The sequence below is a fragment of the Magnolia sinica genome, chromosome 17 (genome assembly GCF_029962835.1).
Source record: "Magnolia sinica isolate HGM2019 chromosome 17, MsV1, whole genome shotgun sequence".
Lineage (NCBI taxonomy): Eukaryota > Viridiplantae > Streptophyta > Magnoliopsida > Magnoliales > Magnoliaceae > Magnolia > Magnolia sinica.
The window spans coordinates 54,825,365-54,897,453 of record NC_080589.1 but is presented as its reverse complement, the minus strand read 5'-3'; the positions used below and the strand labels follow the sequence as shown (position 1 = coordinate 54,897,453).

General features: G+C 39.5%; 1 protein-coding gene across 2 annotated transcripts; it reads right to left on the bottom strand.

Annotated features, from left to right (window-relative positions):
• Nucleotides 1-14,834: 14,834 nt before the first annotated feature.
• On the bottom strand, nt 14,835-64,635 carry LOC131231238 (thylakoid lumenal 15.0 kDa protein 2, chloroplastic). 2 transcript variants are annotated; one of them, XM_058227367.1, is made up of 6 exons: nt 64,399-64,633; nt 23,833-23,936; nt 16,405-16,495; nt 16,224-16,292; nt 15,786-15,895; nt 14,835-15,215 (listed from the first exon to the last, which is right to left on the bottom strand). In XM_058227367.1, exons 1-6 carry the CDS (start codon nt 64,583-64,585, stop codon nt 15,123-15,125), a joined length of 654 nt encoding a protein of 217 aa, XP_058083350.1. In that variant the 5' UTR covers nt 64,586-64,633; the 3' UTR covers nt 14,835-15,122. The 2 variants fall into 2 exon arrangements, with proteins under 2 accessions (XP_058083350.1, XP_058083351.1); XM_058227368.1 differs by having other exon boundaries at nt 15,128-15,259; nt 64,399-64,635.
• Nucleotides 64,636-72,089: the final 7,454 nt, after the last annotated feature.

The window sequence follows — 72,089 nt, the reverse complement described above, 5'->3', positions numbered from 1 at the left end:
GTACTGTAAGGTCTTGTGTATATAATGCTATCATTTTTATTGCAAATTATATATTTATAATTTCTGTAAAATAATAAAAGAAACTGAAATGTTAAGAGAACAGGCTAAGCCACATATGATCACACTATCCTTAAAGCGTTATTTACCCATTCTCAAAGTGATTGAGACTACTAATAGGTTGCAAACAAATAGCTTATATAATATGATGAGCCTGTATGTGGTTCTGCGTTTAGCAAACACGAATAACCACTAATGGAATTCTGTGTACCCAATTTTCTAGTAGATAAAACTAAAAGAAAATCCCGGATCAGAGAGAAGATTAGAAAAAATGTAGTTGGTTTAAACCACTGCTCTGGTATACTTCTTAAGGACTTGCTGGCTAAGGTTCATATTGAACCTTGCAGACTTTATTAAAAATCAATTGAGTTTTTCTTGTTGGGTCATATGTGAGAGTAATTCGAGTGGTTGGCGATGGGCCAGTGAACCACCAAGGCACTGTTTATATAGGCCAGAATTGCTAGACGGTTTGGTCCAGGGTCATAACTTCATATGATTGCTTATGGCTGTTGGAGAAAAATTAGCCATTATTTGGTTGTTTCTAACCATTACACATGTGGGACAACTAGTTGCATGATAGCCGTTTAGACTCATCGGCCAGCCATTTTATGATTGTTGGGCTATTCACATGTAGTAGTTTCTGCATGGTTTGGTTTAATACTGCATGAGCAGTTACACTACTCATAAACGGGTAGTTTCTAGCTTCAATGAAAGACGGACCGGTCTCTTTTAGACCTCTTGCCCACAACACTCTAGCCACTTGACCCATGGCCTCTCTTGCACTGCGACTCGCACCAGTTCGCATAAGGTCACGAGGGAGTGACTCATCTATGACACGATGAGCACGTGCTAAGTGCAAAGTGTGTCACTAATGCTTCTACAGCCACACTACCTCACATGCCCATGCCCATGCCCTTGCACCGAGCCCGTGCACGCGCACGTGTTCCACTGCTTCACACTGGAACACGCAAGTCTTGGTACTCCACGGATCCACCAAACAAATAATAAGGTACTATACACCCTATATATAAACATAAGATTTTCTTCCCCTTTTCGTTGCGGGACTATTCCCAAAAACACAAAAACCCAAGTTTTTAACAAACATATATATATATATATATAGAGAGAGAGAGAGAGAGAGAGAGAGAGATATATGCTCACATACAACTAACATTGAAATTGGTCTAACTAGCCGTGCATTAAATTACATGAATATTTTTCTTTACTTACATATAATGCCCACTCATGAGAGAGTATGTAACATCAAGTCTTATACAGGTACAACAAGAATATGTGCTAAAGATCAACACCATTCATCAAATATGATATATTAATTAAATTTTATTTGCAAAAAATTTAGTAAATAAACCTTATCATTGAATACATATATAAAAATTAAATTTAAACCATTAGAATGGATTTTTAACAACTTACTTTTCTAGTATAAATATATCATACTATTGATTATAGAAATAATATTTTATGTCATTCACATGCTTACAAAGAACCTTACCTAATTAACGGACTAGATGTTTTACACATGTGGTGCATTAATCAAATGCATCACACATGTAATGCTTGTCTCCTCATCCTATTTTCTACCGGAAAAAGACTTCCTCCTCTCCATCTCTCTTCATTTAATGTTATCTATTCTCAGTTAATGTCATCTCTACCCCTCTACCATAGGAAGCTAGGTGGAGCCTACTATGACGTTTGTGATAAATTTGTCCCATCCATCAGTTTTTCTAGATTTTATTAGGACATGGTTCGAAAATGAGGCATATCAAACGATCAAGTGGACCACACCACATGAGTAGTCGATATTTATAACCTACAGTTGAGAACCTGTTGGGGCCACAAAAATTTTAGATCAAGCCGATATTTATGTTTTCCCTTCATACAAGTCTATGTGACCTTGTGAACAGGTTGAATGGCAAATAAACATGGCGGTGGGTCTTAGGAAGTTTTCAACAGTTAAGAGTTCAATCCCCACTACTTCATGTGATGTGGTCTAATTGAGCATCCAATCTACCTTTCTTTTTTTCCTTTTTTTTCTTTTGGATCATAGGATAAAATGATCTGTCAAAATAGATGAACGGTGTTGATAAAATATATAGAACACGTTGGGCCCAGAGAGCCTTTGACATGCCCATTCTTCTTAGATAGGTCTGGTAAGGTAATACCCAATCCGCACCTTCTTCAACGCTTCTTTCCAAATGAGAGTGAATTAGGTGTCGCCGGGTAATATGTAAGTGGGTGTTACCTTGACCGTATGGGGCCCACCTTGATGAATGTATTGTATATCCATGCTATCCATTCATTCTTTCTTTCGCATTTTACGCCTTGATGCCGAAACTCAAGAAAATCCAAACCTAACGTGGACTACACCACTAGAAACAATGGTGATTGACCATTAAAAACTTACTGTGGGCAGTAAAGTTTTAGATTAAGTTGATCTTTGTATTTTTCCTTCATTCAGGTCTATCTGACCTTATCAAAAGGTTAGATGGAAAATAAACATTGCAGTGGGCCATAGGTGGTACCTAAGTAGTTTTTTACGGTGAGCATTAAATAGTGAGAACAAGTCCTAAAATGATAAATAAAAACTGATGGACAGAGTGGATGTATAACACGTTCATCAAGGTGGACCCCATTGTCAAGGTAACATCTAATCCACCCTCCTTTGAAAACACTCTGGAAGAGTACCGATGTACCGGAGACTATCAAATGTTATACCAGATCATGGCAGGACGGGCGACAAAAGCTTTGGATCATGCTAATATTTTTGTATTTTCAATTCAATACGCAGTTTTTCCTATTGTGTGGCTGCTGGAGTTTTGGATTTGTCTTATTTTTGGACCCAAGTCCTAACACAATCTAGAAAAACTGATGGACGGAATAGATTTATCACAAATATCCTACTGGGCCCACTACCTTCCTGTGGCCGGAAGTGGTGGAAGGTTAAGAGGCAATTTACATCTGCCAGCGGCACAGACGGAGAGAGAGCATTAAATGTGGGGAGAGGTAGGAGGAACAGGTTTGTTTCCAAAAAGGTGAGATAACCATGTAAGGTGTGCACGTGTGATGGACTTGGATAATGTATCAAATGGGTAAGTAATCCAAACCGTTAATCAAATAGAGTTCATTGTACGTATATGAAAGGTATAAAAAAAAAAAATATTTCTTATCAATAGTACATAATATTTTTATACAAGAAAAGTGGCTGTTAAAAACCCATTCCAATAATTTAGTTTCAACTTACATGTGTGGATTCAACTATAAAGTCCATTTATAAATTTTTGGCGGATTAAATTTAATTAGTGGACCATGTTTGATAAATGAGCTAGATCTTCCACACGTATTCTCAACATACCCATGTAACACTTGATGTCATGTGGCCATTCATAGTTAGGCATTACATATAAATAATAATAGATATTTATGTTATTTAATGCACACTAGTTGGACCAATTTGAGTGGTCCAACTAGTTATGTGTGAGCATTTCTCATATATATATATATATATATATATATATATATATATATATATATATGGGAAAAGTTACTATTCAGGCCTGCTGTAAGGTAGAAGCTATGTGGGACCGTGATGTATGGGTCTATTCACACCATCCAGATGGCTATCATTCCATGTGGGTTCTCAAAAAAGTTCCTATGTAGTACGTACGAACTAATTCACAGGCGGTGCCATTAAAATTCATATATATATTTTATAGAGAGAAAAGGGGAGGATGGGTTTTCAAACTCGCATTGACACCATTCACTGTTATGGTGTCCAATTGAAAGTTCCAATTTGACGCGAAATTCTGGGCCCCCCAAATTTTTATATATTTTAAAAGATAGGACAAAAGGAAATTGTTTTCATTTTTATGGCCCATCAAAGTTTTAGATCAAAGTAAAATCCGATTTAAGGCCCTCAATGATGGTTGTTTTTGGGACCCATCACGATGATGGGTTCTCAAAGTCGAGATACGCGTCGGTTCGCCCAGGGAGCTTTTCGTGGTGTGTGTGTATGTGTCTATATATATATATATATATATATATATATATATATATATATATATATATATATATATATATAATATATATATATATATATATAATACTTTTTAATTAAATACTTTCACAATAATCCTCCACTTGATTGAAAAAGTATTTTCAAAGAAAAACATCTTCCGTGTGTGTGTGTGTGTGTGTGTGTTTTTTTTTTTTTTATATATATATATATATATATTTGTTTGTATGTCAAAGCTCTATCGAAATTCTTTGTAGCCGCAGCTTTGAACTAATTATTTCTAGATAACAAAGCCGAATAAATTACACACATATTCACTTTGTGTTATTAGAGTTCCCACAAATCTTCCTAAGCACAATTAACAACTATATGCTTATTCTATTTCATGAACGAACCCAAGAGAAACTCCAACTCTCATGAGAGACGACATCATATCTACGTTTACATAGGTGAAATCATTTAGATGTCTCCATTACTATTAAGACACTTGTCATTTTAGATTGGATTTCATTAAGAGTTCTAAGACTCAACCCTTTATCTGTAATGCACAACAATCTATTCTAGATGTAGGGACGGCTCTAAGGGGTAGGCAGGTGAGGCAATCGCCTAAGGCCCCCTAATTATGAAGGCCCTATATTATAGCAAAATTAAAATTTCTTAATTATGAAGGTCCTATATTATAATAAAATTAAAATTAAGAAGAAAAAAAAAACCTAAAATTTTTGAAATAAAACTTATTGAAAGGCCTACAAAATAGGAACATCTAAAAATTAGTTTATAAATTTGAAATTGAAAATAAAAAACAAATCTTAGAAACTAGCACTATCAATAATAACAGTCTAACTCTATCTTCTCTTTTCAAAATAATAACATCATTCCTAATAAATTCTTCTCTTAAAATCTAGGACCACAACTACCTACTTTATTGCTAATTAAGTTCTCAAAAAATTAAATTCTAACATCAATTTTCTAAATTAAATTCTAACTTCATTTTTTTAACGGTACAGTGGCACACCAATGTCTAATTAGATTATTATTAGTGGATTGTTCTTTTTACTAAACAGCAAAACAAGATTCTCACTGGATGACTAGCTGCGACCTGTTCCTTCTGATCACCTTTTCTGTTTCCCTCTTTCAACCTTGGCGAAGGATATGCCAATAGCTGTTACTCGCAGCTCCGATCCATTGAGACATTCAACCACATATCGAGCTTCATCTCTGCCTCTCTGGAACTGAACCAAACAAATCCGATTCCCATATGGGTAGCTCTAGCTTTATCCTTCTCTAGAGAAACATCTCTGATGATCCCATATTTTCTCAAATAGGTCTTTGATCTGTTTAGAGGATGAATCTTTCAAAAAAAAAAAAAAACTCCTTAAGAGGATGAGGAGAAGGGTATGTTGTGAACGAATAGCAACGTGACCTCATCTCCTCTCTCTTAACTTCTATCCACCCTTCCAACTTTATTTCCAAACCATTATGGGAGAAATATGGTGTTGTGAGGAAAGGGTGGGATTTTGTTTCTCGAAGACCTTGCGCATCTAGAAAATTGAGAGACATTGTGGGAATGGGTGTTCATTTGAGGTCATGGGGGAGGATAATGATGTATGGATTCAGATTCTCGGTCCATAGAGGAGATTCCATCTTCTCTTTGGAAGACATTTGGCAAGATACATGTCCACTAGTGTTCAGATTTCCAAGATTAAACAGGTTGTTGAGAGAAAGGCACATCTCAGTGAAAGGTTGTGTGGAAGTAAGAGAAGATAGCCTATCATGGAATATTATCCTAAGAAGAAATTTAAAAGATGAGGAAATAGGCAAGTTGTCGACCCTTGCCGATGTTAAAGGATGCTCGCCTCTCGCCTCTGGATGCAGATGAGAGTGTAAGTGCACTTATTTGTACACCTATTTGTCAATCACGTGAATCCGTGTGTCAGTGAGTCGGTTGAGCTCTTGAAAGTTGAAGACTGAAGACACAAGAGGACAAGAAGCATTAAAGAGTGAAGAAAAAGTAAATCGAGGTGCCTTGATAATAATAACCTTAGACCAAAACAACCTAGCCTCTAGATGATTCTAACCTTAATAGGTAAACCCTTATTTGATCATCCCTCAGCCTTACAAGCTCAATTGGAACATGATAAATAGATTAAAAGAGGTGTAAAACTGTTGTAAAAGATACTGCCCAAAAACAGCAATTTTCGAGTGGTTCTCAATCCTATTGATAGACTATCAATGGGACTTGATAGAATCGAAGGACCACTCGATGTGATCAAAGAAACAATTCAGCAACTAAACAGAAAATTCTTGGAGTTTCTCGATGGGATCGAGGGATAGCTCGATCCTATTGAAGGACCGCTCGATGAGATCGAAGAAGCAGTCTAACAACTAAACAAAAAAATCTTGGAGTTTCTCGATGGGATCGAAGGATAGCTCGATCATATCGAAGGACCGTTAATCCTACCAAAAGACATTTCGATTCTATCAAAAGAGTCATTAACTAGCCATTTTATTGTTGTTGCAACACGATTTGTATAAAATGGGCATTCGATTCTTGAGCATTCTGATGAGTTTTTGGTGCAATAGAAGCTTAGGTGATTCCCCACTCATATCCCTCATACCAAACCTCTAAACTAATGAGATCCAAGTCATCTTCTTAAGTATTACCACTCTAATAAGGATTTCAAACTCCATGATGAAAATGAACTCGATCTCCACCATTTTCTAGAGATTAGACACAAAGCCTGTCAGTATATCCTTGTCTAAATCCTCTAGAAGACTCATCTAGGTGAATCCCTACTAGAAAACAACCATTACCTTTAGTTGTAGGAGATTCAACCATCCTCCCATCACCTTGGTCACCTTATTGGTACCTGTACATCACATGCAAGGTGTTTGTTCGTAGAGTTGAATTAGCAGCATCGACGAACATGAGAGCAATTGAGAAGCCGATTTAAGGATGAGAGAGAATTGAAGAAGTATCTCAAGAAGGTGCTACAAAAGGGGCTCAATCCGACAAGTTGTCAATTGCAAAGTCTATTCACACTCCTTCCTCGTGTAGAATTGAGTGTAGAGTTTGTGAGCAAACTCGAATAGATTCTTGTATAGGACCTAGGCTCTTGTGTAGGGTCGAATTCACTGGACGTGGGTGTGCACATGTGAGTCTCCATAGGTGACGCAGGGGAGGACGTGTTGAGGTCAAGCACCGTCTTCCTCAGGGGGAGAACTATTCCGAATCCACAGAACTTCTCTGGACTCCTCACAGAGATACCTTGAATCCATGAGGAAAAGAAGAAAATAGAATAATTTCTAGAAATTCATAATAAATTGATTGATGATGAAAAATGAGCTTACGACCTCTTAAATAATAACATAAACCCTAGGAAGAAGTTTCGGAATTAAATTATAACTAAAACTCCTAGAAATCGTGACTTACTATAAATACTAAACTTACTATTTATAGACTATCGTGATTCCTACTAGTGAGCATGGTTTTCGGCCAAAAATAGTAAGTGTCCTATTTGGCCGAACCATGATGTTCCCCTATCTATTCTAAGCATTTTTCATGTTGGGTGCAACTCCTAAAGCCCAACGAATGAAGAGTTACACTCAAACTAAAACTTACTATAAATAGTAAAAACGAAATTAAAATAGGAATTCAACCGTCAATCTGATAGTATTTTGCAAATTCGGAGTGCGCAACCTGGCATAGCGGGGTTGGGTGGCTAAAGTAGCTTGTCGTACCCCAAAATCATATTTGGCACATCGGATAACTCATTCCAGTTTGCGAGATACGTCTGTTTTAGGTTCTGACGGTCCGCATCACCTCCGTCTCCAATCGAGCCGTTTCTAGTCCATCTTGGCCATGAAATTATCCGCGACCTACTCTACATCAGTCCCCTCCACTTTAAAAGAACTCGTCCTGTTTTGGTTCATGATACTCGGTAAGGTCCGTGACGTTGAAAGTACGTGAAATCTCTATATCATCCGAAAGATTAACAACGCACGCGTTGTCATTGATCTTTCGAAGGATCGGTACCACCCCAATCTTCTTGTTCTTCAATTTGTTGTATGTCTTGGTCGGAAATCTCTCTTTGCGTAGATGGACCATAATTTGGTCGCCCACCTCGAACACCTTTTATCACCAATGCTTATTGTACTTGTCATTTGAGGCGTGTAACTTGGCTTTGACCTCCATATGAATGCCCATGATCATGTCTGCCATATGTTCCGTTGCAACGTTCATGCCCGGGAGCTTGGGCAAATGGACCAAGTTATGTGGTGAGACACTCAGCCGTAAATAACCTGGAACGGAGACTTTCCTGTCGAGCAGTTCACCATGTTGTTGAATGCAAACTCCGCTTGAAATAAGGCTAAATCCCACTGCTTCGGCTTTTCTCCCGAAATACGTCGAAGGAGATTCCCCGATGTGCAATTCACAACTTCAGTTTGCCCATCGGTCTGTGGGCGGTAGGCACTGCCGAATTGAAGTCGTGTACCGAACTGGTTCCACAAAGTCCACCAGAATTGGCTAATGAACTTCGTATCATGGTCAGAAGTGATAGTCTTGGGGACCCAATGTAGCCGCACGAACTCTCTGAAGAATAAATTTGCCACATGCGTCGCGTCGAGGGTCTTCTTGCATGGGATGAAGTGCGCTATCTTCGAGAAACGATATACCACCATGAACAGCGAATCCATGCCACGCTGTGTTCGTGGGAGACCCAACACGAAGTCCATTGATAGGTCCTCCCAAGGGGCGTCAGGTATAGGTAACGGTGTGTAGAGGCTCGTATGCTGAGAATGCCCCTTAGAGACCTAACAAAAATGACAGCGTTGCACCGCTTTACCCACATTACATACTAATTGTGGCCAGTAGCACCGTTCTTCAACAAGAGATCGCGTCTTGTCCCGTCCAAGGTGTCCACTAAGGCCACCTCCCTGTAGCTCTTAGATGATCTGCTCCCTCAGTGAGCGTTTAGGGATGCACAATCGATTCCATTTGAAAAGGAACCTGTCTTGCAAGTGTACGTCACTGGGGTGACCTTCTTAGCATTTAACCCATGCGTCCTTGAAATCGTCGTCGTCAGCATATATGTCCTTGAGGAGCTCGAACCCGACAACCTCCCTGATTATGGTGACTAAAAAAGCTAGACGGTTACTTAATGCATCAACTACTTTGTTTTGTTCCCCAGACTTAGCACAAACGTGAATTCCCGTAAAAATGAAACCCACCTAACATGCACACGATTCACGTTAGCTTGACTATTAATGAATTTGAGATCTTGATGGTCTGTGTAAAGAATGAACTCCCTTTGAAACAAGTAATGTCGCCAATGTCGTAGTGCCTGGACTACTGCGTACAATTCAAGCTCATATGTCGACCACTTTTTGCGTGCATCACTAAGCTTTTCACTGTAGAAAGCTATCGGCCAACTTTCTTGAGACAAGATTTTCCCCAATCCCGACATATGAAGTATCACATTTAACTTTGAATAGTTTGTCGAAGTTGGGAAGTACAAGAATCGGGGTTGTGGACAACCTATGTTTAATTTCGGCGAAGCTCCTATCGGCTTCGTCAGTCCACTGACATTGTCCCTTCTTCATGCAACCTATAATCGGAGATACAATAGTGCTAAAATTCTTCACGAACCGATGATAGAATGTCGTTAATCCGTGAAAACTTCATACCTCATAGATGTTTGTTGGGACCGGCCATTCCCTGATGGCTTTCACTTTTTTCCTCATCTACTCGAATGCTCGTGGATGTCACGATAAAGCCCAAAAACAACAGGCTATCAGTCAAAAAGCTACACTTTTTAAAATTGAGATACAACTTGCTTTCAGTGAGCACTTAAAGGACTTGCTTGAGGTGCTCCATATGGCTCGCTTCGTCCTGACTATATATCGAGATGCCATCGAAGTAGACTACGACGAACCACCCAATGATGGCTTCAAAACTTGGTTCATTAACCTCATGAATGTACTAGGCGTGTTCGAAAGACCAAAGGGCATGACCATCCATTCATACAACCCTTCCTTGGCCTTAAAGGTCGTCTTCCACTCATCACCCTGCCGTATTCGAATCTGATGGTAGCCACTCCTTAAATCTAATTTAGAGAATAATTTTACGCCCTCAAGCATGTCCAACATATCGTCCAGCCGTAGTATGGGAAACCTGTATTTTATAGTGATTTTGTTGATGGCCCGGCTGTCGACACATGCGCTAACTCCCCTCTTTCTTAAGAGTTAATAGAGCAGGTACGGCGCATGGGCTCATGCGTTCTCGGATAAGACCCTTACGGATCAATTCATCCGCTTACCCCTGCAGAATATCACACTCCTTTAGACTCATTCGATAGTGAGGACAATTAGGTAAACTGGACCTAAGAACAAGGTCGATATGGTGCTGAATATCTCGCATGGGAGGCAATCCATCGGAAAGTTCATCAGGCCAAATTTCTTTGAACTTATGCAGCAAGGGTTTTAGTTTCTCCGGGATGTTGGTGGGCTAGATTTCCTTCCCATTTACAATTAATGCATAGGCCTGTCCTGTTCCTTTGGATTCCTCTACAAAGTCCCGTATGGTAAAGAGAAAATGGCCATCCACTTTAGAAGTTTCAGGTGGTCCCTCTAGATCCATAGGGGCTAATATGGTTTTCCGACCATTCTTGACGAAAATATACACATTATCTCGCCCTTTATGAGTTGCGTCATGGTCAGATTGCCATGGTCGACCGATTAGTATGTGACATTCCTCCATGTCAACTACATCGCATACTACTTCGTCTTTATAATGTTTATCAATTAAAAAGGATATGGTGCATTATCCAGTTATCTTCGTCTCATTGACCTTCTTGATTCAACCAATCGTATATGGGGAGGGATGACGCTCTGTTTTTAATTGCAATTTTTCCACCATTAACCTGGAGATGTTCTCACTGCTCCCACTATCAATGATCACATCACAGACTTTTCGATTCACCGTATACCTAGTTCAGAAGATGTTATGCCGTTATGGGTGTACCTCTTTCCTTGACGCATATAATAGTCACCTCACAACAAGCGACTCACCATGACCTTGCTGAACCCAACCCGTCTCATCCGCCTCATCCTCTATGGCATGCTCTAGTTCCTCAACATTTGGGTCTTCATCGGCATTTTTAGCACTACCATCATTGATGGCGAGGTTCGCCACTTGTTATTGGGGACAAGTATTTAATAAGTGACCTGATTGGCCAAAACAATAGCAATTGTCAAGTCTTGGCCGAGCATACGGGTTTGGGATCCAGCTCGGACCAACAGCAATCGATATACCCCTTTGGGGTCTAGCTTGCCCACTTCCCTGATCTCGGTTCATGGGTGTAGGAGGTTGATTGTGCGCTCCTACAGGTTCTTTCCCTTTGGGCTATAGAGCTCTCTAGGATGGACCCGCCGCGGCGACCCTGGTGGTATGATAGGTCCGTGTGTTGGGGCGTTCAAGCTGTGCTTCCACTTAGGTAGCCAACTTGATTGCATTATTCATTGTCCAAATGGGTTGCATCTGGACCCGATCCTGGATTGACATACGCAATCCACCGTTGAATCAGGCGACTTGCTTTGATTTAGTCTCGACTAAATCGTTATGTGCCACCAAGCGGTAGAATTCTTCTGCGTAATCTCCCATCGATCATCCTGCCGACAATTTTGGTATTGTTGGAATAGAACCTGATCGTAGTCGCTAGTGAGGAATCGTGCGCGTAGCAACTGCTTCATCCGCTGCCATGTGCGAATTGGTGCTTTTGTCTATCTCGTTCGTACAATTTATAGTTGCTCCCACCAAGCTGAAGCTCCACCCTTCAACTTGTAGGCCACAAGTTTGAATTTCTTCGTTTTAGGGATTTCCATATAGTCGAAGAATCACTCGACTTCAAAAAGCCAATCGAGAAAATCCTCAATAAGAAGTTGGTCATCGAAGCTAGGGATATCGGCCTTCATCTTAAACTCTTGATCTGCTCGATCACCGCCTTGTCTAGGATATTAGAAGATCATGTCATCAACCTCCTCGTCGATGGATTCCCCTTCCTCAAGAATAGTCTTTTGGTTCACTGTTGGCACCATCCCGCGATCAAAGCGATTACGAGTTCCAATAATTGTTGATGGTGAATCACCGCCAGAGACATGGAGTTGCCTTATGGCCTCTGTCATGCAATCAATGGCAGCCTACAGCCCTTGCATGACTTGTCAATTCTCTCGTTGCGTTGCTTCGAAAGCGCCTGCCATTAAAAGATGATTCCATGGAGCACCGTCCATGAGATTGTTGCCTGACCCATCGTTAGAAGCCATAGATCCAAGGAAAAGCCTCGCTCTTATACCAAACTGATGCAGGGGAGGACGTGTTGAGGTCGAGCACCATCTTCCTTAGGGGGATAACTATTCTGAATCCACGAAACTTCTCTGGATTCCTCACAGAGATACCTTGAATCCATGAGGAAAAGAAGAAAATAGAATAATTTCTAGAAATTCGTAATAAATTAATTGATGATGAAAAACGAGCTTACAACCTCGTAAATAATAACATAAACCCTAGGAAGAAGTTTCAGAATTAAACTATAACTAAAACTCCTAGAAATCGTGACTCACTATAAATACTAAACTTACTATTTATAAATGATCATGATTCTTATTAGTGCGCATGGTTTTCGGCCAAAAATAGTAAGTGTCCTATTTGGCCGAACCATGATGTTCCCCTAACTATTCTAAGCACTTTTCATGTTGGGTGCAACTCCTAAAGCCCAATGGATGAAGAGTTATACTCAAACTTACTATAAATAGTAAAAAAGAAATTAAAACAAGAATTCAACCGCCGATCTGATGGTATTTTGCAAATTCGAAATGCGCAACCCGGCATAACTGGGTTGGGTGGCTAAAGTAGCTCGTTCTACCCCAAAATCATATTTGGCACGTCAGATAACTCATTCCAGTTTGCGACATACGTCCGTTTTAGGTTCTAACGGTTTGAATCACTTCCGTCTTCGATTGGACCTTTTCTAGTCCATCTTGGCCGTGAAATTATCCACGACCCGCTCTACATCAATAAGGAGCCTCCGACGAGAGTGTACGTAGGGCCTTGGATTAGAACCACTAGTGGTTGTTGGTTAGCCGACTAAAAATAAATAAAATAACAAACTAAAGTCTCTTGCAAGAGCCACCAACACGGGTGAAAATGTGTTCCTCCAACACGGGAGTGTACGTGTAGGTTAGTAAGCATATGAGAAACCATTGTAAATGTTAAGGGTGAACCTATTGAAAACTATTAAGATAATGCATAACGGTACACTCGAGGAGAGTGCATCTGCCGAGAGTGGAATACGAAAACCGAACCACTATATATGCTTGTTTGTGATTGGCACACTTCTATTTATGCTTATGCGATTGTTTAGTTTTATTATATGAATGCTTGAATTAAATTGTATGATAGACACTTAACTTGCAAAGCACACATAGGTTCACTATCTCCTCATAGACTAGTTGCTTATATAGTCTGTGTTTGAACTCGCTTGGCTTGGAAGCCTAAGTGTTAATTGCCTTATTGATTTCAATTGGTAAATTAGTTAATTAGGCAAAGAATTTTAAAGTAGTCTTATTCAACCCCCCCGGTAATTCTAAGCTCCGCCAAGCTTCCGCACGCGCTGTGGTAGACAATCCATGCAATTTTAGAGGATTTGGAGATGGGAGAAATCAGTACAATTCCCTGCCAAATTCATTATCTGTCAATCCTCCACAAAATCTAAATCTTAGTTCGCCTTGCTTCTAGGGAAGTCCCTCGTCCCCGGCCCACTTTCAGGTAGTTAGCGGATCCAACAAAAGATTTTTGATGGTGGAAAAACTGAGACGCCGAGGTATGGCCATCCGAACGTATGCATTATGTGTATAGGAGATGATGAGAATAGTGCCCATCTGCTTCTTCATTGCTCAATGGCGACAGAGGTTTGGAATTTTTTCCTCACCAAGTTTGGGATGCCATGGTCTAGAAATGCCTTCCTCAAAGGAGAGTTCATCAGTTGGAGAAGCAACTCCCCTCAGAGATAGCAGCAGGTATTCTGGAATCTGATTCCTTATGCACTTTATTGAGAGATTTGGAAACAGAGGAATAGTATAATTTTTAAGTACATCAGATATCTACTGCTACCCTCATTGAAAAGAATGAAGGATCTCTTTTGGAATGGGCAGCATCGTCTTCAAAACTCAGTGGCAGGCCAGGTTTTGATTCTTGGAATGATTGGTTGAGCGATGAGGGGTAATGTCCATGTTATCCTCCTTTAGTTAAACAAATCATCTAGCCCAGGGGGTCTGGGCTTTATTATTTCCTCAGCGGGTTTGGAATGTTTTCCAGCATGGTTTCATATTTCCGCTCTTTGGTTAATGAAAGTGCCGTTACTTGCTCGAAGGAAAAAAAAAAAAAAAAAAACAGCTCTCTCTCTCTCTCTCTCTCTCTGATTTTTTTTTTTTTTTTTTTATTTTTTATTTTTTTTTAATGGATCCAATGGAGTTGTTTAATACTCAACACATTTAATTTCTGAACAGTCAAAAGAAGAACAGAAATGAAATCTCATCCAAGCATAGCAGGCAGCAAGCATGATTGTGCCAATGTATGAGAATCCATTCAGCATCAGTTGCATATTTGTAACAAATAATCAAACTTGTAACCTAGAAATTACTAAGAATATCTGTAACAAAAAATCAATAATCAACAACAGAAATCAAATGCCTCAACAAACTGCCAGTTATTAGCTAGAAGACATTTGTCATCAGAAATAAATTTTCAGTATGAAGATTCATTAATCCATTATAGAAAAGGATCAAATTACAAATGGTAGAAATCACTGTTAGTCACAATTGGACAATGAGGGCACATAAGGGTACTCACAAAAGGGTTATGCAACCAAAGTGACCCACGATCACTATGTTATGTGATCTTTAGCACTGGAAGGTGATGAAAATTTTCATATGAACTGTTTCTGCAGCCATTTCTGATTTTACAAGCTGAATGATTTTACTTCACCTCAGAGCAGTTACTTTGGCCCACAGGTTCTCTTAAGCAATTTGATATTGCCATAACAGCAGCTTCAATAGATGCATCTTCTCCCTTTTTCAACCATGTAAAAGTCTTTCCAGTTAAAATCTAATAAACTGCTCAGGGAGAAAACATGAGGAAAGATTTTACAGAAATCATTTCTCAACTAGCATTATAGAGGAAGAGGATATATTTGATCCTTGACTCAAGGATATGGACATTATACTTGCAGTATACTGGTGTTTTGAGTTTGTACAAGTGGGCCCCATGGTTCACCAAATCTAGATCACTGCTATGTTGGGACTCACCTTGGATGGGCCATGCTGCAAAAATCAAACTGGATGTTGCAGCCTTCTAATTCATGAATTGAGAATTGACAATCAATAACAAAAATAAATGACGTTCACATTCAACTGGAAAGAGGCCCAAGATTGGTGGCTAGGACTGTCCAATCAGAGTAATTCCATGTACCATTGAGAGTGGAGCACAACAGACTAATGATCCGATCTCTGAACCATTTGCCCCACTTGTACAAACTGAAGACCCGAAGACATCCTTGGGTCAAGGATCATATAATTCCTATACAAACGAAAAAGAAAGGACAAAAAAAAACGAGAGTGAACTGAGTAGAATCAACTGTACCTTTTCTTTCCAATAAAAAATATTACCATACTTGCCCGCCAAGCGACTCCAAAAGCTACGAGGTATGTCTAAATCAACTGAAGCTCCAACATTGAAGTTCAAGATATTGCCTGCTCAGAATGACCACATATAATTTAGTTATAGAAGATACCATTATCGAAACAGGAAGAATTAGAAACAGAGAAGCTACAGGAGATGAATGTGTATTTGTGGTTTCAACTGTCTTACTTGATACTCTCCATTCAATCTTATGTCAAGATGCATAATTTAAAAAGAGGCTGTTCTCACCCATATGTGTATACTTTGGCATTAAGTCTAAAACACATAATTTGCCTACTTTTTACTGTTTTATGACATAGTTCATTGATGGTGGGGAGGGTAAATGGTTTGGTAAATATGACAAAAGATTGTGGTCACACAAATGCAACGAGTTCTTACCAAAGGTGGGGTCCGCGACAAAAACAATAGTTCTATCATCCACTTGCCAGAAATCTCTCACTGCTAATCCTGCAATAAAGCAGGGAGTCAGATTACACCTTATGAAAGAAAGGTAACCAAGCACATGGAAGAACAGTGCAAGCAATATAAAACCATTGAAAGCTTCAGAATTTAATCATACCTGGTGTGTCAGGATAATTCTGTGCCAGAACTCTGAGCTTAAATCCAGTATCCTTCTCAAGATTAGCAATCTCTTGGACAAGTCGGTTCTCCTGAAATCATTCCAATTTGGCCCATCAGCAATGGTATCTTCTATGCATTTTGAAAAGTTTAAGAAATTGAGTTGACTTTCTTATTGAAGATCAAAACTTAAAAAAAGAAAAAAAGACGCGAATAGAATCAAGCAAATGCAACAGTTGTAGAACATATGTGAAGCCTTTGAATGCACCCTCAAATTGAATTGAGATAGTCCAATAAAAGTAGTAATAAGTAATAACCAAATTCTACTTTCTTTCCCTGGCACTTGCTTTGAGGGTATTGATCCAAATTGCGCTTTTGACACTATTGATCAAGGTTGAAACTAACCTAACTACTAGTGAACATCATTACTTTCCGTCATTCCCTCTAGTTTAAACTGAATGTTAGCAATTGACATGTGCACCCAAACACAGCCTAATGTTTACAAAGCAACTGAATCATTCGTAGCAGATAAATTTTTGGTTGATGCAATATGTGAATACCAACCCTCAGGCCAGAAATCGTGAATTGCATTCCCTTGAGTCTCACTGTTCTAAGGAGTCGCACTGATGTACTTCAGAATTCTACATACTCCACCTCTATGTTTCAACATTCCACTCTTTGACGAGACATTGACTATGTGCTTTCTTCGAGATGGATTCTATTGCTTGATCTTGACACTTCAATTCGCAAAAACTACTTGTACCTCTAAATACTTTATGCTAAGCTTTTCTTCCAAATTGCCTTTTAAGCGAAAAATGGTTTCCCGGTCATATTCAATTACACGTAGACTATCTACATACAAAATTAGGGTAAGAAATGGGTTGGGCTAGCTCAACCCTGCTCTAGTCAAGCCTTCTTTGAGCTTTTTAGCTGTGAGCCTTGGCACCCGTGGGTTGCACCCAGGCTTGAGTTTCATGCCCAATATTAATTGGTCTTGAGTTCAGCTTCTACCTGCCTAATGGTAGCACAAGTAGGACAGGCCAGGCCCACTTATTTGGATGGTGGGTCTAGCCCAGCCCATAACCTATCTGTAAGGGGCTGGGCCTGATTTCAGGTCCTTAGATCATGATGGGTTAGACTCGAACATGCTTCAGCTCAGACAGCCAGGTTCATTAGCCACACCCTAAAAAAGGAGAACAGTAAATGAGTTTTGTTTCATCACAGACTCACAAACAGAGGTTGGCTAGATGAGGGCCCTTTCGACCTAGTCATCTCAATTAATGAGGCAACTTTCCAAACCATGGCCTAGGAGATTGTTTCAACCTTATTTCAATTTCCATAGATGGAAAACCAGGTTCCTTTACCTATCAGTAATGAACCTGATGTGCAAGGGCATGTATATTTCTAGCATACCTTGATAATGCAATTTTCATATATCTACTATATATAGCACTAGGAGCCAATGCACATTTTTGTCCATCAATTAGCTCTAGGAGAGTCGTAGTGTTAGATATTTCATGGGACACTAAATGATGTTTTGAAGATAACATAAGGGGTATTTATGGAATTTTTAAAATTTGTGTTCTTAAAAACTAACGGTGAAGGGGACATCTCACGCACATGCAAACCCAACCCAACCCCCCCCCCCCGAAATGCACGTACGCAAGGAGGAGAAGGGCTCGACCATCGATCTGGATCGATGACGACATCCAAAGAGGACCCCCTAGTTAGAGGACTGCGTTTTGGTTCCTTGGAGTGGACCCGATCGTCATATGAATCCCGCCATGGGTTCTCATGATCGTGGCCCACTATTTCAAACGATCTAGTACTTCGAGTTTTGGTTCTTATTGTTATCAAGAACATCATGGACGGTTTAGATTATTTTGATTAGTTGTTAATTGTGGTTGCTTCGTCTTTAAGTAATAGGTTGCGCACATGGCACGATTTTTGAGGTATAAGATTTTATAAATAGGTACCCCTTGTAGTCTTTTTCCTCAATGAAGATTGAATAAAATTTTTGTGTTTTCCTACTCCTCTCTGAGTTGTGAAGCCTAATTGGGTGCAAAACCCTCCCTTCTTCGAAGGGCTAACTACCGTGGTGCGAAGCCACATCCATCCCAAATCGCCCCCATCTCCTACCATCAATATTCCTTATCTCCTACAGCCATCCCCTCATCAAATCCACCCACATTTGCAGCTAATCTTTCCCATACAGCAAATTTCCAAAATCTGGCCCTACAGGAGGGTTGAAACTTCGGCTGAGCACCGTGCACAAACCAAACATCCGATCGGTGTGAAACTTGGCATGAAGGTGGACCTCCCCTAGCCGACCAACACCTAGTTGGCTGATTTCAGATTCGTGGGCCCCACACACGTGCGGACAGGATCCCACGCACGTGCTTCAGGCCCGGGCTGCTGTCCACACATGTGAATCATCTTGGGTTCGTTTCTCTCTTCTATTTCACTTCTCTCTTGCCTTATTTCCCTAACCCTAACCCTATATAATCCTAAATCCCAAGTCTTATTCCACTTTTGCAAACCCTAGGTTTTCCCGATTTGAAACATGTGAATCTCTTGGATTAGGAAGTAATCCTTTGCATGTGTGGATAAATTTACTCTCCTTTGAGCATTGTTTAGTCTATAATTTTTAATTGATCCAGCCCTAACATGTGTAAGCTTGGACCCGCATAGATTCCCCTTGTCGAATGCTTGACTTTTATGTGGGATGTGGAATTTTTTTGTGATTGTTTTGAAATTAGTGTGATTTAAAGCCTGAAATCTTCCATATCATATTTAATTTTCATGTCCTGCATCAAATTTGATATCAGAGCACAAGGTTTTTATAAGGGAACGCGTTACATGTTTAGGTTTTAGTTTATTTGTGTCCATTATGCATTAATTATCATCATATAGAGCTGTTTAGAGGTCCATAATTCCTTATATAAGCTGCTAAATTTTCTGCTATCAGAAAATCCCCATTATCTTTTTGCTGGATTTTCTATTAACAGATTTTTTGGGCAGATAAGTTGCTGGAAATTGAGTAATATTGTGTCGTTTCCCCCATATAGAGTTCTATAGGAGCATTTAGTCTCATCTAGGCGTATATAGTTGTATTAAAAGGTCCTTAAGTTGAGTTAGTAGTTGTATGCTCACACATACGGGTCATGATTTTGGCTTGCACCCTATACTAAACATGGAGCAATTGTAAGAGTCAATGAACAAGCTGATCCAGCAATTTGATTCTTTGAGTAAGCGCTTGGAACAACGTATTGACCAATGCTTTGATCAGCTTAATGTGCGCATTATCCAACTAGAGACCTCCACCAGGGCAAACCCCACCATTGGGGAAGATGCCCAATCTCAGGTAGGTGGTCAGGAAGATAGACCAAGGAATGGAGGCAGCCAAGGAATCGGTTATGGGCGCGCACCCATGCACCTACCCCGTGAGGGACATCAAGACCACTATGACGCCGATGGGCAACTTCTCAAAGGAGTCACACTAGATGCCCTCAGGTTTGATAGTCACTTGGACCCTAAAGTTTTTCTAGATTGGTTGCAAGACATGGACTACTATTTTAAGTGGTACGACATGTATGGCCTTATGACTAGAGAGAGTGCACCAGAGGCTAGTGTAGAGTTACTCACTAAGGCCATTCCAGTAGTGGATGAGTTTCGTGATGTCTTTCCTGATGATCTACCGGATGAGTTTCCCCCTATGAGGGATATACAGCACACAAGGACGTGGGACACCGTACTACCTATAGCCAAGTTTGCGTTTAATAGTTCTATCGATAGGTCCACAAGTTTAAGCCCTTTTGAAGTCGTTATTAGTTATAAATCTAGGAAACCTATTGATCTTATCCCTATGTCACTGTCCCATAGGGCAGAGTCTTTTGCGCATCACATTCACTTATTGCATCAAGAAATCAGGCGAAAGATTACCACTAGTAATGAACATTACAAAATTTCTGCAGACCAACATAAACGATTCAAGGAATTCCATGTAGGGGAGGCCAGAGCGGTATCCTCAAGGAGTCATTCGTAAATTACATACGCGTAGCGCTTGACTATTCAAAATTATAAAACGAAACAGTCTCAATGTGTATGTGGTAGATCTTTCACCTTCCATAGGAATTAGTTCCACATTCAATGTGCAGGATCTAGTTGAATTTCAAGAGACCACTGATACATTTTCTGGCCTTTCACCTAATCATCCTGATTCTCTAGACCTTTCCCTTGATCCATGACCCCCTCCCAACCCATCTTCCCAGCCTCTACCTCCTATACCTACCCTTCCCACACCCAGAGAGGAGATAGAGGATATTCTGGGCCATCAGATAGTATCGATGTCGGACAGCCGATTTTAAAAGTTCTTGGTTAAGTGGAAGTCACGTCCAACTTCAGACAGTAAGTGGCTCACCGAGGAGGAGCTTCAAAGACTTGATCTTGATATCTCGGAGCGGTTAAGGAGTTTTGTTTCACCAATGGCGAAACCTTCGCAACCGAGGAGAACTGATGGGGACATCTCGCGCACATGCAAGCCCCCCTATGCATGTATGCAAGGAGGGCCCCACCATCGATCTGGATCGATGACGACATCTAGGGAGGACCCCCTAATTAGAGGACTACGTTTTGGTTCCTTGGAGTGGACCCGATCGTCATGTGAATCCCACCATGAGTTCTCACGATCGTGGCCTACTATTATAAACGATCTAGTACTTAGAGTTTTGGTTATTATTGTTATTAGGAACATCATGGACGGTTTAAATTATTTTGATTAGTTGTTAATTGTGGTTACTTCGTCTCTAAGTAATAGGTTGCACACATGGCACGAGTTTTGAGGTATAGGATTTTATTATAAATAGGCACCTCATGTAGTCTTTTTCCTTATTGAAGATTGAATAAAATTTCTGCATTTTCCTGCTCCTCTCTGAGTTGTGAAGCCTAATTGGGTGCGAAACCCTCCCTTCTTTAAAGGGCTAATTACCGTGGTGCGAAGCCACATCTATCTCAAATCGCCCTCATCTCCTACAGCCATCCCCTCATCAAATCCACCCACGTTTGCAGCTAATCTTTCCCATATAGCAGATTTCCAAAATCTGGCCCTACAGGAGGGTCGAAACTTTGGCGGAGCACCATGCACAAACCAGACATTCGATCGACGTGAAACTTGGCATGAAGGTGGACCTCCCCTGGCCGACCAGCACATAGCTGGCTAATTTCAGATTTGTGGGCCCCACACACATATGGACAGGATCCCACGCAGGTGCGTCAGGCCCGGGCTGCTGTCCACAAGTGTGGATCATCTTGGGTTCATTTCTCTCTTCTATTTCACTCCTCTCTCGCCTTATTTCGTTAACTCTAACCCTAAATAATCCTAAATCCCAAGTCATATTCCACTTTTGCAAACCCTAGGTTTTCCCGATTTGAAACATGTGAATCTCTTAGATTGGGAAGTAATCCTTTGCATGTGTGGATGAATTTACTCTCCTTTGATCATTGTTTAATCTATAATTTTTAATTGATCCAGCCCTAACACGTGTGGGCTTGGACCCGCATAGATTCCCCTTGTCAAATGCTTGACTTTTACATGGGATGTGGAATTTTTTTGTGATTGTTTTAAAATTAGTGTGATTTAAAGCCTGAAATCTTGCATATCATATTTAATTTTCATGTCCTGCATCAAACGGCTTGGATTTATCCACATAAACAAAAAACTTGGAATTTCCCTGCTCCTTTTGTACGTGAGTAGCATGCTCCCACATCCCTCCCCCCTGTATTAATCACCCCCGGTGAGAAGTCTCAAACACGAGACCTCCCCCGTGGGCCCTAAATCACATGGGTCACCCACCCCAAGTGTGTCCCCACATCCCATGGGCTACCCCACTCGAGCACGGTGTGAAAATGCCCCTGCATTAACTTTTTCAATGAAACTTTTCTGAGGTGTTAAAAGAGACAAGATTACGCACTTTGTTATCAAAACATTACAAAAAGACAAGTATATGTAGTAAGCTTCCATTGTATATGGTCCTAAACAATCAATTCTTAGACGAAGTAATGCACTTAATATCCAAAAAAGAGTTCATCTAATTCATAAATCATACAATACAAGTACCAAAATACAACAAATACACCAAAAAAAAAAAAAAGAGCAAAAATTCATTCAGCAATTTCTAAAAATGATATTTTAATTATTTTATGCTATCTTTAATATGAAAGAAGTTTTTAGAACGTTCAAGAAAATGTCTCCAATATGTAGATCATCCTACAAGTAGTGTACATTAATTGCTTGAAAAAATAAGTTTAAAAAAATGGAAGATTTTCAGATTTTCCCCAAAATCTACTACTTTCACCAAATTCAAAAACCAGAGCTTCAAATCCATGATTATGCATACAAACCATGAATAGTCATAATTTAGTACCCGTTGTTGCTCTTCGATCGCAATTTCTCCACCGAAACCTTGATTTCTCTCCACTTAACTTAAAAGAAATTGTCTAGATCCTACTACAAAGGTATTCCAAAAAAAGGGGGGGAGAAAATGAGAGTTTTCAGGGATTTTTCATTTTTTTCAATTTTTTCGGAAGAGGGGTGCATTGCCTTGAGATCGTCGATACATATCACATCTATCGATGATATCGGATGATACATGCAGTATTTTTGTCGATAGTGAGGAATTTTTCAATTTGATACGGGCCCATGCAATATCAACAGTGTCGCAAGATATATTAGCCAATACTATCGATAATGCAAATACTGGTTGTCATATTTGTTACTGCTCCGTCATTCACATCCTTGATCATGTCAATACGTCCACTTCAAACTCCTTTCTTTCCCAACACCCACCAAATTAACTCTCTAGGGAGTAGGGACCCTACTGTAAGCTTTCTTGAAGTCAATAAAGATCATGAGGATATCCTTTCTCCTCTCCCTATATTTCTCCATCAATTGTCTAAGTAGGAAATTAGCTTTCAGTTGTAAACCTCTCTGGCATGGAACAAACCGGATTTTATGATATATTCCTCTCATGCCTTAGTCTTTGCTTAATCACTCCCTACCAAAGATTCATAGTATGGTTCATAAGTTTAATCCCATGATAGTTGGTGCAGCTCTATACGTCCATGTGTCCTTTATTCTTGGAAATATATACTACGTTACTTTTCCTCCATTCATCTGGTATTTTCTACTATCTTACATTCTTGTTGAATAATTTTGTCAACCAAAATAACCTAGTATGTCCTATACCATCACTGCTAAATACTCCCATCACTTTTTTTCATCATGCATCATGCGTACAAAGTTGTACTACTGAATAACCAAGAGTAGAAAAGATGGGTGTATTTCACTTGTCAAAGTAGGTTCCAAACTTCCAATAACATCTCACCAACATAATACATAGCCAAATCACAAAATCAACAGAAACAGTCAGACCTGGCCCGTAGAGAGGAAGCCAGCTACATCAATAACTGGACTAAACTCTTTTGGGAGCAATTCTGGCTTGTTAACCCCAACTTTGGCATCAGCAGATCCAAGTCCTACAAAGTTTGATTGTGAGAGTTGTCACTTAAATGTCTAACTATATATGGACATGAACATAAAAAAAAAGTGTCAAACAGTATGCATTATTGACATTAAAATTTGCAGAAATGACAACATAAAATTCGAAAGTATGCGATTAACTTCTAGTTTTGAATCATGAGATAGATTGAGGCATCAAGATTTTAAGAAAATTTGCAGTGGCTTCAATTTCATGTCAGAGGACATTTCTTGATATTAAGTGCTGAAAGGAGAATGGGAAAGGGTTTGCATGTCATGTAGCAACTTGGGATGGTTACTCATCTGATAACAGAACTGTTTAGTATAAGCAGACGCAATAGGTCACATTGCAAGAGTTATATATATATATATATATATATATATATATATATATATATATATATATATATATATATATATATATATATAGCCGAATGCTTCGCACGGAACTCATGTGAACTTTTTGAGAACTCATCATACGTGATGTGAGTCCAAAATCTAAACAGTCCATGTGATGCAGCATCCCATGAAACCCCCAGGCCCAACTTTTACTTTGATCCAAAACTTTGGTGGGCCATGAAAAAAGAAAACAGTTTCCTCCCTTGATTTGCATCTCTCTTTGCTATGGCCCACCAGAGTTTTATATCAGGGTGAAAATTGGTCCCTTGGGGTTTCATGGGATGCCGCATCACATGGACTGTTCGTGTTAGACGCCCATGACACGTATGCAAAGGTGCACACGTGAGCATGCCTCTCTCTCTCTCTCTCTCTCTCTCTCTCTCTCTCTCTCTCTCTCTCTATATATATATATATATATATATATATATATATCACAAATATATTATAACATATTGATTAAAACATCTTACACAATTCTTTGAGAACTTCTTAGGAAGTTAAACTCAGTAACTTTTATAAAGAAAACCACCAAAAATGAAATCTTTCCCCATCAGTATAGGCATACAGTCCAAGTGTCCAAACATCACATAAGAATTACTTGGATCACAAACAGAGTTGTATGCATGAGTGAAATGGAAGGCCTAGCTGATATACCGTTCAAACAAATTTTTTTTCTCTCTGGAGCTCTTTCAGATATTTATGATCAAAGGATTAAAGTGAAAAACAACATGATGTGATTCACGAAAAAGCAACTTTTTCTGCTTTTTCTCTATTATTCATATTATGAAGTACAAAGACAAATAAATGAACTTATCAATGTCAGTTGCAACAATTTTGGATGCATGCTAGCCACCAATACCGTGAGTTTACTTTTAATGACAAATTCGGAAAAATCCATCAATGCGATAGTTTAGTATCCAATACAGAAATTCAATAATTGTAGTTTTATCATTAAAAATTCATATATCGGAAATGCTATTGCAGCATTTTCTCATGTTTAGTTATCCATTCAATTGACTCACAGTGATTAGAGGTCCTATGATATGCATAATAATAGAGATAATGACATGAAGACGTGACTCCACGGCAGAATCACAAATGAGTTTGAAAATATGAGTTAGACACACCCACTTGAAATTGGTAAGAAAACTCATCAGAACAAGAAAAAAAGATAATGCTAAGATGAGAGCTGAGCACTTGACATGAAAGAAATGCTTGAAGACATCACCGAGTGTAAGTCAAATAGCCTTATAAGAATTGCAATCACATGTGTATTTCTACTGTTGAAATCACAAACATCCATGGAAATAAATGGTTGGTGTTTAAATAGATGACATGAGCATACCAACTGAAGGTAATGTCTTTTAGGACTAAGAATTGGATTACCAACAAAATTAGTTATTCTACAATACCCTCTTCATGGTTTCAAATATCATCTAATAACCCCCACCACATTTTAACAAGCTTATACGTATGAGTAGTAACCATTCTTCGTCCTACTCATATCCTAAGAATTTTGATTGTGAGGATCTAACTTGTACCAAATTCAATCCTCATCATACTCAATACGTGTACCGGTACTAGGATAACATAACCCTCATTCTCTCTGGGACATGCATCGTTCCAATTTAGTTAGAACTAGTTGTGTCAGTTTTGTAAGTGCACTTGTTCGTTAATCATGTGTGTCAGTGAGTCGGTTGAGCCCTTGGAAGCTGAAGACCAAAGACACATGAAGACTTGGAGCCTCAAGGAGTGAAGAAACAGGTATAATGAGGTGCCTTGGTGACCCTAACCTTGGACCCCTCTAGGTCCAAAACAACCTTAGCCTCTAGATGATCCATTCATAATAGGTAAACATTTGCTTGATCATCCTATAGCATTAGGACATTTATTTGATCATAATTTAGATAGACTTTAGAGGTTCAAAGCTGTTGATAAACAAACAACCCAATTTAGAAGTTGTGAGTGAATCTCGATCAAATTGACAATCCGTCGATGGGATACAATTTGATCGAAGGTCCCCCTCAATTTGATCGAAGATGGCCAGAAAATGTCCAGCAAGTAAACTGCATTTATCTGGAATTACTCGATCATATCGAAGACTAATTCGATCCTATCGAAGTGGAGTTCGATGCAATTGAACCAGCTGTTATTTGCCCATTTTATAGTCGTTGCAAACTGTTTCTTTATAAAAGGGCATTCAGGCCTTGGGCAAAATGATGGGTTTTTGGTGCAATTAGAGCCTAGGTGATTCCCCGCTCATTATCCCTCTCCTAGACTCCAAACCAAAGAGATTCATGACGCCCTTCTTGTGATTAATCACTCTAATGAGCATTCCAAGCTCCATTATGAAGGTGTTCATGCTCTCTCCCATTTTCCAGAGATTTAGACACCAACCTATAGGTGTATCCTTGTCTATATCCTCTAGAATACCCATCTAGGTAAATGCCCAATTGGAGAACAACTATCCCGATAGTTGTAGGAGATTTAACCATCTTCCCATTATGTTAGTAGCTTCATAGGTACATCATATACAAGGTAGTTGATCGAAGGAGCTGAAGCATCCGAATCAAAGATCGGGGGAGCACAAGAGAAGTGGATTCAAGAAGAGAAGATGCATCTCAAGAAAGGCCCATCAATGAGGCTTAATCAAACAAGTGAGGTTGTTATTTTAGAGTCCATTGAGTTTGAGATCCAAACTCAAATAGGTCCTTGTATAGGACTGCCTCTGACGTGAGTATACACAAGTCCTTGCATAGGACCGAATTCAGCGGACACAGGTGTGTACGTGTTAGTCTCTATAGGAGCCTTTAGCGAGAGTATACGTAGGTCCTTGGATTTGAACTATAGTGGTTCTTGGTTAGCCGATAGAAAACAAAGTATGCCTCCACGGGAACCACCGACATGGGTAGAAACGTATTCCACCAACACGGGTGAATACGTGTAGGTCTTTATGTCAGACTGTCACCGACATGAGTGTGTATGTGTAGGTTTGTGGTAAACCTGTAAAACCATTATAAAGGTTAGAGGTGAACCTATTGGAAACCTCTAAGATAGAAAAATCCAGTACACTTGAGGAGAGTGTGTCCGCCGGTAGTGGAGTAGGCAATTAGTCGAACTATTATACATCATTGTGTTTGCGATTGTTTATATGATTGTAATTCTATTTATGCTTGTGAATGGTTTGCGTATATGAATGCATGAAATGGATTGTATGCTAAACACTTAACTTAGGGCACATACAATTGGTATTTTTACATCTCACATCTTAGACTACTACACACAATTAGTTGAATCTTTTGTAGTCTATGCAATTGCACCGTTGTGCCTTATTATTTAAATTGGTAAATTGCTGCCACCCCCCCCCCCCCCCCCCCAAGGCCTTAACCATAATTCTAAGTTCATAAGCTTCCGCGTAACATGGTATCGTGTTAGACAACCGACACAATTTCAATTTGTAACGGAGAGGGTTATTCTTCAAGGACTTAACCGTTTAGAGTCAGATACGTATGAGCTTTAGAATCACGTCAACCAATGAGGAGAGTGTCATCCCATGGCCGCTATATTTTGATGGGTCTAACTATGCTTATTGGAAGGCTAGGATGAGGGTATTCTTGAGATCCCTTGACCCTATGGCTTGGGCTATTATTGAATAAGGATGACATATGCCCAGAGAACATGTTGTGGTTGACGGTAGAACCATTAGCACTACCAAAGACAAATCCAATTGGAGTGTTGATGAGAGAGCGTGGTATGCCTATGATGCCAAAGCTCTCAATGCGATTTACTATGCAGTTTCCTCAGATGAATTTAAACGTATTTGTACATGTGAAATGGAAAAGGAAGAGTGGGACATCTTAAAAACCACCCACGAGGGAACTAGCACAGTAAAGCGTTCCAAGCTTCAACTCTTAACCATATAATTTGAAAATATAAAGATGGAAGAGATTGAAACTTTTATAAAGTTTTGCTCGAAATTGAATGATATTTGTGTCGCGTCCCTAAATCTAGTGTCCGTAATCCGTGATTACTATACACCAAATTTGGGTTGACAGCCTCCGTAGAACTCCGATTTTGGGGCTTCCAACTATCGCATACTAAGTCCCATAAGCGAGGCTCCACAAGGAGGATTTCTAAAAATAAAGACGACACATACGCATCATTTCTCAAAATTTCATCATATTCAACATATGTTACTGTGTATAACTGAGCACATCAAGGCAAAACCAAAACATAAACCATGTCGTATTTACTATACTTGTTGTACATATACAGGGTACTACAAAAAAATATATACACTGATATGCACAAGACAAAAAGGACAACTGGAGTCTGTAATCTCTACTCCTTCAGCTCCCTACTCTTACCTGTAAAAAAAAATAGAAAGGAAACCTTGAGCTACTAAGCCCAGTGAGTGCGTGTGTGCAGCGAAATTGCATGTTTCATGTCATGCTCATATTATGCATAGGCCTACTGGGCCGATAACAATAAAAGAAAGATACAATGCATGATGTCACTTTCCATGTTCCAAATTTTCCACATTTCCCAATTAGATCATCAAGATCTGAAACAAAGGTGGGACTCGCATATGATTACTACCCACTTGCACAGGCTTTTCCACCGTGGTCCACTACAGGGTTGGACTACATAATTCTTGGGCCGAACTAGTCTAACCCACTTGTGTTGAACCTCACTATCTGCCTAACAGCGAGAAGTCATAAGTCGCTTGGCAAAATGATAACAGACAATTTACGAGCTCGTCACACACAACCTATCTTTGCTTGCCCATAAGCAGATCAAGTCAAATCTCTCAACCAATCGACACGCGTCGGTGGGAGTCGCCGCTTACTTTGGTATTTCAGCATTCCAGTGCTCTGTTCTTTCACCCGGTCTAAGCATTGGTTGCTCCTAATGGTACCAATCGGGGTTTAGGGACTTTTACCTAGGAACCCTCTAATCATGTCCTGTTGAATTACACATTTCCGGTGTGATGTCCAACTCAAATCATAACAAAGTATGTTTCATCACATTTACAATCACCGTATGCATGTCCACACACAAGCACAATATATCATGTTTTTCAAGGCAAGCATAGGACGACCTTCCTCATATGGTCTCCTCATGAATTTAAGTTCCTCATAGGGGTCTCATGTAATGCATCCTGTATCTAGACAGTTCACATACTAATCATAGACACATCATGTGTTGCAACACAACACACTGTGATCACCATACCATGATATGAATCATTCACTCCCAATCATACAATGATACAACAACTATGAACCATGCATATGATATGCACATGACTTAGCCAATCTAAATCCAATCCGGGATTCATTCCGCTATAAGACTTCATGCCACAAGCATGCTTTTTTCTCAAGAGTTAACTACACCAAGAGGAGGAAGGATAACTCTTTCAAACGTTTTGTCAAACAGGTAGCAGGCGGACTTTGTAAGGGACAAAGAGAGACACCGATGGAAATACGTATGAATTTAAACAAAATTAAATCATCTCTATCATCCAATCTTCCATCAATAACCTAACCAACTAAATCAGAAAATCCAGCAATAACCTAACCAACTAAATCAGAAAAACCAGCAATAACCTAACAACTAAATCAGAAAATATATTATTCTATAGGGCTTTCAAGGAAAATCCAGCAATAACCTAACCAACTAAATGCAAATCTAGTCTTCTATAGGGCTTTCAAGGAGCTTTCAAGGAAAATCCAGCAAAAACCTAACCAACTACATCAGAAAATCCAGCAATAACCTAACCCTAAATCAAATATATATATATATATATATATATATATATATATATATATATATATATATATATATTCTTCTATAGGGCTTTCAAGTAATCTAATGCACATATATGCGTGCTCCTAATCTATGCACTCACCTGTAACAATCAGAGGATTGGATATCAAACTCGGCTTCTGCTTCCTTTTCTTCTTCTTCCTCTTCCTCTTCTTAACTTCAAACTTAAGCTAGAAGAGAGTGCTGGAAATGGGTTGTTGAAATAAGGTTTTTTTCTTTCTTTTTTTTTTTTTTCTGTTTATGGACTTGAAAATGTCTTAAAATTGGCTTTTGTCTAAAAGAAGGGTTGGGAGGTGTTTTGTGATATTTTTGAGAAGTTTAAGCTGATGATAACAATAAAAAAAATGTTATTTAAGTGATTTGGCATGAAACATTCCAAGGATTTTAAAAAAATCGAGGTCATTTGAGTTATTTTATCAAAATATATATGTGCATATCTATTCATAACTTACAATCTGGGTGTCGTGTTGACATGCTGTTTCTGCCCGTAATTCCGTAATTCGACTACGATCACAACGATTAGGCTCTTGGACCTAATGGATTTTGAAAACTCGATGATGGCCCACCGCCATATAAAATAAGGACATAGCTGTCATTTCTCAGATTGTTTAATTTTAAGTTCATATATTAAAATTCGGACATTGGGTTGAAATGCGGTTTGCGGCTCGATAACAAAACAACATTTTGATCAAGTCAAAATATTCTCGGAGCCAATGGACTTTACAGTCAACGGTTATCCAGTGTATGAACCAGATGTCGGGGCCTTGGGTCTTACAACTCTCCCCTCTTTAGAAAAATTTTATCCTCGAAATTTCAAAACATATTCGGGTATAACAGTACAATACAACAATAACCATATCATACTTATACGTACCTAGGAATCAAATAGATGAGGGTAACGACTGCGTATCTCTGCTTCCTGTTCCCAGGTTGCTTCTTCTACAGAATGATAACCCCATTGGACTTTAAGGAGATGACTTTAGTACGAAGAACTTGCTCTTTTCTATCCACGATACAGATTGGCTGCTCGATATAGGATGCATCTTCCCGAACTGCTAAGGATTGCCAGTCAATAACAGGTGCTATTATCTTCGGATCACATTTATGAAGCATCGAAACGTGAAAAACATTATGAACTCCAGATAATTGGGGTGGGAAAGCGAGACGATAAGCTACGGTGCCAACTCGTTCAACAATATCAAAAGGCCCTATAAACCACAGGGCTAACTTTCCCTTAACACCAAATCGAACTACACCTTTCACTAGTGAAACTTGGAGATATATACGGTCTCCCTTGACAAACTCTAAGGGTCTACATCAGCGATCTGTAAAACTCTTCTGCCGACTCTGAGCTGTAAGCATACGTTATTGAATAAGATCAATCTTTTTAGACATTTTTCGTACAACATCATGACCTAAAGACATCGCTCACCAATCTCAGTCCAACAACTTAAGGACCTACAAGGTCTACCATATAACGCCTCATAGGGAGCCATGCCAATAGTCGCCTGAAAACTATTATTATACGCAAATTCTGCCAACGGCAAGTGGTCGTCCCAACTACTAGAGAAATCTAATGCACATGATCTGAGCATGTCCTCGAGAATCTGGTTAACTCTTTCGGACTGACCATCTGTTTGGGGATGATGTGTTGTGCTAAATCTTAAAGTAGTCCCTATTGCTTTTTGAAAACTCTTCCAAAACTTTGATGTAAACCTCGGATCTCGCTTAGATACAATCGAAACAGGTACACCATGTAATCTAACAATGTCGTTTATAAACAAAGTTGCGAGCTGATCTTTAGACCAAGAAATACAAATAGGAAGAAAGTGGGTTGCCTTTGTCAAACGGTCTACAAAAACCCATATAGCATCATGTCGACATAAGGTTCTTGGTAAACCCACAATGAAATCCATAATTACCTGTTCCCACTTCCATACTGGTATCTCCAAAGGTTGCAATTCCCCTGCAGGCTTTTGGTGCTCTGCCTTTACTTGTTTGCAAACGTCACACTCTAACACATGCCTAGCAACTTCACGTTTCATTCCAGTCCACCAAAATTGCCTTTTCATGTCCTTATACGTCTTCGTAGATCCTGGGTGGATAGTAAACTTAGTGCGATGTGCCTCATTCATAAGGGCCTTCTTCAATTCTGAGATATCTGGAACATATAATCTGCGTTGAAACCGAAATCCACCATCCAAACCTATCTGCTACTCTGGTTGACTTTTCCCTATTATCACATCTTTACAAAACAACACCCATTGATCAAACCATTGGGCTTCTATTACTTGAGATATCAAAGAGGGTTGCATCGTCAAGTTTGCTAATTGAACAACCGAGAACTGTAGAATCATCTCAAAATCAAATTCAGCTATATCTTTTACCATTTTCCACTCTCGCATCATCAATTGTGCCACTTGGGCCTGTGGCTGACGACTTAAAGCATCCGCCACCACATTAGCTTTTCCTGGGTAGTACTGAAGATCAAAATCATAGTCTTTCATCAATTCCATCCAACGTCTCTGCCTCATATTCAACTGGGCTTGTGAAAAGAGGTATTTCAGGCTCTTATGATCCGAAAAGAGTTCGAATCTAACCCCATACATGTAATGCCTCCATACTTTTAGGGCAAAAACTACCGCTGCTAACTCTAGGTCGTGTGCGGGATAATTCTGCTCATGAGGCCTAAGTTGGCAAGATGCATATGCTACTACCTTGCCCTGTTGCATTAGGAAACACCCCAAACCTATAAGCGAGGCATCTGTATAAACAACGAATCCCTCACTCCCAGATGGAAGAGTGAGAATCGGTGCCGTCGTAAGATGAGTTTTTAGTTCCGCAAATGCCCGCTCATAGGCTCCACTCCAAACAAACATTGCATCCTTTTGAGCCAATCGAGTCAATGAGGCAGCTATACAAGAAAATCCTTTAACAAAACGTCTGTAATACCCTGCTAGACCAAAGAAACTCCGAATCTCAAATGCATCCTTCAGCTATTTCCATTGCAAAACTGCTTCAACCTTAGCTCGATCAACTGAAACTTCATTCTTCAAAACTATATGCCCCAAAAATTTTACTTCTTCCTGCCAAAACTCACATTTTTCCAGCTTAGCATATAGCTGGTGGGAATGAAGGGTTTGCAATGTCATCTTTAAATGACACTCATGATTTTCCCTTGTCTTTGAATATATTAAAATATCGTCAATAAAAACAACAAGAAACTAGTCCAAATAAGGACGGAATACCTCATTCATCAACTACATAAATATTGCAGGTGCATTAGTCAGACCAAATGACATAACCTGAAATTCAAACTGTCCATAACGAGTCACAAAAGCTGTCTTCGGAATATCCTCCTCCCAAACCCAAATCTGATGATACCCAAACCGTAAATCTATCTTCGAGAAATACTGCGCACCACTCAACTGATCGAATAAATCATCTATTCTTGGGAGCGGATACTTGTTTCTAAACATAACCTTATTAAGCCCTCTATAATCGACATACAACCGTAAAGAACCATCCTTCTTTTTTACAAAAAGCACAGGCACTCCCCAAGTTGAAGTACTCGGCGAATAAACTCCAAACGACATAATTCATCTATCTGTCTTTGCAACTCATGCAACTCTAATGGTGCCATACAATAAGGGGCTCTGGATATAAGGGCAGTGCCGAGGATAAGATCTATTCGAAACTCTGTACGTCTAACGGGTGGCAAACCTGTAATTTCCTGAAAAACATCTAGAAAATCACGTACTACCGATAACTGTTCAATACATACACTTTTGGACTCTTTATGAATACAGGACATCAAAGTCTCTATAAACTTATCTTTAGGATCAGCCACAAACTGAAATTGAGGCTGGTCAGGGATAGAAAAGGTGTACAGTCCAACACTGCATGGTACTTGGATAACCAGTTTATTCCCAAAATCACATCATACTCTAACAACACCAAAACATAAAAATTGATTGGAAGGGCATACTCTTCCATGTAAACAGGACAGTCCTAGCATATAGAACTCAACATCATTCTTTTCCCTAAAGGAGTCGAGAGCTCTAATCCCTTAGTCATCGATGTTCTCGGAAAATCCAACGACTGACAAAAACTATCTGCTGTAAATGAATGTGATGCGCCGGAATCGAAAAGGACACGTGCTAAAAGGGATGATACTACAAGTATACCTTCTATGACTCCTCCCTTAGTCTGAGAATCTCTCCGCTGGATTGCATAAATACTAGGTTGCGTCTGAAGGGATAAGGGCTGTCTACCTTGTTGCCGCTATGACTGCTGCTGAAACTATTGTTGTTGGGACCTATATTGTGACCTATATGGTGGCCTTTGCTGCTGGGGCAGTTGATGTCTAGGTGATAAGGCTGTTGTTTCTGCAGATTGGGACAATCCTTTTTTCAGTGCCCTACACCACCACAATTATAACAGGCTCCGGAAAACTATCGCTGAAGAACAAACGGTGATACTAGAGATCTGACATCAGGTCTGACTGCATTATCATATCTAACTGCAGGCCCCTTTGGGGGTAAAAAGGACTGAAAACTACTACCACTCTCTTAAATAAATCTCCTCTTCCTTTGCTGATTAGAAGTAGATGGATGAGTACTTTGTTGTTGGTTCCAATAAGACTCAAAAATATATGCCTTTGCTACTACTCCCTCAAGGGTCGGCAACTTAAACCCTCTAACTCGAAATCACAAACTAGGATGCAAACCATCCTTAAATTTCCTCGCCTTCAAATCATCATTGGCTACTAAATGTGGAGCAAAACGAGATAATTCTACAAAACAAGCCTCATAGTCAACAACAGACATCTCACCCTGAACCAAAGAATCAAATTCATGTGCTTTCTGACGACGAACAGCTAGGGGGAAAAACTTATAATCGAACTGGTCTTTAAATGCTTCCCATGTCCACACAAATTTTGGATCTACTGAACGAACCACTGACTTCCACCATTGTTCTGCCTCTCCTTGCAACTGATACGTCGCTAAGGTAACACATGGTCTGGAAGTACAACCCATAACTTGAAAGAGTTTCTCTAATGCTGACTTCCACAACTCAGTTGCCATAGGGTCTGGCTTGACAGAAAAACAAGGTGGATCTAGACGTCTAAAATCCATAAAAAGAGCACTGGCCCACTCTTGCGCTAACGTCTTAGGAGTATAACTAAATCGTTGCTTTTGATTAGCCGTTATAGTTGATATAGTCTACAGCATCTGTTGAAGTTGTGCTGCAGGAACAGGTATAACTGGGTCTAGAACAGATTTTGACGTAGATTTTGACTTAGACTTGGATTGCACTGGAGGAGTCTGTTTAGACTTGGGTTGCACTGGAAGAGTCCAAACAAAATTTTTTCTAGGCAGCATCTTATAGACAAAACACCGAATTAGCTTAAAAAGAACAAGTAAACATATACAATAGACACAATACTAAATAACCTTACAACTCCTCTACTTCACAAAGCACAAACCTAACAACTCCAACACAACAATGAATGGTAAATACAATATATGATTTATGCAGATATTTACTAGATCATACTCTGATACCATCTTCTGTCACGTCTCTAAATCTAGTGTCAGTAATCCGTGATTACTATACACCAAATTTTGGTTGACAGCCTCTATAGAACTCCGAATTTTTGGGGCTTCTAACTATCGTATACTAAGTCCCATAAGCGAGGCTCCACAAGGAGGATTTCTGAAAGTAAAGACGACACATACGTATCATCTCAAAATTTCATCATATTCAACATGTGTTACTGTGTACAACTGAGCACATCAAGGCAAAACCAAAACATAAACTATGTCATATTTACTATACATGCTGTACATATATAGGGTACTACAAAAAAATATATACACTGATATGCACAAGACAAAAAGGACAACTGGAGTCTGTAATCTCTACTCCTTCAACTCCCTACTCTTATCTGTAAAATAAAAAAAATAGAAAGGAAACCTTGAGCTACTAAGCCCAGTGAGTGCGTGTGTGCAGTGAAAATGCATGTTTCATGTCATGCTCATATCATGCACAGGCCTACTGGGCTGATAACGATAAAAGAAAGATACATTGCATGATGCCAGTTTCCATGTTCCAAATTTTCCACATTTTCCAATTGGATCACCAAGGTCTAAAACAGAGGTGAGACTCGCATATGATTGCTACCCACTTGCATAGGCTTTTCCATCGTGGTCCACTACAGAGGTTAGACTACATAATTCTTGGGCCGAACTAGTCTAACCCACTTGTGTTGAACCTCACTATCTGCCTAACAGCGAGAAGTCATAAGTCGCTTGGCAAAACGATAGCGGACAATTTACGAGCTCGTCACACACAACCTATCTTTGCTTGCCCATAAGCAGGTCAGGTCAAACCTCTCAACCAATTGACACGCGTCGGTGGGAGTCGCCACTTATTTTGGTATTTTGGCATTCCAGCGCTCTGTTCTTCCACCCGGTTTAAGCATTGGTTGCTCCCAATGGTATCAATCGAGGTTTGGGGACTTTTACCCAAGGACCCTTTAATCATGTCCTGTTGAATTACACATTTCCGGTGTGGTGTCCAACTCAAGTCATAACAAAGTATGTTTCATCGCATTTACAATCACTGTATGCATATGTCCACACACAAGCACAATATATCATGTTTTTCAAGGCAAGCATAGGACGACCTTCCTCATATGGTCTCCTCATGAATTTAAGTTCCTCATAGGGGTCTCATGTAATGCATCCCGTATCTAAACAGTTCACATACTAATCATAGACATATCGTGTGTCGCAACACAACCCACTGTGATCACCATACCATGATATAAATCATTCACTCTCAATCATGCAATGATATAACAACTATGAACCATGAATATGATATGCACATGACTTAGCCAATGTAAATCCAATCTGGGATTCATTCCTCTATAAGAATTCATGCCACAAGTATGCTTTTTTTCTCAAGAGTTAACTACATCAAAAAGAGGAAGGAAACTCTTTCAAACGTTTTGTCAAACAGGTAGCGGGTGGACTTTGTAAGGGACAGAGAGAAACTGATAGAAATACATATGAATTTAAACAAAACTAAATCATCTCTATCATCCAATCTTCCATTAATAACCTAACCAACTAAATTAGAAAATCCAGCAATAACCTAACCAACTAAATCAGAAAAACCATAACCTAACCAACTAAATCAGAAAATTTATTCTTCTATAGGGCTTTCAAGGAAACTCTAGCAATAACCTAACCAACTAAATGAAAATCTAGTCTTCTATAGGGCTTTCAAGGAAAATCCAACAATAACCTAACCAACTATATCAAAAATCCAGCAATAACATAACCCTGAATCAAAAAAATCTATTCTTCTATTGGGCTTTCAAGTAATCTAACGCACATATATGCGTGCTCCTAATCTATGCACTCACCTGTAACCATCAGAAGATTGGATTTCAAACTCGGCTTCTGCTTCCTTTTCTTCTTATTCTTTTTCTCAACTTCAAACTTAAGCTAGAAGAGAGTGCTGGAAATGGGTTGTTGAAAGAGGGTTTTTTTTTTTCTTTTTTTTTTTATGGACTTGAAAATGGTCTTAAAATTGGCTTTTGTCTAAAAGAAGGGTTGGGAGGTGTTTTGTGATATTTTTGAGAAGTTTAAGCTAATGGTAACAATAAAAAAATGTTATGTAAGTGATTTGACATAAAACATTCCAAGGATTTTAAAAAATCGAGGTCATTTGATCTAATTTATCAAAATATATATGTGCATATCTATTCATAACTTATAATCTGGGTGTCATATTGACAAGCCGTTTCCGCCAGTAATTCCGTAACTCGACTACGATCACAACGGTTAGGCTCTCGGACCTACCGGATTTTGAAAACTCAATGATGGCCCACTGCCATATAAAATAAGGACATAGTTGTCATTTCTCAGATTGTTTAATTTTTAGTCCGTATATTAAAATTTGGACATCGGGTTGAAATGCGGCTTGCGACTCAATAACAGAACAACATTTTGATCAACTCAAAATATTCTCGGGGCCAATGGACCTACGGTCAACGGTTATCTAGTGTACGAACCAGATGCCGGGGCCTCGGGTCTTATAATTTGTAACTCCATGTGGGGTTTAGGAGAGAATTTTGGAGGGTCGTAAATGTAGGAAAATACTTAGATTCCTTCAAGATAGGTTCACTCCTAAGATAACCTCAATAAAAGAATGTAGAGCAAGGTGGTCCATAACGATAATGGAGGCCGTAACGGCCACCACAGTTACCTTTACAATCCAGGGCATAACGGCTGTTACGGCCCCATAACGGCCATTATGGTCTCTTTTTTCTTTTTTCTTTTTTAATTAAAAAATCCCCCAAAAAACCTATATCTGCCCCGTAATGTTGATTAAAAAGTATGAAAAACCAGTATATGTATTGTAATAGACCTATACGGGGCTATTATGGCCTTCATAGGGAATGTAACGTGCTGTTAATGGCAATTACAGGTCATTTTTTTCTATAACGGCTGTTACAACCGTTACGACCCCGTAACGTGTAACGGTTGCCACCGTTACCTTTACGTAACGGCCTTTACGGCACACCATGGTGTAGAGACATAAATGAAATGAAAGTAGAAGAACTTGTCGGTTCCCTACGTACATTTGAACTACATTTTAGAGAAACTCCCTCTAGCAAGAAGAAACTCACTACTCTTAAATCTTCACACAAGTACTGACATACACAAACGAAATCTGAATTTGAAGATGATAGTGATGAGGAAGATGAGGATGAGGAAATGGCTAGAAAATTAAAGAAATTCATCAAGATTAGTAGAGGGAATGATTGTGACAAGTAGAGAAAATCAGTTGAACCTAAGCATATAAGGGTATGGTCATGTTGCCACGAAATATACAAGCAAATCAAGAGACAAATGAAAAGAAATGACAACAACATGGGATGATATGGAGTCCGGATCAGATTCAGGAGACTCCTCTAGTGATGAAGACATTGGACATTTGTGTGTTTTAATGGCCTCCACCAATGCTTCTCTCACTACAGACATGGAAGAAGAACCCGACCATGACACCTCGAAAGAAGAAGAAGAAGAGTCATCCTCCAATGAAGAAGATGAAGATGAAGGAGATGGGGATTTATAAGAAGCCTACAACCTACTTTATGTTAAAAGTTTGAAAATCATTAAAAAGGTTGGGTTTGGTAAAAGCTGAAAAGATTTGATTGGCTAACCAATTAAAACAAGTTGAATCTGAAAATCTCTCCCTGATTCAAATACAGGAAAATCTTAAGTCCAACCTTGATGAGACTTTAGGGAGATGTTCAGGTTGTGAATTGGAACTTGATATAGTTAAATCTAAAAATCAATACCTGGAAGTTCATGTTAGCCAACTTGAATCTTATCTTGCCAATGCTAAGGTTGCCCAAGAAGAACAAATAAGAAAATCTATTAGTGTGGGTAAGCCTTCAGGTGACGAGAGAGGTTTTAAACTTGGTAGTCACATCTTTGTAACAACCTCTACCCTTCTAGTAATCCAAAAGGACTCGTCTGCTTCAACAAGTAGATTGAGGGCCTCTCCTGAGTGCCATAATTGTGAAGATGTGGGCCATTTGAAGTTTAAATGCTTAATGTCCAAAAGGCCACAATCCACCTCAGTCCCAACCCATATAGGTAAATATATTATGACTGAGAAATCAACACACCAATGGAGAAGCCTCCCTAGAAAATCGTCGGAAAAGAAGTTTCCAACCCCTCCAAAAATGAACAACCATATAAGAGAGTTGTTAAAACATGTTGCCCTTATTAATGAGAAAACGAAGAAAATGCTTCGTTTGGGCAATAAAAACCAGGGTAGAAAACACATAGGTGAATCCCCTACAAAACATAGATCTCCAACTAGGAATTCACCTAAGGAAGATACATGTAGGAAAAACATTCTCCCCCGAAAACAATCAAGGTCCTAGGAAATTTACACCCATGTGGGTTGTGAAAAAAGATAGGTGAGATCTATGTGAGCTTAATAGGTAAATCTAAGGATTTTAAGCCCCATTAGTAATGCAGGGGCATTTTCACACCAGGCTCGAGTAGTGTAGCCTGTGGAATGCGGGGACACACTTGGGGTGGGCAGCCCATGTGAGGCGGGTGGCTCGTGTGAGGCGGTACCCATGTGATGTGGGGCTCACGAGGGGGGTTCGGCCAAGGTCCTAACCCATGCGATGTGGGGCCGGGGCTATGAGATAAAGGGATTAATTCACCATGCTCTATCAGTTCAAGCTTTTAGAGTAAGTGGTTAATTGTCCTACATCAAATTGGTATCAGAGTGAGAGGTCTCATGTTCGAGACTCCTCACCGGAGGTGATTAATGCAGGGGTATTTTCACACCGGGCTCGAGTGAGGTAGCCTGTGGGATGTGGGGACACACTTGGGATGGGCAGCCCGTGTGAGGTGGGTGGCTCCTGTGAGGCGGTACCCATGTGATGTGAGGCCCATGAGGGGGGTTTGGCCAAGGTGCTCACACATGCAATGTGGGGCCTGGGCTATGAGATAAAGGGATTAATTCGCCATGCTCTGTCAGTTCAAGCCTTTAGAGCAAGTGGTTAATTGTCCTACATCAATTAGCCTTTTATTAATTTAGCTTAAGTTGCTTCACTTTTTTTATATGTTTTGCTAAACTATTTTTTGTCATGTTGGTTAATAGATATATCTTTTAAATGACCATAACATGCATGCTTCATGTTTGTAATGTGAATATGCACCCATTATATATTCCCTTGTCAGATGTGCTTATAGGTATATTTATGATTGATAGATATTTCCATTTTTGGTACTTATTGGTATATCCATGGAATTGACTCCTCGCTAAATACTGACAAAAAAGGGGGAGAACAACTCCCACCAAAACATGTGAATTCTATTTTGCACGTTCTCTTTGTTGCGGGGATTTGATGGATTTAGGGGGAGCATTTAAGAGGGAGCATAGCAAGAGTCTACATGTCATGTCTTGTATTTATGTTGTAAATCATTGTAACATTGAAATATCATATTTTGAGTTGTTTTGGTTTGTCATTTGTATGGACCATTACATGGTCTAGGTTAGTTTTTGTCATGTAATTGCCTACGAGGGAGATTGTAATTGCACTTGTTTGTCAATCACGTGTGTCAATGTGTCAGTGTGTCGGTTAATCCATTCGAAATTGAAGACCGAAGACACATGAAGACCTTGAGCACCAAGGAGTGAAGAAACAGGTATATTGAGGTGCCTTATTGGCCCTAACCTTAGACCCCTTTAGGTCCAAAACAACTTTAGCCTCTAGATGATCCATTCTTGACAGGTAAACCTTGCTTGATCATCCCATAGCCTTAGGACCTTTATTTGATCATAATCTAGTTAGGCTTTAGAGGTTCAAAGCTATTGATAAACAAACAGCCCAATTTAGCAGTTTCAAGTGAATCTTGATTGAATCGACAATCCGTTGATGGGACTCGATTCGATCGAAGGTCCCCCTCAATTCAATCAAATATGGCACAAAAAATAAAAAATAAAAAATAGTCCAACAAGTAAACTGCATTTATCTAGAATTACTCGATCGTATCATAGGCCAATTCAATCCTATTGAATGGGAGTTCGATCAAATCGAAGGCTCGATCAATAGAATCGAACTAGGCGTTATTTGCCTATTTTATAGTTGTTGCAAATTGTTTCTCTATAAACGGCATTCTGACCTTGGGATGATGGGTTTTTTGTGCAATTAGATCCTAGGTGATACTCCACTCATTATCCCTCTCCTAGACTCCAAACTAAAGAGATTCATGACACTCTTCTTGTGATTAATCACTCTAATGAGCATTCTAAGCTCCATTATGAAGGTGTACATGTTCTCTTCTATCTTCTAGAGATTAGACACAAACCTATAGATATATCCTTGTCTATATCCTCTAAAATACCCATATGTTATATACCTAACCGGAATAGAACTATCCCAATAGTTGTGGGAGATTCAACCATCCTCTCATTTCCATGGTAGCCTCATAGGTACATCGTATACTAAGGTAGCCGATCATAGGAACTAAAGCATCCGCATCAAAGATCGGGGAAGCACGGGAGAAGCAGATTCAAGAAGAGAAGATGCATCTCAAGAACGACACATCAACAAGGCTCAATCAAACAAGTGAGGGTTTTATTTTATAGTCCATTGAGTTTGAGATCCAAACTTGAATAGGTCCTTGTGTAGGACTACCTCCGATGGGAGTATACATAAGTCCTTGTGTAGGATTGAATTCACTTGACAAGGGTGTGTACGTGTTAGTCTTCGTGGGAACCTCCAGCGGGAGTATACGTTGGTCCTTGGATTAAGACCGTAATGGTTCTTGGTTAGCCGATAGAAAACCAAATAAGTCTCCGTTGTAACCACCGACATGGGTGGAAACATGATCCACCAACAAGGGTGAGTACGTGTAGGTCTTTGTGTAGGACCATCACTGACACAAGCGTGCACATGTAGGTTTCTGGTGAACCTGTAAAACCATTGTTAAGGTTAGAGGTAAAACTATTGGAAACCTCCGAGATAGTGAAATCAAGTGCACTCGAGGAGAGTGCGTCCGCCAGGAGTGGAGTAGGTAATTAGCCGAACCACTATACATCCTTGTGTTTGTGATTGTTTATGTGATTGTAATTCTATTTATGCTTGTGGATGATTTGCGTATGTAAATGCATGAAATGGATTGTATGCTAGACACTAACTTAGAGCACATACAATTGGTATTTTTACATCTCACCTTTTAGACTACTTCACACAATTAGTTGAATCTTTTGTAATTTATGCAATTAGACCCTTGTGCGTTGTTATTTAAATTCGTAAATTGTTTTAATTAAGCGAAGATGTTTAAGCGGTCCTAATTAAACTAATTAAACAAAAGATTGAGTTTAAAAATTAGGCAATTGTGTTTTAGACAACCGACACAATTTCTGGTTTCAATCTCCAGGTGAGTTGCACCTTGAGATTGAGTTTTGATTATTTGGGCTTATTGTATTATTTTTACAATTCACTATCAATACAAGTTAAACAAAATGTCATCCACAATTGAAGATACGCTGCATTTACAAGCCACATTGTACAGAGGCTAAAGCCCCCTGGACGTAAAAAAAATAAAAATAAATAAATAAATAAATAATTGTAAGAGTTTGTCTCATCCTCTTTATGATGATTATTGTTGATGAATTTCCATTCAATTTCGTAGAAAATGAAGGGTTCTTACTTCTTTTATAATGCCATGCAACCTAAGATCAAACTTATGTCACAAACAAATGTACCTAAGGATTGCATGAAGATATACTTGAGTTAAAGAAGTTGAAAGAGATATTGGGGCCGCAGCTGAACAAGTATGCCTCATCAATTCCCTCATAACCTCTATCCGAATTTTGGGATATTTGTGCCTTTCCTCATATTATATCAAAACTAAATGACATAATAGAAGAAAATTATAAATTTTGTGTGATACCAATGCCACATGGTGGTAGGGTTGTACACGAGTCAAGCTAGCTCGAAAAGCTCGCTCGACTCGGCTCGCTTCAGCTCGGATTGACTCGGCTTGAAAGGCCGACTCAAGGCGAGTCAAGCTTGTTTACTATAGCTTGAGTTGAGTTCAAGCCAAGTTTGACCATGGTGTATTTCAACTCGACTCGACTCGAAGCTCGACTCGACTCGAGTAATATATTTTAATAATATATATTACATATTATATTAATATTAAATATATATAATATATATATTTAAGTTTTAAAAAAAGAAGTTAAAACTTAAAAGTTTTTACTAAAAAACCCTACCCGACCCTACCCATCCCCATTCCCTCTTTTTCTTTCCCTTACCCTACTGAGGTAAACTCGACTCGACTTGAGATAAACTCGACTCGACTTGAACCACTAGCTCGACTCGAACTCGACTCAAAAGCTTTGGCAAACAAGCCAAGCTTCAATGTTGAGCTCGAGCTCGAACTCAAGTATAGCATGGACAAGTCAAGCCGAGCTTGGCCCACCTCGACTCGACTTGGCTCAATGTGCAGCCCTACATGGTGGTGAGGTCGTTCTCATTAGCTTGTCGTATAGAAAAATTATGCACAACTGTGGATAATGCAAGTTTGGATGATGTCGCAGTTTAAACTTTGAAGAGGGTCGGTCCAATAAAAAGAATGGTTTGCTACTAGAGGATGAGGATGAACTATTTCATATGAGTTGTTGTGCACACTGAAATTGCGTGAAATAGTTTGTCACGGCATGTAGAAGCTTGGTGGAGTCAACGAATGAATGGTTATAACCTGGGTGTGATAGGACCTATTAAAATTTATGACAATTTAAAACACAATTACCTAATTAAACTAATTAAGGCAATTAACACTAAGGCTTCCAAGCCAATAAAGGGTCCAATCACATAGACTACAAATAATCTACCAATTAAGCAACTAATCTATAAATATGATAGCGAGCTTGTGTGTGTTTTGCAAGTTAGGTGCCTAGCATACAATCCAATTCAAGCAATCATAATATGACCTCGGGAGAGGGCAAGGAGGGGGGGAATAGGACCTATTAAAAATGATGCCAATTTAAAATACAATTGCCTAATTAAACTAAGGCAATTAACACTAAGGCTTCCAAGCCAATAAAGGGTCTAATCACAGACTACAAATAATCTACCAATTAAACAACAAATCTATATAAATATGATAGCGAGCTTGTGTGTGTTTTGTAAGTTAGGTGCCTAGCATACAATCCAATTCAAGCAATCATATTATTTAACTAAACAATCACATAAGTAGGAATATAATTTTACTCAATCAATCAAAAAACACAAGCATGTATAGAGGTTCGGTTTCCCTACTCCACTCCCTGTGGACGCATTCTTCTTGAGTGTACCGATATTCACTATTGGAGGTTTTAAATCAAGTTCACCTTTAACCTTTACAATTCTACACAAGGGCCTACATCCTACACAAGAACCTAGCGTACACTCCCGCCGGAGGCTCCTGTAAGAGACTAGTTGATTTTTTATCGGCTAACCAACAACCTTGGTCCTAGTCCAATGACCTACGTTTACTCTCGTCTAAAGCTCTCACGGAGACTAACACGTACGCACCTGTATTTCACCCTACAGGAGAGCCAAGGTCCTACATAAGAACCTACCGAGTTTGGGGTCACAAACTCTTACCCTTAATCATACACAAGAAAAGAGAGTATGAACTCACTATTTGACAACTTACTTGTCAGATTGAGCCCTGTTGATGTGCCGCGCTTGGGTTGCTTAATCGATGCTCTCCTGTGCTCCAATCAGCTCCCCTTATGCTCCCTCAATCGTTGAAGTCGGTCTTCTTCCGCTTCCTTGAATCGCCTACCTTGCAATTGATGCTCCAATGAGGCTATCAAGATAATTGGAGTGGATTGGTTGAATCTCCTACAACTAAAGGCTTAGTTGATTACCAAATGTGGATTCACCTATATGTGCATTCTAAAGGTTTGAAAGATGGAGATTTTCCTATTGGATTGGTGTGTATCCTCTAAAGAATGCAAGGAAACAAAATTATCTTCCTAAGGAGCTTGGAGTGCTCATTAGAGTGATTAAACACATACAAGATGACTTCAATCCCTTTGGGTGAGAGCCTAGAAGTGTTGAGAAGTATTGGGATACACTAGGGCTTCAAACTCACTAAAAAACCGTCATTTTGCCCAAGGCTCGTATGCCCCTTATAAAGGCATAAAGTTCCAACAATAAATAAATAAATAAAATGAGTTGAAATTAGTTGGTCTGATTAATCGATACAAGCCGTCGATCGATCGATCGTTGTAATTCTAGCTTATAGTTTATTTGTTTCTGGACGATTTGGACCATGATCGATCGATCTACCGATCAATGACACTTATGAGTTTATTGTTTTGGGGCAGTTTGGTTTAATAGCAGCTCGGGACCTCTATATCCTATTTAAGCATGTTAAATTGGGGCTACTAAGGCTAATGGGTGATCAATCAAAGCTTTACCTATTAGGCCATGATCATCTAAAGGTTTAAGAGTTGTTTTGGGTCAAAGTTAGGGTCACTAAGGCACCTCATATATTTATTCTTCACTTCCTTAATGCTCCATGTCCTCTTGTGTCTTCCGTCGTCAGCTTCCAAGGGCTCAACCGACTTCCTAACACATGGACTCACATGATTGACAAACAAGATGCAAAAATAAGTGCGCTAACAAACACATCATGACCCTCACTATGAAAAATGGAACAAAAGATGTCAATAGTTCCATACTTTGTATCCGTAACAACGTACATATGGAACTCTGCATAATTAATGTTAGAGTCGACTTTGAAGTTCCAAAAGGCATTTAAATGGTTAAAAAAACAAAAATGAATTTTCATAAAGAAGTTAATAGTGGCTATGGGCCTATGGCCCACTTACTCAGTCTTGGAATGTTTTGGGAACATAGTTTTTCTATAAGGGGTATTTTTGATATTTTTTCTTTTATTTACTTCAGGGCGCTAAATGTAAATTCATCCATTTATAAAATAATATAAGATAAAAGTGGGAACGTGAGCCCTAGCTCTCAATTCCTTTTTCTCAAATTTCTTCTCTCCTCTCTCTCCTTTTCATCTTTTCTACTATTCTCTTTTCTATACCAACTTACACCTATTAAGGGTCAAATTATGTTACCATAATGTGTATTTTCATGAGGTGTTTTACAACTAGAAAACTTTTGATGCAATGGGCAAATAATGAATGTATTCATTTTTTCAGTTATGGTTTTGTAGATGAAGGAGATGTTTCATCAGTATTAAGGTGAGGTCATTGTTTGGAGTATCCCCAATATTATCGAAATATACCTGATATTATTTGTATAGCTCAAGGATATCGATAATATTGGTAGTGATACCAATAACACCAATAGTATCATAAATTTCATGGATCAACGATGTATCGCTAAGTATCACCAATATATTGATATCGCTAATGTACGGCCAATATTTTCGACTATGTAAATTCCAGGTGTTGCTTGTATTGCTAATGTATTGATATCACCAATGTATAGTATTTTCTAGTGTAAATTCCAAGTGTCACTTATATCCGCAATGTATCGGCGATATTTCAATAATATCATCAATGTATCGATATCATCACAAATCTGTTTATTGAAAAATAAAATCATGTCATTTTTTATAAGCACATTATTGTATGTTGCTTTCAAATTGTTGACGATAATATCGCAATATTATCATTATCACAACATAGGTGATATCGAGACCACGATCTTTTGTTTCCTTTCCAGTTGTTGACGATTTCTTAACAAAACATCATGCATCGTCGATATTCTAAAATATCAATGGATGTTTGGATGGAAAGTTGGATGATTGGATGGATAGATAGGATTTATGGGATGGTTGAATGGATTTCTTATGACAACACATACTTTTAGGCACCCCATTAAATAGAAACTTATATGTATGCATTCCTTTTACAATTTTTTAATTCCTAAATATGCAAATATGCGTGTTTTAGCACTCCTGAAGTTTCACTGAGAAATCCCACCATTTCCCCCTTGTTTCCTTTGTTTCCCCACATTTCTAGTTATTAGCAATATTGATACTATTTCCATATCCCCAGTTAGCGAAACTTGTATCAACACCAATACTTTGAACACTAGTTGAACTAGACATAACTAATGTGTCATTTCTTGTAGCATCAGTTTTAGATCTTTGATACAAAAAGACACAGTTTTGGATCTTTGATACAAGTTCAAGTACGTGAAGTATTTTTATTTTTATTTTTATTTTTTTTAGAGAACAAATTTTCTTATTAAACCTCAAAAGAAAAAGGAAAACAACAACACAAACAAAAAAACAAAAACAACCAACAACGTGTGATCGCCAAGATGGCAACCAGCTACAACCCAAGATAATTAAGATTACATCCCTTGAGCTTAGGAGCACTTGAAGCCCCATTAAACAACAAGCAATCTAGACCTTTAAGAAGTGCCCTCCACCATCTTACTCTTTGTATTAAAGCGTCTAGCATTTCTTTCTTCCCACAAAGCTCACCACACTGCGTGTAAAGACATTCTCCATAACATATTCTTAACCTTGCCTAAGCCCATTCCATGCCAGGCAAGTAAGAGATCACCTACAGACTTCGAGGAGGTCCAAGAAACTTTGAATCGAGCTAAGAAATCCGCCCAAATCGACCTAATAAAGGTGCAATACATAAAAAGGTGATAGACCGATTCTTCATCATTCAAACAACATAGACAAATGTTTGGGATAATCCTAGTTCTTTTCTGAATATTGTCAACAGTTAAGACCTTATTTCTACCAACTAGCCACCCGAATGCGGCCATCTTCGGTAGGAATTCATAATGCCAAACATGCTTTGTGAATTTCACCTCCTCACTCCTACCATTCTCACAAAGACTCGAATAAAATGACCGAATGGAGAAGGATCCTGATTTATCTAGTCTCCACACCATACTATCCGAGGATTTGGGGTTCGGAAGGAAAGGATGAATGTGATCAAGAAGAGCCCCAAATTCTTCAACTTCCTCGTCACAAAGGAACCGTCTACAAGGGGGCTCCCAAACTGCCTCATTCCCATTGAGAGAAAAACAACCAGCCACAATCATAAAAGGATTGAGGGAAAGCCAAATGATATGGGGAAAATCGGCTTCCAAAGGTGAGGATCCCAACCAAACATCTTCCCAAAAACCGAATTCTCTCACAATTCCCTAGGGAGAATCCAACACCTAAGAACTTCAGCTTCATGGAGGATACTCCTTTGCACAAAGTTGGCGCTCTATAATTAGGGGATTCCCTAGTCCACCACCCTTCATCTGGACACCCATATTTACTTTTAATGACTTCCTTCCATAGCACCCCATCTTCCACCCCAAGCCCCCATAACCATATACCACACAGTGCCATATTCATAGCTTTCAGATCTTTAATGCCTGAACCACCTCCTTCATATGACTTAACAAACTTCTTTTCACACCAAGTGAAATTTCTTTTTATATTCCGCTCCTTACCACAAAAAATTGTGCCTCAACTTTTCAAGCCTTAAAGAGCACCGAGGCCGGATATTTGAATAGCGACAAAGTATAAAGGGAGATTCGACGAGGCCGCTTTCATGATCATACTGTGACTACCAAGTGAAAGATACTAGGACTTCCATCTAGCAAGCATCCTTTCAAACTTCTCCACCACCTTATCCCAGAGGTAGTTGGCCGGTTTGCCTACACAAAGAGGGAGACCCACAAAAGAAGCTAGGAGCGACCTTGTTGCACACCCAAAATTATCAACCAATTGCATAACTTCCTCTTCCTTCCTACATACTTCAAACATTTTTCTTTTCACAAGATTGATCTTTAGTCCCAAGACAACCTAGAAACATCAAATAATTGTCCTCAAGTTATCCACCATGGAAGGGTTAGAATCACAAAAAAGGAGGTTATCCTCCACGAACAAGAGATGAGAGATATTAAATGGCAAACCCTCCACCCTGAAACCACCAAAGAGACCTTACTGTCCTTTAGAGTGCATCCTTGCTAATGCCTCGGCCACAATAACAAAAAGAAAAGGGGGATATGGATCACCTTGCTAGTGGCCCCTTGAACTTTTAAAAAAGCCTTTAAGAGATCCATTGAGCAAAACCTAATGGCGCACCAAACCCACACATTGTCTATCCATTTTCTCCACTTTTCACCACACCCTAGCCACTAAAGCATATAATCCAAATTAAAAAAACACCTAATCGAAATAGTCGTAAGCCTTCTCTAAATCCAACTTGCAAAAAATAACTTTAGAACGCCCTCTATGCCTAGAATCAAGGCATTCATGCACAACTAAGGCACTATCTAGAATTTGTAAGCTCGGCACAAAAGTTGGTTATTGGATATTATACTCCCTATCACACTGCTCAAGCAATTCACTAGAAGCCTAGCCAAAATCTTTTGAGGCCCTCTGTAACGCCCTGAAAATCGGGGGTCGAGCAGGAGCTCAACTCCCGAGTTTCAACACATCACTTATGCGACATAGATAATGATGATTAAATGTTGTCTGTATTAGTGTCTTAAACATGAATGGGATTATACCAAATCAGCATATCATACTCCAGAGACAGTTAAATTATGCAAGCGGAAGGATGTGATAGATATATAAGATATATAAACTGTTGTAAGTCTTCAGAGTGTGAACATGTCACTAGGTCAAGTATATACATGTATACTCAAAAACTGAACAAAATAAATATACATGGGTGTTCCAAAAGTGCAAAATGACAAGTGTAATGGCGTCTATTCAGCATCCTTGTAATCTCGTCGATCAGAACATGGTCTACGTAGACCCGCCTGAGAAGTGCAATTAGGAGAAAACCTCCTCATTATCATCAAAGTCCGGCTCCGCTTCGTAAGCATTGTCATCATCTGCAACTACAACAGGGTCTGGTTGGTGTTTAAAGCACCGTCTCAGAACGTGGGAGTGAGTGATCAACTCAGTGGAGCTATAAAGCAAATGTTAACATGTTATCAATTCAATCAAGCAGTAATAATAAAGCAGTACAACACTCATTCCTAAGTACACTGGTTCATGCAAGAAAGATATGCGATAATAATGTATGCCCTCGCCTGCACTCCCTCTTGCGACAACATCTCACGATCGTGGCATGCAACACTCCCGCTGTGCTCAACTCCGACGCCAAAGGCACATGCAATGCAGTGCATGTGCGTGATTAGCCAAGTTCTTTATTAAGCATATTCATACAGCAGGATTGGGAAACTAAGGTACCTCCCTTATATCAATTCCCAAACAATGATCCATTCTAGGGTCGTCAGTCCTAGCTAATTACATACGATGTTACGGTTCTAGGTCGCTACAAACGGCTCGTCACCTGATCAATGTAAGCCTAGTTTATACTCTAGTTGCTACGGAAGGCTCATCGCCTCAACGTAGTCTCAGAGTAAGCTCGAGGTCACTACAAAGGGCTCGTCGCCTGATCAGTGTAGGCCGACAGTTCGAATACAGTGTCCCATACCACCGTATTTGGCTCACGAGGCGGTGTTGCTCACTGGTTACTACGGGGAGGCCGACAACTCGACCACGGTGTCCCATACCACCATGTCCGACTCATGAGTCTTGGCGGATCGAGGTACCAAGGTTAACGGGGTTTCCACTATTGAGTTTAGTACCTTAGGTTCAAGCAGTAGCGTCCATACATGGTGAATATACATTGGGCCAATCGGGTTACTTGACAAGCTCGACTGTTACGAGCGTACCTTGAATTGATCGACATGGAGCGCGTAACCACTCCGTGTGGCCTAACCACTGTCGACAACCAAAGTATGGCTCGGGTTTATCGAACACGTCCTGTGTGGCGAAAACAACCTCAACCACCAAATCAGGGTCTGTTACCGATTGCCTGGACTATAACATAGTCCCAACCACGTTCAATTACAACAAGTAATCACATGGGACAATCAAAGCAGTAATGAATAAATAATTCAAATCCTACGGTCATTGGAGCATATTATGGAATACAACTTAAACATGAATTGACACGTATGCATTCCATAAATAAAACAGACACTATAATATACGGTACATGGAGGAAACCATACACATAGTTAAAGTAGTTGGGAATCATATCTCAACACCCATATAAATTACAATTTACTAAGTACTTACTCATTCATACATTTTTACAAACACTTAGACTACACATTCCAACATACCTGACGTATGTTGGTGATATTACGTAGTAGGGCAAATCCTTTCGCCAAGGAGTTGTCGCATATACAACAAGCACATAACCACGACAGATAATCATGGTAAGCACAAATCCAAATTCCATGACAATACAAATATCTCCACATCCACATGAAATACACTATACTCAATATAGTTCATATATATACGTAAAGCGAAATAGACATCGCATTTGGCATGTGAAATGGCACCCACGGCAGTTATAAATCATTAACTGGCATTGAAAGCCTTGAAAACCATAACCTAAACATATATAGTCCGCACCTTACGCCGGTAAACGTGTAACGAATTCAGTTTAGACACTAAGTCTTTGCTAACAGTAGAATGGCAACCTATAGCATGAAATAGGTTAGCTATTTCATTACTTACACTATTGGAACCCTAAACCAGATTAGGGTTAGGTTTTCTTACCCAAGTACGGAGTTGGAATTGCCGGAAAAGCGATATAGGTGTAGTGGTTAAGCACATGGAGTGATGGGATTGAATCCCAGGAAGAAACGCCGACTCCCTCTCTCACTTTCTCTCTCTTTACTTCTCTTTTCTCTCCTCTCTCTTAGGGTTTTCCAAATTCGTATGGAATGAGAGAGAAAGGGGGTTTAAGGCACTTATATAGGCCCAGAACTGATAGGAATGGCCCCAGGGCCATGGTATACTTGGGTTATAGCCAAATAATGGTTGTTTCAATCCAACGAAGCACTTCTGGAGTCCCCTTTTCTGCGTGCGGTCGGACTTAAGCTCCCTGACATTGGATCTAAGTCGAGTTAAGTTTTTAGTCCGATCGGATTTACAGATCGACCGTGGCGAACCAGTTTAAGTTCAACGGTCACCGGTGCTCGATTAGGGCCACAAGTGTACTGACATGTGTTGGAAATTTTTCCTGATCCGACGGTGTAATTGGGTCCGACGGTCTGAATCCTTAGATTTGGCCTGTAAGTGAAACGACTCAATTCACTTAAGTCCCAGTTCATTTCCTAAAGATATTCGCGTTTCTCACACACTTCGCTCCGGGCTCAAGTTGTGCGTTTCTGGATACAATTAGGACTTGATTTCCGAGGTGGTTGTCAAGTCCAGCAAGGTGGTCATAACCGTATAGTTTCGTGGTAATCGAACTTTCGACGTGCGGTCCAGGTCCGATACGGAGTTTCGGTGTGCTCCCGAGAGCAACTGGGATTAGAGATTAATCCTAAGTTTTAAGGTAATGTAGCGGTAATGATTCTAGACGTTTTGGGTCTTGCAAATCATATTTAAAGTGATTAGTGCTAATTTCACACATAATCTAGTTAGCACTAGCTAATTCTTGCCTAATTTCTAAAGGATTTGGTCCTGAGTAATTTCTGCCTGAGGTGATACTCGGGTCTTTGTACGAATTTTTCCGAGACGTTACACCCTCCAATAAGGCTAATAGGCCTAAAATCCTTCGGCGACTCTACACCTAAGACCTTTGGAATAATAGCTAGAAATGTTGCTCCAAGGTCCACCAATAACCGACCCCTTTCGAAAAATTCGAATATGAAGCCCATGACATCTTCTTTCACTAACTCCCAGAACTCTTAATAGAAAGCCATCAAGAAAACATCTAATCCCAGGGCTTTGTCACTTCCCAATGAGTCCACGGCTCTTTTCACGTTTTCCAATGAGAATAGTGCTTCTACAGAATTAGCCTCTTCAACTGATAGGCTCTTCAAATACAAGAAGTCCAATATAGGCATATTGTAACCCTCCTCGATCAACAAGTCCTTATAGAAATGAACAATCTCTTCAGAAAGTAGATTTTTTTCTTCAATTCGGTCCCCATTCATGATTAGACTACTCATTTTGTTGACTCCAGTGCGTGCACTTGGAATGTTATGAAAAACCTTTGTATTTTTATTACCTTCCTTTATCCGCACATTAAGCAATCGTTGCAACCATTTAATTTCATCTTCTAAAACCCTATCCGAATAATCTTGAGTAAGCTTGATTCTCTTGCCTTTTTCTTCTAGAGACGGTTCACCTTGTTCCTCCTTAGAATTGATAAGTACAAATCTAATAAAATACGAGCCATTTCATCCTCCCTTTTGCCGAGCTCCTCCTTTTTACATATTTTTATTTTATGTTTTAGTAACTTGAGTTTACGGCAAAGCTAGCCTGCAAACACCTTGACCTCAAAAGAGCCCCACCAATCGTTGATATCCTAGGAGAATCCCTCCACCTCGAGCTAAGAGAGTTTGAACCTAAATGGTTTTAGACCCCTATTTTCTTCATCAATAACAAGCAACAGTAGACAATGATCAAATGTTGGTTTTGGCAAAGCACGCTGAGATATAAGAGGGAATTTAACAATCCATCCTGGAGAGAATAGAAACCGGTCTAATATGGACATGGATGATCTTGACTACCCATCAGACCAAGTAAATTTACTTCCCTCCATCGGTAAGTCAGTAAGCTCATGCAATTCTATCCATTCAAAGAAAGTCCTCATACCTCCTGTAATCCTGCCCCCATTCAAATTTTCAGAAGGATGTTGAAGTCTCCAACAACGTAGCAAAGTCCATTGAACCTGGAAAGGGACATTGAAAGTTCATCCCAAAATGCATTTATCCTATCCTCCAAATTCGGACCATATAAGAGGTGAAAAGCCAATGAAATCCTGAAAATGTGTCCTTTAGAATCATCAATATTGAGAAATCACCACCACACCAATCTTCCATGGTCCACAGAGAAGAATCCCCTGTTGGGGATTGAGCCACGGAATCACACAGATACGGATCTAGGATAGCAATCCAAGAGCACCAAGCAAACACAAGAGAACACAAAGGTTTAACGTGGAAAACCCTTTCAGGAAAAAACCACGGCACAAAGCGATGAAAATCCACTATGAAAGCATAAATTACAAAGAGAAAAGACTTTCTCGATTCAAACAAGCTTGAATCTCACCCTTTCCACACCCTTTGAAACCCTAGAACTCCTTCTAGGAATCCTTTGGAATACTTTAGAAAGCCTTAGAATGTTTTAGAAAGGCCCTAGGAACTCCTATTTATAGTTTAAGAAACCCCACCTTTGCACCGACTTGGAATAGTCCGAAAACCACCTCAAATTTACGCAGTCCGTGTGCTGTCTGTGTAACCTTCAACTAGTTGAAGCAGATCTTCGACGAGTCGAGGATTGTGAAAATTCCAATATACTTTATTGCTGGACTTCGAGCCGAACTTTCTTGGGCTAGTCAAACTTTTCCAGATTTAAGATATCTTTTAACAACAATCTTCACCATGTCTTCAATCTTCAAACGTATAGCTTCTTGACCTCTTCTCTTATCTCTGCATCACATCATAGCATCAATCAATGCTTCTCGTGTACACTTCGTCCTTCTTTTACCCCATCGCCAAGCCTAGAGAAGTTGCACAGAACTTGAACTTCTCTGTAGGAACGATCAGGTGAGCACGTCTACTGGATTCACGCTGATGTGAGTCTTTTCCAGTGTTACGCCTCCTTCCTCAAGCACCTGTCGGATAAAGTGGTGACAAATATTAATTTGTTTAGAACGTGAGTGATAAATAGAATTTTTAGCCAAATTGATAGCACTTTTCGCTATCACAATTAATCGTCACGGCCCCCTGCTGAAGTCTCAACTGATTTATCATGCCTCTTAAACAAACATCTTCCTTAGATGCTTCTGTCACTGCCATAGATTCTGTTTCGGTCATGGAAAGAGCCACCACGAACTGAAGCTTTGACATCAAACTAATTGCTCCACCCACTAGTACAAACGAGTATCTTGAAGTTGACTTTCTGAAATCCACACTGCCTGCGTAGTCTAAATCCACAAACCCTACTAACTTTGCCCCTATATTCTCAAAAGTTAAGATGTAGTCTTTTGTACCTCGAATGTATCGAAGTAGCCATTTCACCACTTCCCAATATTACTTGTCAGGGTTTGACATGTATCTGCTCACAACACCGACTGCCTGTGAAATATCTGGTCTCGTACAGACCATGTCATACATTAAACCACCAACCGCATTCGAATAAGGCACATGAGACATAACCTGATTTTCTTCATTTGATTTAGGACATTGTTCCGAGGAAAGCTTGAAGTGAGTTGTGTGAAGAACGCTCACCGGCTTTGCTTGGTCCATCCCATACTTGATCAGCACATTTTCAAGGTATTCTGCCATGATAACCAAAGCTTGCTCCTCTTCCTGTGTCTATGAATATCTATGCCGAGAACCCTCTTTGCAACCCTCAGATCTTTTATCTCGAATGTCCCTGATAACTGAGTCTTCGGTACCTTGATTTCAAACATATAATAACTGGCGATCAACATATCATCAACATACAATATTACGATGAATCTGCCATTACTCAGTTTCTTGTAATAGACACAGTGATCGTATTCACTCCGAATAAATTTCTGACTCAACATGAAATAATCAAATTTTTTTATATCACTGCCTAGGCAACTGTTTCAGGCTGTGCAATGACCTCATTAACCTGCAAATCTTTTTCTTTGCCCCTTTAACTTCGTAGCTCTCTGGTTGCTTCATATAGATCTGCTCTTCCAATTCCCCGTGCAAGAATGCAGTCTTTACATCCATCTGTTCCAGCTCGAAATCGTATTGGCAACCAGTGCCAACACGAATCTGATAGATATTTGCTTAACCACCGACGCGAATATTTTTGTGAAGTCGAATCCTTCTCTCTAAGCATATCCCTTCACTACTAGCCTCGCTTTGTATCTATCATATTTCCTTTTGAATAACCACTTGCATTCGATCGCTTTTCGGCCCACTAGAAGCTCCACTAGCTCTCATGTGTAGTTTTTGTGCAACAAGTCCATCTCATCATCATAGCCACCTTCCACTTTTCTGCATCAGGCTCACTGAGAGCCTCCTAAATAGTAGACGGGTCTCCCTCATCTGTAATGAGGGCATATGCAATATTAGAGTCGTCCTTATATATTGTCGGTAACCTGCGATCATGCAGTGGGTTTCTCACAAGTGGCTGCTCCACCTGATCTTGTACCTTTGTCTGCGCATCTATCTCTCACTGAGTATCATCTGTGTCAATCTGGACATCTACGATCGACCTTTCTGGTTCCTCTTGCTCCTCTTGATCATTCTTGCGGAATAGAGAGCTTTCATCGAATCTGACGTCATGGCTAGTGATGACCTTGCGTGTGACCTTGTCGAATAACCTATAACCGTTCACACCAACACCATAGCCAACAAAAATATACTTTTTGGCTCTATAGTCTATTTTATCTCTCTCAACTGATAGTACATGAGAGTAAGCTTCATAACCAAATATGCGTAAATCAGAGTAGTCAATCTTATGACCACTCCATACTTCCTTTAGGATCTTACATTCAATTGACGTAGAAGGAGACCAATTCACCAAATAACAAGCCATGTTGACGGCCTCTATCCATAGGTCCTTGCCCAACGCAGCATTACTTAACATGCATCGGGCCCTCTCCAAGAGAGTCTGATTCATTCGTTTAGCCGCACCGTTTTGTTTGGGCGTGTGGCACACTATGTTTTGCCTAACGATCCCTTCATCCTTGCAATATTCATAAAACTCAGTGGAAGTAAATTTTCCACCATTGTTAGTCCTTAAAACTTTGATTTTTTGCCCTAACTGATTTTCCACTGTTGCCTTCCATTGTTTGAATATGGTGAAAACTTCGGATTTACGTTTCATGAAGTAAACCCAAACTTTTCAAGAATAGTCATCATTGAATGAAACAAACCTTAACGACCCTCCAACAGAAACCTCTGGTGATGGCCCCCATACTTCAAAGTGCACATAATCAAGTACTTCCTTGCATATATGTTTTCCAGATTTAAAAGATAATCTAGATTGTTTACCATGTATACAATGCTCGCATATATTTAAATCAGAATTCTTAAAAGCTAGAATCAAACAACGATCAGATAGTACCTTCATGCCCCGCTCGCTCATGTGGCCCAGACGAGCATGCCACATACATGGAATCTGCAGCAGCTGCTATTGGTCCACCTGGTGAAGTGTTCCCGATCAACCTGTAAAGGTTTTCGTGCCTTTACGCTCTTATAACCACGAGTGCCCCTTTTGAAACTTTAAGAACACTATCAATACCAGTGAACTTGCACCCTATAGCCTCAAGTGCACCGAGAGAAATCAGACTTTTCTTCATATCAAAAACATGTCTGACATCGGTCAAGGTACGCTCCCTCCCATCAAACATCTTGATGCTCACAGTACTAATAGCCATAACATTACAGGCATTGTCATTGCCCATAAAGACCTGTCCACCATTGTATTCTCTATAACTGGCAAACCAACTCCGATGAGGAGTCATATGATATGATGCTCTTTTGTCGAGGATCCACTCATCTCCATGATTGTTGTGCACATATCCGATCATGGACACAGACAGTACATCACCATCACTTGTCTCTTCATCAGATGTGCCAACATTAACCTCCTTGGAAGAAGCTGCTGAATTTTCTTTCTTCGCTTTAGGATTGGTACAATCCTTCTTCATGTGTCCGGACATTCCACAGTTCCAGCACTTTAGTTTTCCTTTACCCTTGCCCTTGGATTTGGATCTAGGTCTTGAAGATCCTATACCTCGCTCAGGATTCCTGCCTCTTGTAATCAGTGCATCGGAAAATGTCCCCATATCATCGTTTAGCTTTCTCATGGCCTTCCCTTAAAAGGCTAAGATAATGATGTCAACACTCAAGGTTTTATTTGCGGTGCACATTGTATCCATGAATGAATCATACAATGCCGGAAGGGAATTCAGCAACATACATGCTTGTTTCTCATCTTTGATCACTTCCTCTATATCCAGCAATTTGCAAACCAATTTATTAAAGTTGCGGACGTGGGCCTCCAGATCTCCACCCTCTGCTATCTTGAAGTTATACCGCTATAGCTTCATGCATAGGCGATTTTCAAAGAATTTTTTCGCATAGATATCCTCTGACTTCGTCCATAAACTAGCCACAATTTTCTCACTCAAAACATTATAAAGAACCTCACCCGTGAGACATAAGCAGATGGAGGCTAAAGGATTACTATCAAGAGTATCCCATTTATCATCTTTCATAGTCGATTTCCGCTCCTCAAGAGCCTTAGCTTCGCCTGCTTAGTTAATAGACCAATCACCTTAATCTTCTATAACTCAAAATTATTTTTGCCTGAGTACTTCTCAATATCAAACTTGGTGTTTCCCATTGATGTTAATCATGTAGATTCAATTTGTGCCCCAACAATTGCTCTGATACCACTTGTTGGGGATTAAGCTGCTAAATCACACAGATATGGATCTAGGATAGCAATCCAAGAGCACCAAGCAAACACAAGAGAACACAAAGGTTTAACGTGGAAAACCCTTTCGGGAAAAAACCACGGCACAAAACGGCAAAAATCCACTATGAAAGCACAAATTACAAAGAGAAAAGACTTACCCGATTCAAACAAGCTTGAATCTCACCCTTTCTACACCCTTCGAAACCCTAGAACTCCTTCTAGAAACCCTTTGGAATACTTTAGAAAGCCTTAGAATGTTTTAGAAAGGCCCTAGGAACTCCTATTTATAGTTTAGGAAACCCCACTTTCGCACCGACTTGGAATAGTCCGAAAACCGCCTCAAATTTACGCAGTCCGTGTGCTGTCTGTGTAACCTTCGACTGGTCGAAGCAGATCTTCACCAAGTAGAGGATCACGAAAATTCTAATATACTTTGTTGCTGGACTTTGAGCCGAACTTTCTTGGGCAAGTCGAACTTTTCCAGATTTAAGACATCTTTTAACAACATCCCCACAACGCCACCACTCCACCAGATCTTCCTAAAGCAGCAATAGACACCCATTCTGCAGTTTTAATGTCCCACAAGGTTCCCAAAAGCTTTCTGTTGAAACTCTTGACTTGGTTTCTTAAAAGGACACCACCTGAGCCATGTATCTTTTACAAATATCAGATAATATCTTCATCTAGGAACAGATCTGCCCCTTCTGCCCTGCCTGGCTTCCTCGTCCAAATCCCTTGAACCGTTGATGAAAGATTTACCAGCTCCCTATTGCTTCTTGAAGATCTAAGAGTCCTCTTGGGGGATCTCGAACAATTCTTGGCTCAGCCACATGCTTCAACTAATTGGAAGTTTGGAACCACGCAACATAGTCTTGGGCAATCTCTAAACAAGAGTCTAATCAATCTTACCAAATGACCCGGGGCATCCCATATCCATCTCTTTCTTCCTATCTCCTCCACTAACTTGGCCCAAATCGGCTCTAAGACTCCCTCCTGCAACTGTAATCTTGATATCCCATAATGGACTGCATCTTCTAGCCCCACAACTACTTGTAGCGGTTCGACTTCAGGTACATCTTTTCCTCTATCTTCCATTCCACATGAAGCATAAGCCTTCAAATATTTCTCTTGGAAAATAGCTACCAATGCATGCTCTGAAATATCCACCATGTCATTCCTGGATGATGAGGATACCCAGTCAAAAGCCATATTCTCTTCACAAGAGAGGAGAGGAATCAACTTCACATAGACTTGGGTCTTCTCAACCGAACGTCTCTAGAAACAAAATAGCATCCTACATGGGAGTGAGATATTATCCTCGCACGTGCCAGGATTTAAGAAGAATGGCACACGTTCTGGGAATGACAAGTGAGACGCACAATTAAGCATCATTTGCACGAGCGGTAACACGTTCTATAGTCATTGAAAATGTGAAGTTTTGTTGATGAAGGATATTACCCAATTGATAGGTGTAATGAACTGATTGATAGAGTTAAATCAACCATGGAATGCCTCTTCGAGCACTATCGCTCTTAATTTGGTGTCTACCATAAGACAACAAGACTCATGTCAAAATGTTAAAGATGTTTAAATGGATGAGTCATGTGATGCAAATGAACCACGAGTTCTGTAAACTCTTGCAAATTGAAGAAATAACAAGCAAATCAAAGTTAGATTGCTATTTGTAAGAATGTGCTGAAATTTATAATCCAAATTTAATGTTTTGAAATGGTGATGACTGAACAACTCCCAGTATCTTATACTTTATGAAATGATTTGGGATATTTTAACAATTCATATATCAACCATTACTTAAGAATCTACTTTTGGCATTGGGGCTCGAGTGACCAATTTCATAGTTCATTCACACTGAAAGTTATAGAGCACTTGATTTGTGCACATGACTGATTACAATCTCCACTCTTACAAATTCAAGTTAAGGAAAGGTTGAAAGAGCTGGAAGAAATGGAATCTGGCACTTACTCTTTCCTCAATTTATTTATTACCCAATTCTTTAATTTTTACTTGTAAAAATGATCATATTATGATCTTGAATATGGAAGTCTAATATTTGTGCATTTCTTTCCTCAGTCATAACCGAGGACATTGCTCTCTGCACAAGATCCAGTTCAGTTCCTATATCATGACCTGGTGTTTCAGGTACCTAAATTTTAAAAAGCTTTTGTGATGGGTATTGATGATAGAATTTAATTTATAACTTCATATAGAGGGTGACTTTTGTTTCTGACTTTATATGATGGGTGTTGGACTTGTTTTCTGATAGTATATGATAAGCATCGATGTGTTGAATTTGTGTTTATGTGATGGGTGGTAGATTTCCCATTGTGGATTGGTTCATATCTCTAAAATCACACTAATCAAGCTATGCTAAACATTCAATCAATGGCTGTCAAAATGGACGTTTAAAGAAAATAAAGAGGAGTCGATATCATATTCTTATTGAAAATTTTCAATTTTTTCCCATCCACAGATGGGTCAACAATTCGGATCATCTGGATTGTCATACAACCATGTTGAAGACTCACCATGATTTTCATTCAGAACTATTAAAATGGTGCAAAACTAACATAGGAGTCTAGCCCTGGATGGTGATTTTTTTCCATCTACCTATTTTCTCATGCACATGTGGTTCACACAACTAAGTAACATGATGAATTGTATGCTATGTGGCCCCATCTTTGCGCAATATACACAGGATTAAAATTCTATAAAGTGGGGGTCATCTTTTGGTGATCAACAAATTAGTCTATTGTGTCCCACCAAGGATGTACTATATCTCAAATTTCTCATGGATAGGATAGGATGATATTAACCTTCTGATTTATGAGCTAGATATAGATGGTTAAAACTAGAAAATACCACAAAGGTCCACATTCAACCAAAAAGGTCCTCTATAAGTTGCTTGGACTAAATGATCTAGGAGACTTTTAGGGTATGCTCAATCATGGCAAGACTCAACAGGCTGATAATCTGGATCACCAAACCGTTTCCCCACTTGTGAGGGTCGAAAAATTTTGTATACTACAAATTTGCACCATGCATCATGTACTTTTCCTCTATGGACAGACCTAGGTTTTTTTTTTTTTTTTTTTGAATCCCAGCATGTCCATAGTGGATCCCACATGATGCAACCCCCGAGCCAACCCTAGGAATCTAGGCCTAGTTACAACCCGACGCGACCCTAGATGGGTTAGGATTGAGTAACTGGTGAATCAGGTTGGGGAGCTAGGGTTGAGTCAGCCAACCGGTTGACCCAATTTGATGACGACTAGGGGTTAGGATGACCCTCAACACAACCCAACCCACCCAAGTTGCACCTTTAAGGGATCTAACCAGATTTACGACAAAGACTGATGTTCTTGGTCATGACTAAGGAAAGAAATAAGCACATGACGGAATTCCATATGTAAGAACATAAGTTTATCATTTTTACAAGTAAAAAATTAAAGAATTGGGTAATAAACAATTGAGAAAAGAGCCATTATCATCATCATCCAAGCCTTATCCCAACTAATTGGGGTTGGCTACATTAATCCTTTTTCACCATTCCACTCTATCAAGGCCCATAACTTCAGTTAGGCCATAGGTCATCAAGTCTTTACTTAACGAATTACTACAAAATTCATTAACTACTAAATTCCATTTCTTCCAACTCTTCCCAGTTATCTTTAATATGAATTAGGAATAACGAGAGGCCATAATCAGTGCTTTAAATTTCAACATTAATGAACTAAAAAATCGATCTAATACTATACCCTAATGCTAAAACCATACTCTAAAGCAATGATTTATAGGAGAATCATCAAAAAAATCCCAAGCAATCTCAAGAAGTAGCAAATGCTTGGAGCTATTTAGTCTCCACCAATCCAAAATATTAAATTCAGGTCACCATTTTCAACATTTTCATCTAAATAGCGATCTAATCATGCTTTGCTCATTATTTGTACTTCTATTTGCAAGAGTTCACGGTACTCTTGCTTGTTAAACAACTCTAATTGGTCATTTATGTCACAAGACTCCTCTATTTGAACATCCTTAACACTTTGAGATGAGTCTTGTGGTTTTCTAAGTAGGAACCAATTAAGGGTCTGATTGTGCTCGAAGAGGCATTCCATGGTTGATTTTAACTCTATCAATCACTTCATTTACCTTATCAATTAGGTATATTCTAGAATAACAAAACTTCAAGTACTTTAACTTATAAAAAGGATATAAAACTACTATTACAAGTAGTAATATATTACTTATGTTAATTTCGCCCCAAAACTTATCAAACTTCATCTTCAAATTCATATCACGAAAGAGAGGAACCTCATTATTTTCTCATTGCATCAAAAGCTTTGCAACTATAAACACATAAAAATACACATTAACGGCAACATAATTTGACCCTAATAACTGCTTTTTGATGTACAAGTTCTCCAAAAATTCACAAAAAATCTTAGCCAGATGCCGATCTACCTCAATAAGGAACTCATCCTTAACTTCTTTCTAAAAATTCAAATCCTTTTCTTCAAATAGTTTAAATGCCTTTTGGAACTTGGAAATAGACTCAAACATGAAGCATTTAAAATTCTATCTTGAATAAACATCTAACCACAAAATCCTTTTGCTTATGATCCTCTCTTCCTCTATATACTTTCTAAATTATTATTGGCGTATTGGTAAATTCCTTACGTATTTTATTTTGTTAGGGATACGGAGTATAGCAGCCTCTATCTCTTCTACTCCATCTTTCACAACGCTTGTGAAATAGTTCACCTTCTAGTAACAAAATATTATTTTTTATAGAGATGAAAAATATCTACCAGTCAGAATCCAACAAGCAATTGTCCAACGATCAAGAGTTAGAATTGCTCCCTCAACGTATCCATGATAAGCCTAGATGCAGGATGGTTTAATTTGATTTAAATTAGGCCACGTGTACAATTTCTGCGTGCCTGCATATTAACCATTACACAATGCCAGAGTATCAAATAAACTTCCGAATGCCAAATCATAAAGTGGACTCAGTACACAAAATCGACAAAAGTCGAATGGCACCCAAAAGAAGAAATCGAGATCTTGAATAGAAAATGACCGTCCAAACGCTCTTAACCGAGAATTACGAAATCTAGAAATGAAAAAGTGGTTATACCGGTGAGAGATAATCCGAGAGTGAGAGCCCCGGAGAAGGCGAATTTGAGGGATTTGGATTGAAAGTCGGAAACCCATTTCTTGAATCTGGGCGGATTTGGAATTGGAGGGGATTTTGAGGAGAGGGGAGGCGATTTCTTGAGGGGTTTGTGGAATGAGAGAGCTGAAGAAGGGAGGAGAAACGCCATGAGATGATATTGTTACCGTAGAGAACTTCTGGTTTGTACTTGAATCGTAGGAATTATATGATCCACGACCGTATTTCTCAGCTGTGGGCACGCGTTTTCGGTTCTGAAAAGTGGGAATACGGTTCGGTGATCCAGACCGTTGGTCTGGTTAGCCTAATAGCTGATTGAATATGAAGTAGAAATCTTCTGGATTGGACAATTTTATAATTTCTATTTCTGGTCCACAATTGAACGGTCAGAAAGAGAAATACAATAACTGTACTCTTTGATATGAAAAATGTCAAAATTGGTTGCGGGGATCTTCCAGTGTGTTTCGGTCATGGTCCATCCACCGTAGAATGCAACAAAGTGGTCTGGATAGGTGGGCTACTTGTCAGAGTTGTAACCCCACTGAGCCTGTGTAACTGAAAGATTTGTGTGGCCCTCCTATATGCCCGTGTATCATCCACTTCGTCCATCCGTTTCTTAAGCTTGTGTTAATATCTGAGCCAGAAAATGATGCAGATCCAAAACTCAAGTGGCCGCAGTACAGGAAAAAGTAGGGTTGGAAGCCGCTACCACTAAAGCCATTCTAAGCCCACGTGGACGTTTATTTGCTAGCCTCTTCTCTATAAGGTGATTGTCAACGCGAGGAAGGGAGGACATGAATATTAGCCGAGTCCAAAATCTTCATGCGAACCAAGAAGGTTGCAATTGTGGGTGTTTCAATCCCAACCGTTTCTTGTGATGGGGTGGGAGCAGATAAGGTGGGGCTGGCCTTCCCCAAGGCGGTGCAGCCCTGACTGTGGTGCCTACGTTAATATATTTATTTTATACTGTCCACTTATTTTAGGGCATTAGCCCATAAAGAAAGCAGATCTAAAAAGAGGTGTACACGAATTGAGCTAGCTCGGTTAGCTTGCTCGACTCGACTCGAAAAAGCTCGATTCAACTTGGTTTTGAAGCTGAGTTCGAGCTGAGTCAAGCTGGTTTTTTTAGCTCAAAATGAGTTCAAGCTGGCCTCAGCTCAACTCGACTCGAATCAAACTCGGATCGAACTAGTTCAGTGACTCGGTTACTTTGATATTGATGTTGCTCACCAAGTGTTTGATGAAATGACTCAACAAAGTGTGGCTAGTGGCAAGGAAGGTATTTATACGAAACAAATACCTTTTTATATTTTTTTCTTGATTTTTATGCTGCTTAGAAGGTGTTTGATAAAATACTTGTAAAACCATTGCTACTGTTTTACATACAGTGAGATTTTGAAGGTGTAGTCCATATGTTTGTGAAAATGTTGCACAAGCGAACTCCGCTCGGTCTTGGTTCGAACTGGCTCGAGCTGCGAACTAAACCGAGCTGAGCTGGCCAGTCAAGCTCGAGGACTGAGCCGAGCCGAGTTCGAGCTGGGGTCAGCTAGTGGCCGAGCCGAGTCGAGCTGAGGCCAGCTTGACTCGGTTCGACTCGATGTACACCCCCAAATCTAAATCTCATGTGGACCGTAACATAAGGAAGCAGTGGTGGTTAGATGCCCACTATTAAAAACTTATAAAGGCCCACCATAATGTTTTCATAACATTTTTTTAAACAATCCAACCTGTTGATAAGGTTGCACAAATCTAGAATGAAGGGAAAAAATAACTAATATCAGCTTGATTCAAAACTTTCATGGCTCACAAAAAGTTTTGAGTGTTCAATCACCATAACTTCCTATGGTACGGTACACCTGAGATTTGGAACTACTTCAGTTTTTAGTTCATCCCTGAAATGAGTTGGAAATATGGATGGATGGCGTGGATATACCATACATACATCAAAATAGGCCACATGGTCAGAGCTGCACTTAATCCGCTTCTAACAGAAGAGATATACAGAGTAGATATACGGCATACATCATCCTTAGGCCAACAGCTTTTGATTGTTGGGGATACTGTAATAGAGCTCTGAGGATAACTTATGCTCTTGCAGTGTAATACACTGGCATTATATGTTGTAAAAATATTGATTTTAATAAAAATATTTTAATAATAAAATATAATATAATATAAAAAGTTGTTTTGAAAAACACTTTTTTACGGGTTTTTTGAAATAGTCCCACATGGAAAAGAGAAGAGAAAAACTTGTGGTTTATATGAAGGAAGTGGAGTATTATAATATTTACCTACTTAGTCCGTGGACTATGGACCTACGCACTGCAACACCCGCGCGCGCGCTCGGGCACGGGCTCGGGCTCGGTCTCAGTCTCGGTCTCGGTCTCGGACTCGGACTTGGACTCGGTCACGGGCTCGGTGCGAGGGCATGGGCATAGGAGGCAGTGTGGCTGTAGAGGCGCTAGTGGCGCACTTTGCACTTCGCACGTCGCATCGTGTCGCAGAGAGTCGCTCCTTCACGACCTTAAGCGAACCGGAGCGAGACGTTTGCGAGTCGCGGTGCGACTAAGTGGCTATGGAGGGTGGCTGGTTAGTAGAGAGACTAAAGGACTGAGAGAGAAATCTCTCAGTATAAATAGAGGGACTGAAAAGACCTGTTGCAGTAGAAACTGTAACAGTTGAGCCATTAAAGTTCCACCAGTGATGGTACTTTGCATGGCTAGCCCAACACTAGAAAACGACTAGTTGTTGTCTCACAACAGTCAGCACGTCATGCACAACAGTCAGAAAACGGCTATAAAACGGCTAGTTTTCCAACAGCTAGAAATGGCTTAATGGAATTTAAGTCTCTGGACCATAACCCCCTAGCCATCCTAGCCTATAAAAGGAGGACCTGGATGGTTTCCTAACCATCTCAACTCACTCCAGCAAACCCATACGAACTGAGACAGTCAGCCTCTCTCCACTCATATATTCTAGTGTTTCCAGCAACATAGCAAGGCTTAAACCTTAGCTTGAAGAACAGACCAGCGGTGTGGTCTAGAATGGTTCAACTGAACCAGTAGCTGAAGATTTGAACTGGCCTGTGCAGAAGTTTTTCTCTTCTTTTCTTCTTCTTTTAGGATTTTTTCTTTTATATTGTAATACTGCCAGAAAGCGTGTAATTGAGTTCCATTTGGTGGGCCTTCGTGTTTGCTGCACGCAGACCCACACCAGGCTCGTCGTATCCTAAAAGCTATTTGCCTGTAACCTACCAGCATACTCAATTCACTTGAGTAGGGGCAAATAACGCTTTAAGGATAGCATTTCAGACGTGCTTCAGTTTGTCCTGATTTCTGCTATTTTACACTTTTCACTTTCCACATTATACAGAAATACATTAATCTGTATAATTTCCAACAATCTTAAAGCGTTATTTTACTGATGGAAGCCGACAGTGTTTCATCCATCAAGTTGATGAATCAGGACTTGATACGTCTTGATCGGTTCGATGGAACCAATTTTACAAGATGGCAAGACAAGCTGAAATTTCTCTTGACAGCACTGAAGATCTATTACATATTAGATCCAAATTTGTAAGCACTACCTGAAGCATCTGACAACGACACACTTGAACAAGTAGTTGCCCGCACCAAAAGAGCCGAAGACGAACTCTTGTGTCGAGGACACATTCTGAACGCTCTCTCCGACCGCCTGTACGATCTGTACCAACAGACGTCATCAGCAAAGGAGATCTGGGCTACTTTGGAATTCAAATACAAGGTTGAAGAAGAAGGTACCAACAAGTTTCTCATCACCAGGTATTTTGACTTCAGCATGGTAGATAATAAACCGCTGCTGCCCCAAATCCAAGAATTGCAGTTAATAGTAAACAAAATCAAAGCGATAAAAATAGATCTTCCTGAATCATTCCAAGTCGAGGCTATAATTGCCAAATTGCCACCGATGTGGAAAGACTATAGAAAGAAGTTGCTGCATAAAACCGAGGACTACACACTGGAACAAATTCAGAAATACCTCAGGATTAAGGAAGAATCCCGTAACCGCGATAGAAAAAATGATAACGGGAATACCTCGTCCAAGGTACATGCTGTAGAAAACACTAATAACAAACATCCCGAGAAGGACGATTCCCTGAAACCTAATAAAGGAAAATTCAAGAAGAACACCCAAAAGAAGAACGGAAAGTTCAAGGGCCCATGCCATGTCTGTGGAAAAACCGGGCACTATGCTCGAGTATGCCGCTATCGCAAATCCAAAAAAGAGGCAAGTACAGTAAAAGAAGGCAATATTGTCGCTATGATCACTGAGGTGAATACCATCCAAGGCAAAGTTCCAGGTTGGTGGTATGATACTGCCGCTACTGTACATGTGTGCTACGACAAATCAGCCTTCAAAACCTATGAGGAATTGACCGATGGTCAAGAAGTCCAAATGGGTAATGAAGTCCGATCGAAGGTCGTCGGCAAAGGAACTGTCGAACTGATATTCACCTCTGGAAAGAAAGTGATTCTAACTAATGTACTGCACGTCCCAGACATGAGGCGAAACTTAGTTTCTGGGGATCTTCTGGGAAAACTAGGCATACGGGTGGTGTATGAGTCAGGTAAATTGATTCTGTCCAAAAATGAGAATTTTGTCGAAAAGGGATATGCTTGTAACGGAATGGTTAAGTTTTCTCTAAATGAAAGTAGCACTTCTGCGTATATGGTTGAATCCGCTGGACTGTGGCATGATAGACTAGCCCATATAGGGTATAGTACCTTGAAATTCATGGCTAGGAATGGTTTAATCTCATAAACAGACAATGAAACCGAAAAATATGAAGTGTGCATAAGATCCAAGATGACAAAGAAACCTTTTCCAAGTGTTGAAAGATCGTCTCAAATATTGGATCTTGTGCACAGTGATATCTGTGAGTTAAACGGCATTCTTACTCATGGAGGTAAACGGTACTTCATAACCTTTATAGATGATTGCTCTAGGTATGTGTATGTGTACCTATTAAAAAGTAAAGATGAAGCAATAAACATGTTTAAAATATATAAAGCAGAAGTAGAGAATCAACTGAATAAGAAAATAAAAATTCTCCGTAGTGATAGAGGAGGAGAATACTTCTCCAATGAATTCGATAACTTCTGTGAAGAACATGGACTGATATATCAATGTACAGCGCCATATACACCTCAACAAAAAGGAATAGCTGAAAGAAAGAATAGAACATTAGTAGAAATGGTCAACTCAATGCTGATAAGAGCAAAGTTGCCACTAAGTCTATGGGGAGAGGCACTGCTTGCAGCATGCCATATAATAAACAGAATTCCATCTAAAAAATATAAAATATCTCCATATGAAACATGGAGAGGTAGAAAACCTAACTTAGGATATCTAAAAGTGTGGGGGTGTCTTGCATATTACAGAACTCCTGATCCAAAAAGAACTAAGGACCAAGAGTTATTAAGTGCGCCTTCGTAGGGTATGCACAAAATAGTAAAACTTATAGACTTCTAGACATAGCGTCTAATACAATAATAGAATCAAGAGATGTTGAGTTCTTTGGAAACTCACTATCCTTGGAGTCAAAGGATGATGAAATCCAAACTCCTAATAAATAACCAGATAGCACAGCTCCACAGATGGTGAAAGCTCCTATTGAGCCTCGTAGGAGTTAAAGAACAAGAATAGAGAAGAGTCTTGGAGATGACTATATAGACTCACAACGTGTCATTTTTCATCTTGTAGAAGGAGATAGAGAAAATGTTATAAGAAAAATACCTATAGTAATGACTATAGAAGATGATCCTAAAACATATAAAGAAGTCATATCTTCTAGAGACTCAGCTTTCTGGAAAGAAGCTATAAATGATGAAATGGAATCCATACTATCAAATCAAACATGGGAACTAGTTAACTTACGTCCAGGTTCTAGACCCATAGGTTGTAAGTGGGTATTTAGAAAGAAATATCACACTAACGGGATTATCCAAACCTTTAAAGCTCGACTAGTAGCTAAGGGTTTTAGACAAAAAGAAGGGATAGATTACTTTGACACATACTCTCCTGTAGCTAGGATAACATCCATTAGGATATTATTTGCGTTAGCTTCAATACATTATCTTCACATTCACCAAATGGATGTAAAGACTACATTCCTGAATGGTGACCTCAACGAGGAGGTATACATGGAATAACCTGAAGGATTCATTCTACTAGGAAATGAAAATAAAGTATGTAGATTAGTCAAATCATTGTATGGATTAAAACAAGCACCAAAACAGTGGCATGAGAAGTTTGATTCTAAAATTCTTTGTCATGATTTCATGCATAATGTAGCTGACAAATGCATATATTCTAAAGTAGATGGTAGTTACATCGTTATTATTTGTCTATATGTTGATGACATGTTAATAATAAGTAATAAAATGGAAGGTGTAACTGAAACAAAAAGATTTCTATCTTCCGTATTTAAAATGAAGGATCTTGGACAAGTTGATACCATTCTTGGTATCAAAGTTAAAAAACATTGTGGGGGTTATGCTTTGTGTCAATCTCATTATATTGAGAAGATACTAAACAAGTTTAACCATCTAAATATAAAAGAAGCAAAGACCCCATTTGATCCAAGTATCAAGCTAAAAGAAAATATTGGAAGAATCATTGCACAATTAAAATATGCGAGTGCTATAGGGAGTCTTATGTATGCTATGCAATGCACTAGACCTGATATCGCATATGCTGTGAGTAAACTTAGTAGGTTTACTAGTAACTCCAGTACTGAACACTGGAATGCAATAAGTAGAGTCCATGGTTACTTAAAAGCAACCAAAGACTTAAGACTATTCTATTCAGAGTTTCTTGCCGTATTGGAAGGATATACCGATGCGAGCTGGATATCGAGTGCAGGGGACAACAAGTCTACTACAGGGTGGGTTTTCACCCTAGGAGGTGCAGCTGTATCTTGGGAATCCAAGAAATAGACTTGCATAACGCATTTGACTATGGAGTCTGAATTTATAGCCCTGGCTGCAACAGGCAAAGAGGCTGAGTGGCTAAGGGATCTTCTATTAGAAATTATTTTCTGTGTAAAGCCTATATCGGCTGTGTCACTACATTGTGATAGTGAAGCCACATTAGCTATAGCCTATAGCGGGACTTATAATGGTAAGCTAGACATATTAGTTTTCGACATGATTATGTCAGACAATTGATTCGAGATGGAATCATTGCTATTTCTTATGTGAAATCAAGCAATAACCTGGCAGATCCTTTCACTAAACCTCTACCGAGAGAGGCAGTAAAAGTTACATCTAGAGGGATGGGATTAAAACTTTTCAACCAAAGTTCCACCAGTGATGGTAACCCAACCTAAAGTTAGAAAATCTCTAATTTTGAGTTTAATGGGTAAGAACAAGTCACTGATATGTGGAAAGTTTTTCAACACTAAAATTATAAAACCTCATCCATAATAGATAAGTGCTGAGCATTACGATAAAGGGTTGAGTCTTAGAACTCTTAATGAAATCTAGTTTATAAAGACAAGTATCTTATAGTAACGGAAATACTGGAAAGATTTCACCTATATGTACGTAGAGATGGTGCCGTCTCTCATGAGAGTTAGGAGTTTTTCTCTCGGGATCATTCATGAATTAGGATAA

What these genes read in the sequence shown, in the direction of transcription:
- LOC131231238 (XM_058227367.1), bottom strand. Translation starts at nt 64,585, where the DNA reads ATGGCGTTTCTCCTCCCTTCTTCAGCTCTCTCATTCCACAAACCCCTC. An exon ending in TGTCGCGGACCCCACCTTTG is followed by an intron (nt 15,896 to 16,223) that starts GTAAGAACTCGT and finishes CATTCTGAGCAG; the next exon opens with GCAATATCTTGAACTTCAAT. An exon ending in TTTTTTATTGGAAAGAAAAG is followed by an intron (nt 15,216 to 15,785) that starts GTACAGTTGATT and finishes TGGTTGAAAAAG; the next exon opens with GGAGAAGATGCATCTATTGA.